This window comes from Culex quinquefasciatus, chromosome 3 (genome assembly GCF_015732765.1).
Source record: "Culex quinquefasciatus strain JHB chromosome 3, VPISU_Cqui_1.0_pri_paternal, whole genome shotgun sequence".
NCBI classification, from domain to species: Eukaryota; Metazoa; Arthropoda; class Insecta; order Diptera; family Culicidae; genus Culex; species Culex quinquefasciatus.
The window spans coordinates 22,312,135-22,384,223 of NC_051863.1; the positions used below are offsets into that span (position 1 = coordinate 22,312,135).

The window sequence follows — 72,089 nt, forward strand, 5'->3', positions numbered from 1 at the left end:
GATAAATCGTGATGATTATGAGCAAGCCCCTTATGTTAACATATCAAAATTTTTGTAATTGTCTGCTCTACAACTTCGTAGAAAATTGTTTCACTCTAAAAAATAACCCTGCAAAGTTAGAAAAAACACGAAATTTTAAAATGAAAAATTGTGCTCTAAATAAAAAATGACCCTTCTGGGTCAATCTAGATTCGAAAAGTACATTAAATTTCCCATAAAATGACATATTCCAAAACAAACCGTCACAAGATATCAAAAAACGTACCGTAAAACGGGGTGACTTTGATAGCCGGGGTGACTTTGATAGGTTTGCGATTTTTCCGCAAAATGAAGAGTACAATTAAAATTCGTAAGGAATGGTTCAGAAACATACTGACCGTGGTAAAGAAGTGTTCAAAGTACCTCATGAAAAACTTTTCATAAATTTTTGAAAAGTTTATAAAGTTAGTTAACTATAGTTAAGAAAATGTTGATGAAAGTCATTATTTTAAACTTCTCAAAGTGTCATGATTTTCTCAATGAACATGATTTTTAATCGGAAAACGGAATGCATTTTCGGATTCTTTGGACAATTTTCCACTAGGAGAAGTTTAAATAAGTTTGTTAATAATAAATAATATGTGTTTTTGAAACACAATTAAAAAAAATCTCCAAATTTATAGGCAAATTCAGTTGAACAAATTTCATGTAAAATGTGAAAACTTGTGATTCGTGCTTCGAATTCAGTATAAAATGCAATATAAATCGATAATTTTATAAACAAAACTATTTTTAACAAATTTCAGGCAAAATTCCGACTTTTTAACAATTTTACCTAAAATTTATATGTATTTTGTTAAAAAGCTTATAAACTTAGTTAACTTTATATAAACATTGATTTTTTCTTACAAACTATATCAGCTACTTTAGTGATGGTACATTTAACGTACAAATAAAGTTTGAACATCTTAAATATGATTTTAACAAGAAAAACTATGACTATCAAAGTCACCCCGGAATTAAAACCGAGAATTTTTAACGTAACTATTTTTCTAAACACTATTGAATTTTTTTTTTTTTTCAAAATAGTGCATAGACTTTGTGTGGCCTACCCCAGTACATGTTTTAAAAATAATAATCTTGAGAAAAACCTTTCCTGTTGGAAAATATTCTAAAAACAAATTGAAATCCTATCAAAGTCACCCCGGTTTACGGTACCTCGGATTAGTGATCAGGGACAAAAGTTACCCCTAAGGACAAAGTTTCACATCGAAGAGGGGTCGGGAATTACCTCATTCCATCCAATAATGTAATGTTATTGAATTTTGATAATTTTGCATTTTCGTCACTCTGATTCAAATTCCTCAAAAACATTCCAAAAAAATAAAGAGAGGAAAACAAACTCGAATTATATATTTTTTTTATTAATAGAACAAGTTAACCAAATCGATTGATACTATCCAAAATCCAATAGAAAGGATCTCATTCGTCTACGACTCATTGCGTGTCGAAGATTCAGTAGATTCTGATCAACACTGAGGGAGTGATCAACTACTCATTTAGGGATCATCCATTTTGTTTTTTTTTTTTTTTTTTCATATCTCCAGTTGTGTGCCATTTTATTACAACTCCAATGCTAAGAAATGTTTATCTGTGGCACTAGCACCAAACAGCTCAGTATCGTTCCTTTTGCGCCGGATCACTCATTCTTTTTGAGATCCCCGAGGGGTCAAGTCCGTCGAGAACCGCCGGCAAATTACCACCACCACCATTTTTACCCTCCTCGGTGGTGGCCGCACTAACAGAGATGAACCGCCCTCCTCCTTCACTTTTTGCGCCAGCGGCGACCTGCTCCACCTGAGTGACCTGGGACGTTCGTTTGTAGTGCATGAATCCGGCCCCGATCGAACCTAGCGTTCCGACGATAATGGTCAGCCACTTGATGGTGGCGTTGAACTTGAGACCTCTAGAAGATTCAAAAAGGCCGTAATGTTAAAATTAACAACAGTGAATGTTTAAAGCTTACAAAAACAGTTGATACTTCAGCTGGTTAGTCCATGTTTTGTTCAGGGAGACCCCTTCCTCGACCCAAATCATCGGCAGCACCACCGTCGGTAGATTGCCAAGAACCTCGTGATCCCGAATGGGTTCCACCTCCAAATTAAGCTGCAACTTTTTAGCGCCCGAAACCGGAGTTCCCGAAAGCTGAAACAATGTATTTTGGATCAACTGATAGTTTGACAAAACTTGAAACAAACCAATTCAAAGTGAATGAACACGTCATGCTCGGCCTCGTTCGGTTCCAGCCCATCGACCCCTTCCAGCAGCTTTGGATCGGCGTCCAGAAGGTGCGGTTTTGAGCCCAGAATCGGAACTCCGATGCACATGCTCAGGTCCATTGTTCCCTTTGGAGGACAATCCTCCGGTGGATCGCGACAGAAGCAGTGATTTTCCGGTTCGTTCTGTAATCAATCAATGTTATCGAAGAATTTCAACACTCAACTCTAGCTTACCTTCAAATCTCCAAAGTCCAGCTTGAACAAGCTCATCGGCATTCCGGCGTATTTGGACTTGCCGATGTAGTGAGCACCCAACGATCGACAGATTTCTGGAGCCCACGCCCATAGACGGTCTTGTTTCGTTAGAAATGGTGGGAAAATGGTAGAATCCGTTCCGATGTACTGATTGCACTCGTCCCCATCGTAGATGTCCATCTCAGGTTCACCGTTGTAGCTCACGATCCTTCCCAGGTCCCTGATGTTCTTGACCCCACGGTACACTACCCAACGACCCGCATCCGTTGCGTTGCGCTACAAAATACAAACCTGTAATACCTCCCTTCACCAACTCTAAACCATACCATTCCAAACATCGAAAACTTAACGTGCGTCTCGTTCAGCGGTGCCACCGCGCCCTCCGATTCCATCCCCGAGCAGACGGCCTTGGCCGCAAACTCCTCGCTGCCGCAGTCCACCGGAATGCCGTCAAACAGCAGGTCCATCACGCGCACCGTCATGAACGCCGACTCCAGCGGGTCGAAAATGATCTTCATCCCGGACGAAATCAGCGGCATCATCTCTTCGCGATCGCGCTGAACCGACAGAAACACGCCCAGCACCAGCAGATGGGGCACCGTAATCATCTCGTCGCCGGTCAACGGCGTCGAAATGTCCGGCCGGAAGATCCACGTGTTGCGCAGCGTGAAGCTCAACGTGTCCTCCTCCAGGTCGTCCTCGGTGTCGAACTTTTCCTTCCATTCTCTGAACAGATATTCAAAATCAGTGTCCATAACTTGATGAATCGACAATCGACTCACTCAAAGTAGTACGGTCCCACGTCCCGGATCTTGGGCTTGCCACCCTTCATGACCTCGTCCGGGTTGGTCACGTTGAACAGGTGGATCTTGAAGTCCAGCGGGAAGGGTATCTTCTCGAACATCCAGCGCATCTGGGTGCCCGGTTTGAGCAGCACATTCTTTAATTGAAATTTCGAACATTTTGTTACAAGGTATCTCCATATTGTTGAAGTTCATTTGAATGGAGACGCAAGGTCTTTTTTAATAGTAATTCAAACCATTTTAATCAAAATCACTTTTGCGGTGGTTGTTTACACTAAAAAAAATACACTTTCACGAAAAATAAACAGAAACAATGGAATAATTAGAACAGATTTCTACGTGTTGCATGCAAGGGAATGATTGAGCGAGAGGAATCACAAATCCGCATAAATAATTTCAAGATTGTTCAGGTGTAAACCGAAAACGCGATCAAAAATTAAAGTGAAAGAATAAAGCGTCTAACTGCTTATTTAATTATCGGTGCACAGGACGCCGCACTGTTTTAACATTTTCTGGCTTACATTAAATTTTGCAGCCCAAAACCAGTAATTGAATTGGAAAATTAAAATTCTTTTTCAAATTTTCTTTTCTTGATTTGTGTGCACCTACGTCGAAGACCAAGATTGTTTACTTTTTGCTCTTTGGTCTGACAATCTTGGTCTGACAGATTTGGTCTGACAGCTTTATCATGAATTTTGGTCTGGTCTAGGCGAGGGATAGGACACAGCACCTTCCTGGGTGCATGGTGCCATGAACTTTGTTCACATTAACGTGTACTATTTTTTGTGAGTCCGATTTGCGATGTTTTTTCGTCGGGTCGCAAAATTTTTCGCGTCCGTTTTCGGTGTGCAACAATTACAAAACCCTATCATACCATTTCAGTTCGATAAACGTCGTAACTCGCCGTTCGCAACGTTAATCAGTACCTCACTAAACATCAATAATTTAAAACTCGTAAAATCATCTCAAGTTAAAAATTGCACTGTTCAATCCTTCATTATTTAATTACAAATGATTTTGGTTCTATCTTTCCACAGCCGGCTGTCTAAGACTAAACCATTTCATTTAAATCTAATCTAATCTAATCAGCCAATCTTTCGAAGGGATCCTGGAGAGTGCCTTAGGTTAGATGACGCCTAGCACTCTTCTTGTCATTTATTAACATTTGCAGTGCGCCATTGCATTAGAATGCATTGAAACATCACAAGCGTTAAAGCGGCCAGGCCTACTGCGTAAAGCCGTATCGCAGAGATGACTCGTAATTGGGTTGGGTTTGAGCACTGAGTGTTCGAACAACAACACAATTCTGAATCGACAGGGGAGGAAGAAGCGTGGGGACACACCACCATACGCTCCGAGATTTTGGTTGTATTCGTTGGGAGCACCATGCTAAGAAGGTTTGGTACTCCGGGACCCTCTGGGATGGGACATTGTATTTCCACGAATGCCCTGAACACTATTTGCCGTGGTTATAGCGCCACAACTCGCTCTTAAGACTAAACCATTTCATTTAAAATTGTCGGGAAATGTCTCATCCGCAGCATCCAATTGCTTACCTTGAGAATAATATATAATACCTTTCAACAAACATTTGATTTTGGGTCACATCATCATCTTCTGTGGTGAATCCTGACCAAACACCCTACCCTACTAACACATTTTCAGGTTCCTGGCGCTTGTGGGGTGTAGCGTCATGATTCGAAATCCGGACACTTAGTAGCATGTCATTTTCGTTATAGCTGACAAAAAATCGTGTAACAAGTTGGAAATGAAAAAAAATCATCAGGATGTAGTATTAACAGTCGGTTTTAAGAGAATGCATGCAAAATATGTATTTTCTAACAATTTTTCATCAGAATTTCAAAATTAAAATGACTTGTTATGCTTCGAATCCCGGACACTGATAAAAGCTGATTCGAAATCCGGACACTTTTGCTTCGAATTCCGGACACTCGTTTTTTCTAATGAATCGCACAAATTTGGACTGAAATGTTAGTGAATGGCATTCTTTAGGTCTCAAATAAGCTGTTAACATCAAAACAATCGATATTTTATACAAAAATTTCCTAGAATTTAAGGAAATCATAACCATAAATTTCTGCTTTGCCTTCCCGGTGCTTCGGACGTCTATGAAATATTTCACGCGAAATGTTTCGCTTTTTTGGTAATCTTATTATTTTATTTTATTTTATTGTTTTGACATTAACTACAGCGTTCAGACAGACTTTAGATTAAAGTTGATGTTAGAATTCATCAAATAACACAGTTTTGACATTCATAAAGTGAACTTATTTTCAAATAAATGATAAAACAAGATGAGGTGTCCGGGTTTCGAAGCGTCCGGGAATTCGAATCATGACGTTAAGCACAGAGTAAATCAGCTGCCCTAGCAGCAACCTGCGCTAACTAACATTCCCGTCCCTTAAAATCTACAAACTGACATGGCGGGCGCCGATGGTGGCCAATAACTGTTACCTATTCGCAACTGATCTAGTTTTGCTGTTGACCCGAGCAGGGATAAATAACACGGCAATACCAAATTTTGGTATTACTTGGGCAAATACCGGCGACCAAAATGTGCCCTTGGTTGCCCAGTAATAGATGGTAAAATACCATGAAATCATACCAGAGTCTTGTATGTGGAAGGGCACAACAATACCAAACCATGTTATTCCAAGGGTAAAATAATACCTCAAAATAAAACCATTTCAATACCAAGTTGAGGACTTCTGGATTTTTGAACATTGCTTGAATACCAAAACTTGGTATTACCATGGTTTTTTCAGGTATTCCCGCGCCCTTAGAAAATCAGATTTTGATATTCCAGTGGTGTTCCACAAACATGATTTTGGTATGATTTCATGGTATTTTACCATCTATTACTGGGCAACCAAGGGCACATTTTAGTCGCTGGTATTTGCACAAGTAATACCAAAATTTGGTATTTTCATACCATTTTTAGTGCAGCAGTTGCAGTTAGTGAAAAAACGGAAATGATCCATATGCAACTGCCAAATCTACTCACCTAATGATTCCATGTTGTTCTTAGTGATATTCTTCACCACATCGAATGCAATTGCCATTGATGAACAGCCTGTGCTTGAAGTTCTTGAAGATTCTGAAAAATAAAAAGATTGAAAAATAAGTGTCATTAAAATGAAACTGGATTGGAATTCACCAATATTCAATAATCTGTCGATTAACTCGTTTTTCAAAGTATTTGGTTATCCCGAATAAGAGAAACTTCAACGTTTTTAAAAAAAAAAAGCTATGTGGGTATACAAAAAAAATATTTGAAAATCAGCTTTAACATTTTTGGGTTTGAAGTCATTAAAGCGCAAAATCGTCAAAATTTATAAAAAAAAAATTCTCATAGTTTCAGAGGAATTTGATGAAACCTTTCAATACCAAAATAATATCAAAATTTTCCATCCTGACTAAGAAAATTTTCCACAATTTCAAGTCATTTCTTTAGGGGCTATATCAAAAATGTTTAAAATCAAGTTTGAAATTTCCGGTTTACAATAAAGGCATTCGCTTTGAGACATCATTTTGTGTGTGTGTGTGTGCAACCAACCAAACGGGACCACGCGGTTGCTTCTTACAAATTGAGTTGTTTCCATGTATTTTTAGATCTTCATTCTATACATACAAATAACTCGCATAGGCATTTGGAAGGTGTTAGCTCTGCCGAGCTTTGGTGACCCATTTCTACGCTGGCTAGCCGAGCGCGAGGTTCCTCAGCTTTTATCGACAAGCCCCGCCCTGAAGAACGTTTGCACCAATCGGGTTCAAACGTTATTTAGAACTTCCGAACCCTTGTCAAATGGACAAGGACCCAGCGCGTATATAGTTTGATAGTAACAGTATTCCTAATTCCAGGCGTCGTTCACCAAGCCGTGATGGCCTTGTGGTTAGCATTTTTGCTTACCAATCCAAAGGACGGGGGATCGAACGCCGACTCGGGCGACTTTGATTTTTCGTTCATGTTCAGTGTTTCAAGATTAATATTTCCTATACTTTCTCGTTGGGAGCAGATGGGAATCGAACCCAGGACCATTCGCTTAGAAAGCGAACACCGTAACCAGTCAGCCACGGCCGCTCCATTCGCTTTGAGACATCATTTTAGCGCTAAATTAATTATTTTGTCAAAATTGGTCAAAATTTTCAAATAATTTCAGAGGAATTTGATAAAATACTGTAATACCAAAAGAATACCAAAATTTGGTGTTCGACCTTTGACAAATTCTGCAATTTTGCAATATCAAAACAATACCTTAAAATGGTATGATACCACATTTTGCTCTTGCATAATCCTTAAGACAAATTTTAAAGGGTCAAGGAATACTAAAATTTGATATTGATACCAGAGAAAGGTATTATTACGCATTTTTCTTGTGCTCGGGATATGAAATTTTTCGATATGTATGTATGTAACCCCTCATCAAATCACATTGCGATGGTTTCTTAAAATATTCACACTCAAAAAATAAACTTTCACGAAAAGAAACCAGAAACAAAAGGATAATTTTTCAAACCTTGTGAAATCTGTGCAAAATGAATTTGAACAGATTTCTACGTGGTGCATGGTGCCATGAACTATGTTCACTTTTACGTGAACAATTTTTTTGTGCGTTCAAATCTTAATAGCTGTGATTTAATTCTCGTCTTTTTTCACTTGAAATAAAAACCACATATAATAATAACAAGAATTTTAGAATTCGGCAGTTAAATTTTTTTCCCTCATTTGATTAAAAAAGCTCGTAAATTTTTTTACGAAGAGACTAAGTGAAGTTCAATTTACTAAAATTTGCACTACTGCAAATTTCAATGAGTAAAAATTTGCAACGTTTGACAACTCCATAACAAATTGCAACCTGAATTTCAGCGACGTAATCAATGTGAATTAAATGTGCCTGTTCCGGAAAATATGAATTAGAAATGTTCTTTTTTGGTGTACTTCATTTTAGAGAGTTTCTAAATATTATATTAATTTTATTTTTCCCAATGTTAAATGTGACTTTGCTGAAATTGTTTTCAAAAAATTCCTTCAAGAGACACAGATTTTTTAATTTTTCATAAATCATTTTTTTTATGAACAGCTTTGGAAAATGATATGGATAAACCAATGGTGCAAAATGGCTTCTTTGGGCCGGATTAAAAAAAAACAAAAAAAAATGAAATTCAAAAAAAGACACATTTCGTAGAGAATTGCTCAGAGATAAAACTGAGTTTTCATTGGGAGTTTTGAAAATTCACAATTTTTATTTTACTAAAATTGCTGTATCGTTGCACTAAAGTGATAAAATCAAATTGTTTGAAAAGCATCATATTCCAGAAATTAGTTGCCTACACAAAAATGGTCATGGTGGCAAAAAAAATCCAACTTTAACATTTTGCCAATGAAAGATGACGACTTCCTTGATCAAAATGAATACGGAGCATTATTGCTAGATAATTTAATTTGAAGTGAAATACGGTGCAATTTGAACGCATTTTCAAGGTTTTTGTACAAAATATGATATTTTTTATGAAAACATATTATTTTTAAGTTAAAATCAAATCGCGAGTTCTAAACATTTTTTGGAATTTTTTGCTGTACCGTAAAACGGGGTGACTTTGATAACCGGGGTGACTTTGATAGGTTTGCGATTTTTCCGCAAAATGAAGAGTACAATTAAAATACGCAAGGAATGGTTCAGAAACATACTGACCGTGGTAGAGAAGTGTTCAAAGTACCTCATGAAGAACTTTTCATAAATTTTTGAAAAGTTTATAAAGTTAGTTAACTATATTTAAGAAAATGTGGATGAAAGTCATTATTTTAAACTTCTCAAAGTGTCATGATTTTCTCAATGAACATGATTTTTAATCGGAAAACGGAATGCATTTTCGGATTCTTTGGACAATTTTCCACTAGGAGAAAGTTAAATAAGTTTGTAAATAATAAATAATATGTGTTTTTGAAACACAATTTAAAAAAATCTCCAAATTTATAGGCAAATTAAGTTGAACAAATTTCATGTAGGGGAAATATGCCCATTTTAATCACTCTAAGCCGTTCGACCAATTCTCATCACTTTTGCCGTTTTCCGCTATAAAATCAACATTTTCAGATGTATCAACAATGGAGAGTTGCTTGCTCACTTTTGTTTGAGCTATTTATTGCTTTGGAACCGTCAAAAACACTTTATGAAAGCTGTAATTCATGATCAAAGTGCTGATAGGCCGATAATAGAAATAGGCTGAGAAAGGGTATAGTTCCCCTAAAATGTGAAAACTTGTGATTCGTGCTTCGAATTCAGTATAAAATGCAATTTAAATCGATAATTTTATAAACAAAACTATTTTAATAAATTTCAGGCAAAATTCCGACTTTTTAACAATTTTACCTAAAATTTATATGTATTTTGTTAAAAAGCTTATAAACTTAGTAAACTTAATATAAACATTGATTTTTTTTCTTACAAACTATATCAGCTACTTTAGTGATGGTACATTTAACGTACAAATAAAGTTTGAACATCTTAAATATGATTTTAACAAGAAAAACTATGACTATCAAAGTCACCCCGGAATTAAAACCAAGAATTTTTAACGTAACTATTTTTCTAAACACTATTGAAAAAACTTTTTTTCCAAAATAGTGCATGGACTTTGTGTGGCCTACCCCAGTACATGTTTTAAAAATAATAATCTTGAGAAAAACATTACTTGTTGGAAAATATTCTAAAAACAAATTGAAATCCTATCAAAGTCACCCCAGTTTACGGTATATGTATAACATTGTTCCTGAGGCAAAAACCTATCGAATTCCGCTTGAGCTTTAAAAAAATTCTGTGAGTTTTTGCACTCTTTTGGCATGATCAGTTCTTTGAGATTATATCGATTAAAAAGAATATTCTCTGCTAGTGTTTTGGATTCTTTTCAATATGACATGTTCTATCGAAATAAATTGGTTTAGAATAAGGCTACCAACTCTTGCTGACCCAAAATCCGTATACTTCACCGATATGACACCATGTTATAACAAAAACTGTCAAGGAATTATTTAGATAAGTTTGGAATTTGGGAATTATAAATATTTTTGTTAAACGTTTAAAAGTTTACGAAATGTCAAGTTTGCTTTTACGATTAATATCGTTGTTAGTGTTTTCACGAAATCATTTCTAGAGTTTTTATTGGAAAGGTCCTATAAATACAAGCAAAACAGAAGGTTTTCACAAGCCAAAATTTGAAATTTTATTTAATAAATATGTTTTGAAAGGAATTTGAAAAGAACAATCATTGACTATCAAGTTTGAACTGAGGAAAACCCGGAAAATTATGCAAGTTATCCCTTTAAGGGTGCGCAGCAACGAAGGAAGTTGTTGTCTTCTTATCCAAAAATTGACAAATTTACGGACCCAATCCTGAAACAACGGGATTGTAAAATTAGTCAAACTTTGTTGTAAATTACTTTGTGGACAGTACTTTAAGGGATGAATAAAAAAATATTTCGATAGTAGCCGTAGTTTTGAAGATACTAAAATGTCTGTAATAAAAATCTGGGTGCAAAAGCCCTGGTTGATGTGCTCCGTTAAAATCAAACTGACAGTTAAATAAAAATATCTAATTAGAGAAAGCTTTTGGACCAATTATAAATGCAATGAAATTTTTAATTTTTTTAAAAATTTCCGTACAAATCCATATTATGCGAAAAATTCCGTACAAAAATTCCGGCCTGTTAAAAATCCGCGGAGAAGGTCGAAAATCCGTACGGTAAGGAAAAAATCCGTACAGTTGGTAGCCTTAGTTTAGAAAAACAATTCAATGATTCGTTAAAATCTTTCAAAATGAGCTCCATGTGCAATTCTTTGAGTTATTTAAAAGATAATTTTTTGTGTTTTCGAATTCTCTTGAGAATGAAAGGACTATTCATTCCCAAAAGAATTCAAAAACGAGAATGTTTTAAGAAAAGAAAATACTGCGTTTTTCTTGGAAAGATTCTTGGAAAAAAATCAATATTTTGCATTCTTTCTACAACTACAAAATTAAAATAACTTGAAAAATGGTTTAGTAAGAAATGCAAAAATCGTAAAAAGAAAATAATAAAACAGCTTTTTCAAACATTTAAAAATGTTTTTGAATGCACTAAAATTCAAATGATTTTTGAATGACCTCAAACATGCTTAAGATAAAAATGAAAATCTATTGAAATATTGAAGGTTTTTGAAAAAATATTTCTATTGTCACTCAAGGGGATGACAGGATTTTTGAAAAATATCTGCAACAGCCTAAACAAAATTTTATATGTTTTCTTTATTATTATTCGTTTAAACATTTATAATAATTTTTATCTGTATAGATCGATAAAAGACGTTTCACTTAAGGAAAAAAACATAGCTTCATTGATATCAATAAATCGATGCCTCTGTGCTCTCTTGTTCTAAGCTTGCTGGTTTTCCCATCTAGTTAACATAAGAGAGCACAGAGGCATTGAAATGGTTAAAGTATTTGGCGTCGCTCAATAATTAATTTGTATTATTTATTTCAAATTAAATTTATTACTAACCTGATTGTCTAATATTATTCTATTTTAAAATAATTCATTATTTTTTATCAGGTTCAAAGAGGTTAAGTATTTGATGGTAATATGTTATGATATGATGAAATATTATATGTAATTCTATCTAATTGCATTAAAATGATTTTTAAAAAGCACCACTCTTGGAAAATAATACAAATAGCAATTTTGTTCTACAAAATGAAAAAATATTTTTACTAAAAAACAAAACCACAGAGTCAGGCACCAACCTGCTTCAGCATAAACTTCAGTATCATCGGAAACAGTCCGAAGCTAAAGGTGAGCCCTCCCACCAGCGTACAGCCACAAATGATGGCAATTTTCTTGAAATTCAACTCATCGAGCTTCATGGTTGGAAACCTTAGATTTTTTGTTTGTTTCACTTCCTCGACCGAGTAAATCCAGTTCCACGCAACAACAGCAGCAAAAACTAACAAATTACTCCACTTCCGGTTTTCGCAACACCTTCCGACCCGACTTTCGACCGTGGACTGAACCAGGAACCGGTAGCTCATCTGGCAATGAGCTTGCCTTGCTCTTGGTATTTGATTTCAAGTTCGAACCGAGGATTCCCAGAATTCAATCAGCGCGATGGGGGAAAAAATGGGCACCTTCATTCTATGTTGAGGGATTTTTTTGTCTGCATCGAACCGTAAAGTGGGGTTAATTGGGACAATTTCACAAAGTGCAGGGCAAAGATTTTTTCAAAGAGAATAAACTTATCAAAGGAAATGCTACGATTTTTCTTTATTTTAAATATCTACAAGAAAAAATGATTTATCAATTTTCATCCACGGCTTTCCATATCACTTCCTACCTTTCATTGTTCCCCTAACGGATAATTGTGTATAATTGCACGGATTCCAGCATGTGTATCATTATTATAAATTGATACGAAAAAATCGAAGCAACGGAATGTGAATTCAACAACCTCGGAATTCAAAGCAAGGTTGGAAAATTCCACTTGAACAGCATAAGCGCTTTGTTTGATCTACTTGTTAGCGACACTTGATTGATTTGAGCCAACCATTTAAAATTCTCTTTTAACTGATATCGTTGCTTTTGATGTATTTTAAATTTAGTTTTACCATCAATTTAAATCACTAAATCGTGCAGATAAATCTCACAGGTTAACCTCGTTGATTTGACAGAGCCAAAATGCAAAGTGTCAAACTGTCACTTGCTACATTAAAACCCAGTTGGTTCGACACCGATTGTTGTAAAAGCATCACAACCTTTTTGTACGGCACTCACAAACACTATCAAAAGCTTGTTTTCAGAATGCTCGTGAGCGCCATTTTAAAAAAGTGACAGTTCATCGCCACCACCAACTTCACCAATAAACAATCAATCGCCCTAACCTAACACACAAGGCTTTGGTCGCACCCTCAGTAACGCTGCTCAACCTGTGCCATCTTCGGAATTCGTTCTCCGAGTCCGTCCAGGACCGCCGGCAGATTCTTGCTGTTGTTGATGGCCTCGCGGTCTTTGCCGGCCGAGCTCACCGAAATGATCCGTCCACTTCCGTTGCTAACCGCCTCCACGGGGGTCACATTGACGCTCCTGGTGGACCGCTTGTAGTGCATGATCCCAGCTCCGATCGAACCGACCGTTCCGATGATGATCGTCAACCACTTGACCGTGGCGTTGAACTTGAGACCGCTAAAAATTTGCGAAGATCTTTTAATGGTTCTGTAACAATCAGTAACAATACTCACAGAAATAGCTGGTATTTGAGTTGATTGGTCCAAGTCTTGTTGAGAGAGACTCCTTCCTGAACCCAGAACACGGGTAGAATCACATTCGGTAGATTCCCGAGAACTTCATGATCGCGAACGGGTTCCATCTCCAGGTTGAACTGCAGCCGCTTGGCGGCTGAAACCGGCGTTCCGGAAATCTGCAAAGTATCAATTTTTATCACAGATATTCACACAGGCAAAGCATTTACCGACCAATTCAAAGTTGATGAACATGTCGTGATCTTCCCGGTTGGGTTCAAGTCCTTGAACCTCCTCCAGCAGCTTTGGATCGGCGTCGATAAAGTGTGGCTTCGACCCCAGTAGTGGAGCTCCCAAACATGGTGCCAGATCCATAGTTCCCTTCGGAGGACAATCCTCCGGTGGATCGCGACAGAAGCAGTGGTTCTCCGGTTCGTTCTGTAATTCATCGCGGTTACCCGAGAACTTCAAAGCGCAACTCTAGCTTACCTTCAAATCCCCAAAGTCCAGCTCGAAATAGCTCATCGGCATTCCGGCGTATTTGGATTTACCACCGTACGTGGCACCCATCGAACGACAAATCTCCGGTGACCAGGCCCACAGCCGATCCTCCTTGGTCAAGAACGGCGGGAAGATCGTCGAGTCCGTGCCGATGAACTGGTTGCACTCGTCGCCATCGTACGTGTCCATCTCGGTTTCCCCGTTGAAGCTCACGATCCGACCCAAATCCTTGATGTTCTTGACGCCACGGTACACAACCCAACGACCCGCATCCGTTGCGTTGCGCTGCAAAAAAAAATACCTTCAAGACCCTGTTGCACCTAATTCAAACCCCCAGCCCTTACCCCTCCAAATATCGAAAACTGGTAGTGAGTGTCATTCAGCGGCAGAACCACCTTCTCCGACTCCATCCCGGAACAGAGCGCCTTCGACGCAAAGTCCTGACTGCTACAGTCCACCGGAAGTCCGTCGAACAGAAAGTCCATCACGCGCACCGTCATGAACGCCGACTCCAGCGGGTCAAAAATGATCTTAGCCCCCTTCCTAATCAACGGCATCATGGCCTCACGTTCCCGCTGCACCATCAGGAAGACCCCCATCAGCAGCATGTTGGGCAGCGTAATCATCTCGTCGCCGGTCAACGGCGCCGACAGATCCGGCCGAAACTTCCACGTGTTGCGCAGCGTGAAGCTCAACGTGTCCTCCTCCAGGTCGTCCTCGGTGTCGAACTTTTCCTTCCATTCTCTGACGGAAAGTAAAGTTTGATCATTGTAACCTTAAAATAACCTATCCAGAACCATACTCAAAGTAGTACGGCCCAACGTCCTTGATCTTGGGCTTGCCACCCTTCATGATCTCCTCCGGATTGCTCACGTTGAACAGGTGGATCTTAAAGTCCAGCGGGAAGGGCATTTTCTCGAACATGCCCCGCATTTGGGTGCCCGGTTTGAGCAGGACATTCTGGAAACGGTGTCATGAGTTTATCAAATATCTATCTTTATTTATGATATGATGGTTTGACACCAACTGTTGTCAAACGAACGGGGTCACTTTTTAGTTTGGCACCCCTTCAACACGGAGTTCACACACACTACCAAACGTTTGTTTTGATAGTGTGCGTGAGCGCCGTTTAAAAAGTGACAGTTCGTCACTTTTTAGTTTGACCAACCCCGTTAGTTTGACCAACCCCGTTGTCAAACGAAAAAGTGACCAACCACCGGGGGTTGAGTGTATATGATTTAATTAATCAACGACACTGACCTACAGAAATTGACAAAAATAACTGGGCAGGCTCAACTCGAGATGAAACATGAAGCTGTCTAACAAGCAATTTGCTTTCAAAAGTTTTGCAAAACAAGTTGTTTAAATAGTGAAAATCAGCAAATTGGATGGAATTGGCAGCGAGCGCTTAACCTGCCAAACATATGAGAATTTCCCCTAATTATGTGGTAGAGAGGTAGTTATGAATTCATCAGAGCTACTTTTCGTAGCGTCCGAATTCTGCTCGCAAATCAAGTGGCGAATTTTCGGTATCAGTAAGTTAAATGTTTTTGCAGAGCAATTTTCACGAAACCCGTAAATAGATTTTAATAGTAATTCATGATTCCATACCAGGACTTCCTAGGATAGAATACGCGGGAGTTGTCGAATCCAGGAATTATTGAATCCATGGATTTTTTTGTTTGTATTTTGTCCTAGTTTTCTCGGTATTGATAAAAAGTTATACATTTTTTTTGCCTGGGAGCAGTTCTCTACGAAATTAGTTTTTTTCTTTAATTTTTATTTTTGTATTTTTTAATCATGCTGAAACTTTTTTGCTACCTTCGGTATGCCCAAAGTAGCCATTTTGCATCATTAGTTTGTCCAATTTTTTGATCGATTTGGTGTCTTCGGTAAAGTTGTAGGTATGGATATGGACTACACTGAAAAAAATGATACACGGTAAAAAAAATTTGGTGATTTTTCATTTAACTTTTTGTCACTAAAACTTGATTTGCATAAAAACACTATTTTTATTTTTTTTATATATATATATTTTAGAGGACATAAAATGCCACCTTTTCAGAAATTTCCAGGTTGTGCAAAAAATCTTTGAGCGAGTTATGAATTTTTGAATCAATACTGATTTTTTTCAAAAAATAGAAAAATTTGTCGCAAAAATTTTTCAACTTCATTTTTCGATGTAAAATCAAATTTGCAATCTAAAAATATTTCAGTGAAATTTTGATAAAGTGCACCGTTTTCAAGTTAAATCCATTTTTAGGTGACTTTTTTGAAAATAGTCGCAGTTTGAAAAAAATGTTTTTGAAGAGCTGAGAAAATTCTCTATATTTATCTTTTTTGAACTTTGTTGATACGACCTATAGTTGCTGAGATATTGCCATGCAAAGGTTTAAAAACAGGAAAATTGATGTTTTCTAAGTCCCACCCAAACAACACACTATTTTCTAATGTCGATATCTCAGCAACTAATGGTCCGATTTTCAATGTTAAACTATGAAACAATCGTCAAATTTTCCGATCTTTTCGAAAAAAAATAGTTTTCAAATTTTTTAAACCAAGACTAACATTTTAAAAGGGCGTAATATTGAATGTTTGGCCCTTTTGAAATGTTAGTCTTAGTTTAAAAAAAATTAAAATATTTTTTCGAAAAGATCGGAAAATTTCACGAATGTTTCATATTTTAACATTGAAAATTGGACCATTAGTTGCTGAAATATCGACATTAGAAAATAGTGTGTTGTTTGGGTGGGACTTAGAAAACATCAATTTTCCTGTGTTTAAACTTTTACATGGCAATATATCAGCAAATAAGGGTCGTATCAACAAAGTCCGAAAAAGCAAAATATAGAGAATTTTCTCAGCTTTTCAAAAATATTTTTATCAAAAGTGGGCAAACATGTGCACTTATTTAAAAAAAATTAAAAACTTCGACTATTTTCATAAAAGTCACCTAAAAATGGATTTAACTTGAAAACGGTGCACTTTATCAAAATTTTACTAAAGTACTTTTTGATTGCAAATTTCATTTTACATCGAAAAATGAAGTTTAAAAATTTTTGCGACCAATTTTTCGGTTTTTTGAAAAGAGCAGTATTGATTCAAAAATTCATAACTCGCTCAAAGATTTTTTGCACAACCTGGAAATTTCTGAAAAGTTGGCATTTGATGTCCTCTAAAACATATTAAAAAATAAAAATAAAAATAGTGTTTTTTGCAAATCAAGTTTTAGTGACAAAAAGTTAAATAAAAAATAACCAAACAATTTTTTACCGTGTATCATTTTTTTCCAGTGTAGTCCATATCCATACCTACAACTTTGCCAAAGACACCAAATCGATCAAAAAATTCCTTCAAAAGATACAGATTTTTGAATTTTCATTCATCATTTTTGTTTGGCCAGCTGCCAAATTTGTATGGAAAATTATATGGACAAACTAATGATGCAAAATGGCTTCTTTGGGCATACCGAAGGCACCAACATTTGAAAAAGTTGTATTAAAGCTTAAAATGGCGTTTTAACCGTGTCTGGACCAAAGAGCCTACGTCTGAAATTTTTTTTATTGGATTCCTCGGAAAACTTCACATAACATATCAAAACATTGACGATGTCGAACCGTATGTTTCCGAGATATGATTTTTTGAAAATAAAAACTGAGTTGAATTTTTAACTACCGATTTCGCCAATTTCCTGTTTTTGCGCGTGGCGCGTCGAAAAACTCTGTTTTTATTTTCAAAAAATCATATCTCAAAAAAGTACGGTTCAACATCGCCAATTTTTTTGTATCTTATGGGAAATTTTCCGAGGAATCCGATAAAATATTTTCAGACATAGGTTTTTTGGTCCAGACACGGTCAAAACGCCATTTTATGTTTTCATGCGACTTTTTCAAATGGTAAACTAAATTTTAGAAACTTCTTTGGGAAAAATCCCAAATAGCCAAACTCATCACCTTTCTTTTGCGTCTAAGACAGCTAAAATCAGATGAAATAGCGCGGAGATATAATTTTTCGAAAAAAGAGGTTTTTTGCAAAAAATGACGAAAATTGCCATTTTCAGACCACCCTAACACGGCGTAGGTCACCCTAATGGCCAAACAAAAAAATACGGGTCTAATTATTTTGTCCAAGGAACCCCCAGAAAATTTTTGAGCCCGATTGGAGAACTTTTTTTTCGGTTTAGGCTCTTTTCAAATGGAATTGCTGTATAATTAGCACATTATCTGAATATTTCATCACCGCCCTTTTGGCCATCATCTTGAATTGAACATTTCCAAATCAGTTTGCAGCATTTTGGCGTATTTGAGAGCTCAACGACCCAAAGCAACTGCTTGTTAGACTTTTTAAACAGCGAGGACTGGTGCCTTAGCCCGCTCGGCTATCGGGCCGATTAAGTGTGGAAAGGATTAACGCCAATTTGAGCTTGAAATTTCGGTTAAATAGGTTTCCTATACTGATGGGCTATACAGTATTTAAATCAACACAGCAAAAATATTCAAAAAAATAAGAAAATTATCCTGAAATCATCAGAATATGTCGACTTTGCATTGAGTATTGAAATAAGGTGTTGAGCCCATTTTTATTAACATACACAGTAAAAAAATCTGTGTAAAATCGCATGCAAAAGCATTGATTTTGTATGAGAAAACGTGTACACAAAAAGCATGTACCGAAGAAAAAACATTCTGGTCTGCTCACCCCAAAAATAACATCAATCAGGTGACAGTCTTATTCAGATTACCATGTCCGCACCGCAACTCGCTCGGCTATCTCGCCGCTGTGAAAATGGTCGGATCAATGCCAATGTAACAGTAGGTTTTCCGTACGTCGTATACTGTATTAACTGCATACGATGTATGGGGAACCTACAGCTACATCGGTGGAAATCCAACTACATTCATAGCGACGAGATAGCCGAGAGGAGTGGGGCGAGGACTTGGTAATCTGAATAAGACTCTCGCCAAAATGATGTTATTTTTAGGGCGAGCAGACCAGATTTTTTTTATTCTTGGGTACATGCGTTTTGTGTACACGTTTTCTCATGCAATATTACATGCGTTTGCTCACAAAGGTTATGTGCATGCTTTTTCATGCGACTGTGATTATCCCGTGAATACTCACCTGTTTTAGCATAAACCTCAGTATCGGTGGAAATATCCCGTAGCAGAACGTTAATCCTCCAACAAGCGTACAAGCACAAATGATGGCAATTTTCTTAAAGTTTAACTCTTCCAGCTTCATTTTGTTTCACTTTATAAAAAACTATCGGACCTTTCTAATGTTTGGAAAATCTCTTTTCCATGTGCACTTTCCAAACACTCTTTTTTTTCTTATTTATCCGTCACAATCGGCTTAACAGTTCTAATTTCATTAATTTCCCCCCCGATTTAAAAAATGCGTTTATCCAAAACGAGCTCCAACCGGCAACTATTACTTAAAATTATAGCTCATCGTTCACCAGCCCATCAAGTGGATGGAGGGGGTCGGCTGGAAAATTGCGATATCATTTTCACAACCCCACAGCAGCGGTCAAGCTCAACCTCCAGGACCAACAAAGCTCCCCAATCCCCCTCTCTACCTGTCGGCGCTCTCCCCTATCGGGGGTGATTAAATGATTTTTCCCGAGAATCACCAAACGTATCAATGGAAAACATCAACACTTAAAAATGCACTTTCATTCCGATGTGATTTTTTTTCTCCAATAAACGATGCAGTAATTAGCTATCCACCTCCACCGGAATTAACTTTTCATGCAGGTTGCAATTTTCTTGATGGGGATGTGTGTAGAGGCCAAGGTGACTTACGCTCTAGACATTGAAATTCAAGGAAAACTGTGGAAAATTCCCTTTATAAAAATTGCTTTTGAAGCTTTTTTCATCGAACTAGCCGTATAATTAGTTTTAAAAGAAACAATTTGTTCTTCTTTTAAATTTTTATTTATTGCTATTTTTGTAAGCTTCCACAGATTTACAAATAATTACCGATTTTCTTTGAAATGCACATGTAATTAATGCTACAAAGATGTGACTAACTGTGTACCTACAATCGAACCACTTGCGCCAAAATGTACACCGCAAGCATGACTACGCACAGCCTGCTTGAAGCTTTTCAGCTCGATTAGCCATAAAGTTTCCTCCTCTCTCTCTCCCTCGTTTGGTCAGATTTGCCACCGCCAACCATAGACCAAGTCTGAAGAGATAGCGATAAATTGGTTTGGTGAAAAGTTGGTTTTCCCCAAAGAGAAGAGCTCTCCGCATGGAAAGTTTTCCAACTTTGCTGTTTTTTTAGGTTATGCTTCTAGGTTGGGGGGCTTCCAGAAATTACTTAACGACGTTTTGATTTTAATTATTGGTAAGTTTTCGATGGTTTCCTCTCATTATTTTTCTTCATTTCAAGAAAACAATATTTGTTGTTGTAAGTAACGTAATTTTCGGATGGACCCTAGTTCAACATTCAAGTTCTACAAGTTTAAAACGATAATGACACAATGTACGAGCTAATATTCCATAATGCTAGTTTGGCTACTTTGATAACACTTTTACTCTTTTGATACTGTTGATTGCAACTTCTGGCAACACTGCTGCCCTAGAATCTTTCACGCTGATCCGACGGCACTGGTTTTTGTTTGCCGGCCAATCCACCGTCGAAAAGGGGCGGCAAATTCCTGTGCGCACTTTCGATAACGCGTGGTTCAATCTTCTCCGGTGGCTCTTTTCCCGTTCCGTTGGTTTCGACCGACGGTTCCACCTCTTTAACGGTCGCTTTCTGCACCTCCATGGGACGCACGTTGACCGGCTTGATGTGCAGCTTGTAGTGCATGAACCCGGCACCGATCGTGCCCAGCGTGCCCAGCACTATCGAGAGCCACTTGACCGTGGCGTTGAACTTGCGAATCCTACAAGTTTGTCAAAGTAAAAGAAAAGTTGGCAACACTGCCGTTTTGTACTCACATAAAGAGCGGCTTAAGCTGCTTGGTCCAGGTTTTGTTGAGCGACGCTCCCTCCTCGGCCCAGAACATTGGCAGCACCATTTTCGGTAACTTCCCGAAAACCTCGTGACCCCGGATCGGTTCCAGCTCCAAGTTGAACTGCAATCGCTTGGCAGCCGAGAATGGTGTTCCCGTTTGCTGTTAAATTATCATACCATTAGAAACTCTCAAACCAGGGGTCATTTATAAACAACGAAAGATTACCAAATCGTAGTGGATGAAAATGTCATGCTCTTTGGGATCTGGTTCCAGTCCGTCAACGTCCCGCAGCAGTTTGGGATCTCCTCCGATAAAGTGTGGCTTGGAACCCAGAATGGGAGCACCAACGCACGGTCCCAGATCGATGGTTCCCTTTGGAGGACAACCGTCCGGAGGATCACGACAGTAGCATTGATGAACCGGGTCGTCCTTAAAAAATACATAACCTCAACATCTACTTCTTCAAACGTTCATCTTCAAGCCCAACCCTCAAATCGCCAAAGTCAATAGTGAAGAAGCTCGTCGGGAATCCCTGGTAGCTGGACTTTCCCGCGTACACTGCACCCAACGACTGGCAGATCTCCGGCGACCACGCCCACAGCCGGTCCTTCTTGGTCAGAAAGGGCGGAAAGATGGTCGAGTCCGTACCGACGTACTTGTTGCACTCGTCACCGTCGTAAAAGTCCATTTCCGTTTCGTCGTTGTAGGTTATGACCCGACCGAGATCGGCCACGTTCTTGATACCCCGGTAAACCTTAAAGCGACCGATGGACGTTCCGTTGCGCTGTAAAAATATACATTAAGCTCTTTTTAAAGTCAATATAGTGCCGCCCCTACCAGTCCAAACATCGAAAATTTGACGTGCGTATCGTTCAGCGGTGCCACCGCGCCCTCCGAGTCCAGCCCCGAGCAGAGTGCCTTGGCCGCGAACTCCTCGCTGCTGCAGTCCACCGGAATGCCGTCAAACAACAGGTCCATCACGCGCACCGTCACAAACGCCGACTCCAGCGGTTCGAATATGATGTCCAGCCCCTTGGAAATCAGCGGCAGCATAGCCTCCTTGTCCCGCTGAATGGCCAGCAGCACACCGATCACCAGCAGGTACGGCACGGTAATCATCTCGTTGCCCGTCAGCGGTGCGGTCAGATCCGGCCGGAAGATCCAGGTGTTCTTCATGTCGAACGTCATCGTGTCTTCCCCGTCGTTGTCCTCGATGTCGTACTTTTCCTTCCATTCCCTAAATCAAATCATACATTCTAAAGCAGGCCATGGACAGATCCCAGCAGTCAGCACTCACTCGAAGTAGAACGGACCGATGTCCTTGACGCGAGGCCGGCCACCCTGCATGATTTCCTGCGGGTTGGTGATGTTGAAGATGTGCACCTTGAAGTCCAACCCAAACGGCACCTTCTCGTACATCTTGCGCAGGTCGGAGCCCGGCTTGAGGCGGAGGTTCTGAGAGTAAAGAATTAATCTTGTTTTAATCGCTTTCAGTGGTTTCTAATCTTTTTCGTTAAATTCCCTATAAGAAAAAAAAAATGTAAATTTCCTTCCTCATAATTTTCTATCTTTAAAAAATGCTTTGTATTTTCAACAGAGAAATGCAAAATTAAACGTACACGGTCTTTATAAAATTCAACGCTAGCAAACATTGCCTTCCTACGACAATGAGCAAGTAGATTTGCTTAATCTTCGACTCGACGACTTTTTGTACTTTCCAACGAGATTAGACTGAGACTTTAAATCTGAAGTGTTTGATAATGCCTTGGGTAATGCATAACATTATACATTTAGTAACCTGTGCCCAATTTCCATTTTGGGATATCCGTCACTTTTGAGCCATAATAGATAATAACGCCCAAAATTTTAATGGAAATAGAAGTCTAATCAACTGAAATCAATTTGAAATGCATTTGCCTCGAATAATATTATTTAGAATTTTTGTGAAATTCCGAAATCTCAAAAACTAATATTTTCGTCATTTCTGAGAAGCTTTCAAAACCAATTAATGAAGTTAAAATGTAAAAAAAAACTAGCAACGGTTTTATTGTTCTCACAAGGTTTTAATGAGGGTTTTCAATAAGATTTATGAATGTTTTAATAGAGGCTCGAAAACCGGATGGCAATGCCATGCCAAACGGTTTAATCGCATCCTTCTTTAAAACCAAGGAAGTTGTAGCTGTCATTTGCCATGAGGCATGCAAAAAGTTCACTCAAAACCATAAGCTCGTAAAAGAGCATTTAACGCAGCCAAACAGCAATGTTTAAACCGCAGTTGAATTTGAGCCACCAATTGCGAGGAATAAGCTTTGAAATTATTTTCATTACCTCCTATATCAATCATATTACCATCGCCATTTTTTACAACCATCTCCATTATTTCATTTGGCAAGACGAAATGTTTTTACAAGAATAAAACCTGTTTGTCATAAGATGCATCAAGACGTATAAAATGTCATTTTTCCCTAACTTCTAACAGATTTTAACAATGGTTTTATCAAGACTTTCAAGTGGTTGTTAGGATTCAGTTGTTAAGCCTTGAACTCCAATGTAGGTTTTATAAATAAGCCGTAACAACCTTTTGCGGGGGTCCTTTTGGGTTATAAGGGTTGCCTTTTGAAAAAAATAATGGGTGAAATAGATATCTCACCCTTTTAATTGCAATCCAAGAGTATTTTCACCAATTTTGATAAAGTGCAACGTTTTTGAGATATGGCCAATTTCAGTTTGATTTCAACAACAAATTTCCAGTTTTAAAATAATTTTAAAAAAGTAGAACGTCCAATTTCCCGGGGTTTCAAATTTCACAAAAATTTCAGCCAGTTTATTGAAAATTGTTATGTTCTTGGTTTTAATTATTATTATGCAACAAAAATTGTATAAGACATCAATATTAATGGTTTAAATAAGTGTGAAGATCAATTTACAGCTTGACTTCAAGTAAAAAGTCATTCAACTTCAAAAAAAATGTATTTTGGTATTTTTTGATGAGAAATTTTAAACTTGCCTCGATGAACAATTTATTGAAATGAGAAAAAAAACATGCAGGGATTATGTTCTTTATGGCAAATACTGGTTTCAGCTCTTGAACAAATGGTAAAGCTTTTTAGTGTTGGTTTTACTCCAAACAACCCAATGTTTTCAAATATTTGAAGCAAGCTTTGAATATATTTTTTCATTTTTTGAGAACAAACAAAAGAAAGTATTTTTTCAATGAAAATCATTATTATTATGCAATATGATTTAAATAATACGATAAATTAACATCATTCCACAAAAAGTCTTCTATTTTTTCACATTTAACCCTCTAAGACTTAAAGTTGCACCAGTGGTGCATAATTCTTTTACTTAAAATTTTAATTTCTTTAGTACTCTGAGTATTCAACCAATTCAATTAATTCTTTTTGCACAAATTCGATTTTCATCTCATTTGATCATGGTAAACAGAAACGTTAAAAAATCTCAACTTTAATTTGGAGATAAGGGACCATCCATAAATCACGTGGACACTTTAGGGAGGGGAGGGGGGTATGGCGATTGTCCACGATCCATTCAAAAAAGTTTTTTTGTATGGACAATTGTCCACGAGGGGGGGGGGGGGTGTAACAGATTCCCAAAAAAGTGTCCACGTTGTTTATGGATGGTCCCTAAGGAGTTAATGTTGTTTAGATCTGTTAAAAGCTTACCTAATTGTAATAATTTAATACTCATTAAGCAAGATTCCCAGTTGCTTCAAAAATTAATATTATCAGAAATAACTCTGATATCATAATTTTGATAATCTAATTAATTATATATAAACCAAACAAAATATTTAATTGAACAAAATCATGTGGAGTTTTTTTTTAATTTCTTTTTTTTTCAGAGCATTTTCAAATAATAGTTCCAAAAACTTCGGTAAAATTTAGTTCATTTTGACGGATGGTTTTCCGATCTAAACAGATTTTTCAACTACCGAATTCGATGAAAAAAGTCTGAGTTTGTATCTTGCAACAATGCAACAATTTTTTGAAGAAAAAAAAATCTGAATACATATTATTTTATTAAATTTAAAGACAAAACTATACAGAACATGAACATATTATTGATTTCAATGAAAACAAAAAGCACTTCGGGACCTGGGTGATGAGTAGAGAGAATGCGTAACGTGATTTTCGAATGATCCCACTTTTTTACACCTACAAAGTAGGAGGCTGTTCAAGCACAAGCATGACTTTTTTCTTACTGGTAAATGAGCTGTTTTATATTTTTTTTCTGTTATTTTTTTCTTTATTGGAGGTGGACAAAAGCCCCCTTGAGCTGTGTCTGGTTATCGATAAAAGACACTTTCTCAAAAAGGCACAAAACCACCTCATCTTATCGCATCAACAAGTACACAAAACTCAAATGATACAAGACCGGTGATACAAAAATATCACAGTTCTAAAATCTACGTGTGTATCGTCAGGTTAGGGATGGGATTTCAGGTGATTAAGGAATCGTTTTTTGATTGTGTCACGGGAGATGTCAAAGTCAAACAGATCTGAGCACAAGTTAAAAACACGACACATACTTGAAACCGGTTCGTTCTGCCCATAGTTTGTGAGAGCCCTGTGGACAGTCAAGAACGAGTGATTGCGGAGTACGCGAGGGCGAGTGTTTATGTTTACCAGTTGCAAAACGGCAGGACAATCGATGGACGATCGAAGGAGATCTGCAACGAAGGTCGCCTTGGAAACGTCACGCCTTACTGTAAGAAGTTCGAGATTAAGCATTTTACAGCGCTCTGCGTAACTCGGTGGATTGGCGGGATCAGGCCAGATAATGTGACGTTGCGCGTACTTAACGAACTTCCGCTGGACCGACTCCACGCGTTGAATCGCGTTCTGGTAGAAGGGAGCCCAAACAATACAACAGTACTCTAAAGTAGAGCGGACCAACGAACAATAAAGAGCTTTGAGACAGCCTAAATCCCGGAAGTTTTTAGCTATCCTAAAGGGGTAATTCTCTACCAACTCACACAGCAGTTGCCCCGACCCCTCTTCGATTTGCGTGAAACTTTGTCCTAAGGGGTAACTTTTGTCCCTGATCACGAAACCGAGGTCCGTTTTTTGATATCTCGTGACGGAGGGGCGGTACGACCCCTTACATTTTTGAACATGCGAAAAAAGAGGTGTTTTTCAACAATTTGCAGCCTGAAACGGTGATGAGATAGAAATTTGGTGTCAAAAGGACATTTATGTAAAATTAGACGCCCGATTTGATGGCGTACTCAGAATTCCGAAAAAACGTAGTTTTCATCGAAAAAAACACTAAAAAAGTTTTAAAAATTCTCCCATTTTCCGTTACTCGACTGTAAAAATTTTTGGAACATGTCATTTTCTGAGAAATTTAATGTTTTTTTCGAATCTACATTGTCCCAGAAGGGTCATTTTTTCATTTAGAACAAAATTTTTCATTTTAAAATTTCGTGTTTTTTCTAACTTTGCAGGGTTATTTTTTAGAGTGCAACAATGTTCTACAAAGTTGTAGAACAGATAATTACAAAAATTTTGATATATAGACATAAGGGGTTTGCTTATTAACATCACGAGTTATCGCGATTTTACGAAAAAAAGTTTTGAAAAAGTTACTTTTTGCGTTTCTCTTTGTTTCGTCGTCCGTGTCTGTCGCGGGTGACCATGAATGGCCATGATCGATGACGACCAACTTTTTCAAAACTTTTTTTCGTAAAATCGCGATAACTCGTGATGTTAATAAGCAAACCCCTTATGTCTATATATCAAAATTTTTGTAATTATCTGTTCTACAACTTTGTAGAACATTGTTGCACTCTAAAAAATAACCCTGCAAAGTTAGAAAAAACACGAAATTTTAAAATGAAAAATTTTGTTCTAAATGAAAAAATGACCCTTCTGGGACAATGTAGATTTGAAAAGTACATTAAATTTCCCATAAAATGATATGTTCCAAAAATTTTTACAGTCGAGTAACGGAAAATGGGAGAATTTTTAAAACTTTTTTAGTGTTTTTTTCGATGGAAAATACGTTTATTCGGAATTCTGAGTACGCCATCAAATCGGGCGTCTAATTTTACATAAAAGTCCCTTTGACACCAAATTTCTATCTCATCACCGTTTCAGGCTGCAAATTGTTGAAAAACACCTCTTTTTTCGCATGTTCAAAAATGGAAGGGGTCGTACCGCCCCTCCGTCACGAGATATCAAAAAACGGACCTCGGTTTCGTGATCAGGGACAAAAGTTACCCCTTAGGACAAAGTTTCACGCAAATCGAAGAGGGGTCGGGGCAACTTTTCCCGATTTCGTGTGAGTTGGTAGAGAATTACCCAAAGATGAAGCCAAGAGTTTTGGAAGCCTTGGAGACTGTATACGTAATGTGGTCAGCAAACGTCATTTTGCTATCCAGCATAACACCTAAATCTTTCACACAGGAGGTCCTAGGTATGGTGGTGTTTGAAAGTGTGTAGTGGAAAGACATTGTGTTGCGCTTGCGGGTGAAAGAGATAACCGAGCACTTGGAAGCGTTCAGAACCATCCTGTTTTCGGAGCACCAGTTGGCGAACAGTTCGAGCTGCTCCTGAAGAAACTGGCAGTCGGTATCATTCTCGACAACGGTGAACAGTTTGATATCATCCGCATACGACAGTTTGTGACAGCCTAAAAGATGATGCACGTCGTTCATGTAGAGGAGGAAGATCAGAGGGCCCAGATGGCTTCCTTGCGGAATGCCTGAAAAACAGAGAAAGCAGCGGAAATCACGTCACCGATTTTAACGCTCATTTCACGGCCAGTGAGATAGGAGCGTAGCCAATCGAGCATGGGCCCGCCGAAACCTAGGCGTTCCAGTTTCGCAACAGCAATGCGGTGGTTCAGCTTGTCGAAAGCCGCTGATAGGTCCGTATAGATGGCATCGATCTGCTTCCGTTGCTGCATGGTTCGAAGAATGAAGGACGAGTAGGAGACCAAGTTAGAGTTGGTGGAACGTTTCGCCATGAAGCCGTGCTGTTCCAGGGCGACATAGTCACAGCAGTTGAACTTAATGAAATCCAGCACGATTACTTCGAACAGTTTGCTGACTGCGCAGAGGGCAGCAATTCCGCGATAGTTCCGGACACCACGTTTTGGGCCCTTCTTGTGGACTGGGAAAACAAAGGACTTCTTCCAGCAACATGGGAAAACTCCAGTAGCAAGCGAGGTATTGAAGAGTTGAGCCAATGGTTCCGCGAGTGCATCGCAACACTTTTTTAGCACAAACGCGGGGATGCCGTCTGGGCCGCAGCTGGTAGAACCTTTGAGAGCGGCGCAGGCACGACGGATGGACTCGGAAGTGACCACCGGGTGAGGTCCAATGGGAGGTCGCAGTGGAACGTTGCTAGCAGCCTTAGCAATATGCGTTTCCCCTACTGCTTCGTTGGTGAATACGCTGCTGAACTGGCGACGAAACAGATCGCTTATACTCTCGGTGGAAGTAGCCTCTTCACCGTCGAGTATCATCGCAGTTGGTAGACCTGTCTCTTTCCGCTGCTCGTTTACGTGGTTCCAGAACTTCTTGGGGTCTCGTTTCAATCGGCTTTGGATTCGGTGTTGGTGGCGACGAAAAAGTTGTTTGTTCAGGATACTGTACTTCCGGTTTCTTGACCTATAATGGTTTCTCCATCGATCTGTCGGGTGTTTGGCGTATTTCTTGAGGGCAGCGCGTTTCCTGGACTTCAAAATCTGCAGTCGAGGTGTTGACCACGGTGGATGTCTTGGAGGCTGGCGCTGTTTCCTTGGAACGAAGGTGTTGATGGCGTCTGTTAGAACACCTGTCCAAGTATCAGCAGCTGTGTCGGCGTCAAGGTTGGCCAGTAGTTGGTTCCAATTAATGTTGGTCAGGAAGTTGTTCATGCCATCGTAGTTTCCCTTACGATAGTCCATGAACGTATTACCAGCAACATCACGAAAATCAAGCGTCGTAAACGTAAACAGTAGTATGTGTTTTATTTTGTCTAGTTTTTTTTACATTTTTGTCTAGTTTTTGTAATTCTGCAATGTCGCAGATAAATTCCCTGGCTGATTTTCTCTCTGGTCCAGCAAAAAAAAAAACATCGCTAATTCTAGCGAAGCTGATCCAACAAACTAAGAAGATTTTCACAAAACCAGTTGATTTTCAAACGGAATCAAACAATAAAGACAGCTTCTGGATGTATACAACCGCATTGACTCCATAAACAACTTCTATTCATAATTATAAAAAAATGACAATCTCGTCGTCAACTTTGTTAAGATTCCTTGGCTTCAACTTCAGGTTCTAAAAGCCGCACATTTTTTATTCTTGCAAAAAAAAAACAATTTTTAATGATCGATAACAATACTTTCTACTTTTGGCGAAGAGTGAAATGGTTCCACTTTGACAGTTCAAAATTGAGGCCTTTTTGCGAACCACTATTCAGCACCCAGTTCGGGACCATCAATAAACCACGTGGACATTGTTTTATTCTCAGACCCTTTCCCAAATCTTTTTTGTATGACCTAAAATCTCTACGTGGTTTATGGACGGTTCCTTCGTAGAACAAAAGTTACTCCAAATCTCCTCTTGAACACAAAAAAAATAGAATTTTTATTAGCAGTATACCGTAGACAATTTAAAGTTCCTTGACAAACAGAATCCCCTTGGCATTGGGATGAGGCGGTACCCTAGTGCCCTAGTGAATTTGTTCAACGGGAAACCAAAATCTTAGCTGAAGATTTTTTTATATCACGGAAAATTATGAAAATGTTGTGTTTAAAATGTGTCCATTCAATATCATGTTTCAGATTTGAAAAACCATTCTAATGTCAATTCTAGCAATTTTCTGATAGAAAAATATAGTGCAAAAGAGTGCATAAGGAAAAAAACAGTAAAACTACCTTTTCGTGTGAATTGTAAGAAGATAAAACCTTTCCAGCACTCAACTCAACTCACCTGCCGCAGCATAAGATTGACCAACTCTGGCAAAATGGCCATACTGACCGTCAGTCCAACAACCATCGTGCATGCACAAATTATGGCAACTTTCCTAAAATTCACGTTCTTCAATTTCATTTTCGGGCACTGGTCACTACAACACTTCAATTGTTTGTATCGGAAAAATATTTCACTTAAATCTTTTGATTACAATGTGTAATAGTCTTAGTAGCACTTTTTCGTACGATTTTTTATGTTTTGCACGATTGAGTTTCAGCAATTGAATAACATGAATCGTGCATAGCGATTTGCTTTATTTGTACTCAGCATCTCTTTTATCAGCTGATATTAAGTTTGCCACAATTTGACCCACTTTTCAGATAGCTCATGCTCTGTCTAGTTGTGCAATTGCATGTTTATTTCTAAATTGATAAGAAAAAAATGATCAATAAATATGCGACTAGAAAAAAACCAACAATCACTGAGTAAATTCCAAGCAAACTTCTTCTTATCAATCGTTTATCTGCTGTGGACATTTTACATCGGTTGCGGTTGCAAAGATTTTTTCTTGCAGTTTACTTTATCACAAATCACGTTCTGCTAGCTTGAGCTCTGGCCAAGTTCTGGGCTACGGAATGACCTTTATCCATGGAACTTAGTGCAATCGATGCATCGCTTTTCAGGGTTGATTAATGTTAATTTGAGGGCAATTTAATGTTTAACAACAATTTTGCGAAGTTAACTGTACACATCAACCATAGCTTTTGCACCCAGATTTCTGTTACATACATTTTAGAATCTTCAATACTACGGGAACTAACGATATATTTTTTTTATTCATCCCCTAAATTACTGTCTTCGTAGTTATTTACAACAAAGTTTAAATATTTTTATAATGAGATTCTTGCAGGATTGGGTCCATAAGTTTGACAATTTTGGAATAAGAAGACAAGAACTTCCTTGGTTGCTGTGCACCCTTAACAGGTAACATTAAATCAATTACTATCTGGCAGGATTCTTTTTATTTTCTTTTTTGATCAAAAATAAGCTGCACAATGAGAAAAATGATTTAGGAAAACCTTTTCAAAAATTATTTTGAAAAAATGGAATGGTTTTAATAACACTTTTAAAAAATAATAAATGTATTGAAAATATTTTTTTAAGTTTTTGTCTCACTCACTTAAGACTCTGAAAGGCACCATTCCCGATCGGCCATTTGGCGGCCATTTTTTTTTTTTTTTTTTAGAAAAACATTCAAATCTAATCACAAGAGTTTCCAGCACGCTTTCATCGGACTGGCTGCATTTGTGTTAGATTAGATTAGATTAGATTAGGTTAGAGAAAAACATTCAAATCTTGATTCCGAATGTTTCAATCAATTTACTAGTTCTGGACCATGAATTCAGAACCATCATTGACAGTCGTTGCTCCACAAGTGAAAGACACCATCTAACACCTTAAACATTTTCCCAAAAAATGGAGAGACATACAATTTTATTTAAAATATAAAAAATTTTTTTTTTATTTAAATCAATATCTAAAGCATCAAAAAAATGTCTTTTAGATGCCTAACTATCATCATTCTTTTATCTCAAAAAATATTGAAGAAAAATAATTTTATGTTGCTCATCATTTGCTATTTTTTTTTTAATTTTAATAAAATGGGAACTTTTGAAAATGTTTAAATATTAATTCTGTTTTTAATTCCTTTAAGCAGATACATCAGGGGTGCTCAAAGTTTTTGGAGCCCAGGCCAAATGTGAACCTCAAATCAAATTTCCAAAAAAGGGTTATTGAAAAAAATTAAATCACATTATTTTAATTTAAAAGAATTAATTTGTTAATTTAAAAATTATAGAAACCACAAATTCAAAATAATAGAAACCACAAAATAGCGGTTTTCTATCGGTATCGTTGATTTTATTGTTTCAGGTACTTGAAAAAAAAAGTTTTTAGCTAAATGTACTTGTGTTTTCAAAAAAACATGATTTTGTTTTTATACTTCGAAAATGGTGACATTACATGTTGAACAATTCATCTAAAGGCGTAATTTGGGCGTAATTTTATTTATAAACTAAGTTTGGCTAATGAAAAATCGTTGAGAGCCAGAATTTCAACATTTCAATGAAAAAAATGTTAGAAAATGTTTTAAGCTTCCATATAGTTAAGCTGCAATCAATATTTTCAAACAAAAAAATCGATAAAAAAAACATTTTAGCGAAAAAACATTTATTTATTTAATCAAACATTAAATACATTTTTGCAACTATTACAGAATTCTAACTAAGTCAAACTTGAACGTTCTTTAATATTTCTAAAAATATTTGATGAAAATTTTGACGATATTTACTAGTTTCACTCACATTGGAAGGTGTGAAATTGTTTTAATTATAAAATATTTTGAACAAATTATTTGTATCCTTAAGTGGGACACAAAACATTGATAAATATTAAGTTTTTTTTATTAACAAAAAATAAAAAAGACTAGCATATAAAAGTTTTAAAAAACCTTAATTTTGAAATAGCATAAAATCACTTTACAAGTGGTCAACGGGCCATTTTACATGACCATTCAAAATGGGTCTGCGGGCCACAAAATATCACCTCGCGGGTCACGTTTGGCCCACGGGCCATACTTTGGTCATCCCCTGAGATACATGGTTTTAATGTTTTTGATATTTTTTGTAATTATTCTGGATAATCTCAAATCTGCTCATGTTGGTAAATTGGAGAAAATGATACTTTTTGACATTTGATTATTTTATGAAATTAAAATAAATGCCATTTTCATCCGAAAAATAGGTTGAATTTAAAAAATGAAAAATGCTAAATTACACAAACGACTGATCTCTAACACTGAAACTTACCTGTTTCAGCATGAATTGTACCAGCGCAGGAAATACTCCCACGCTGAGCGTCAACCCTCCAATCATCGTGCAAGCACAGATGATGGTAATTTTCTTGAAATTCACGTCTGCCAAATTCATGGTCTCACTTCACAAAGTTTTTCTTGAACTTTCAATTTAGGAACCAATAAAATAATAAAATGTTCTTCACTCAAATTAACAAAATAAGAATCTTCAATTGTTCAACTTTAACAGAATTTGCATGTTTAATAATCTCACTAAGTTTATACCCAATTTTTCAAGAACAAGAAAAAAAAACGTTTATTCAACTTGACTTCCGACCGGCAACTATTATGCCGTTTTTCATGTCACCCAAGACCATGCTGCCCCAGTGGGAAAGTTTCCCTGGAAAAACTGTCACGGCAAAAATTGTCACCAAAGTCTCAAGTTCAATCCCACCCCTCCTCACTTACGCCCTTTGAAACGCAGCTGGGCCGTTCCGCAGACATGTCTACTCAAAAATGCACTTTCATTCGACGTCTTCACCAGCCTACCGTAGAAAAAAAAAATAAAGACAAGAAAACAGGTGCGTTTTCCCTCCGATCGATCCCCCTCCCGTAGGGTAATTGCATATAATTAGTTTCACCCGGGGCTCCCAAGTAGCGTCATTTCCAATAGCGATTGACACGTGTTTGTGGTGGGGTTGTAAACGTGTACACAAAGCACATTTTCTTCGCAAAGCTTTGAAAACATCACTGGAATGAGGGGGAGGGGGAGGGGGGGGGGGGCGGGTTTGCATGGTTAAATTTCCCAGCACACTTTGACCTGACCCTCTCAGCTAGCTCAAGCGGTTCGATGAAGATATTTTTCCTCGGATGGTGGTGGTCGGTCAGGTTGGCCATGAAAGTAGATACCGGGTTTGGGGTGGTGAACTCACACATCAAAGGGAGCAATGCATGTAAACTGAAAGGAAAGGAAAAGATGTTTTGCGTTTTAAATATCCTTAGGAAAAAATACTTTTTCTGGGCAAGGTCATGTAACCTTGATCGACACATTAAACGCTGAGTTTAAGTGTTTAGGGTTACACTAGTTTAAAACATATGATATTTTTATCTTTATCATTTTTGACTCTCTTCAGAATAACTATAAGCATTCAAATTTTCTGCTGAAAAAATATGGGTCTTTATTGCAAGTTTCTGCTCAAACCTAGGAATCCGAAGGCTTGAATGGGGAGGGCACCCAAACTGCTTTCTACTCCAAGGAAACTTCCACCCCAGGGATCGAACTGACGACCTTTGGATTGAGAGTATAACCGCCGCCAGCGATGCCACCGGAACAGGCTTGGTTTTGGGTGTTGTTTGTCTTTACAGCAGTGAGACGACTCCCACGCCTGGAATGAAATAACCATGGACTAATACTTAACGGCCTAACAACAATCAAGGTCGGGACCGACATTTTTCATCTCCATCCGATTGAAGGTTGGAGCAGATAGGAATCGAACCCACTTATGTTATTAATTTAATAAAATTTTCCAAAAAAGCAAATCTTTATTTGTTGAAACTAACGTCATGATTCGAATTCCCGGACACTTCGAAACCCGGACACCTCATCATGTTTTATCAATTATTTGGATATTAGTTAGCATATTTTTTGTCAATACTGTGTTATTTGATGTATTCTAAAATCAACTTTCATTTCAAATAAGTTTGGACGCTGTAGCCAATGCTAAAACAATTAAATTAAATAAAAACATGAGTGTACCAAAACTGTGAAACATTTCGCTGAAATATTTCAAAGGCGTTCGGAGCACCGCGAAAGCAAAGCAAAGTTTTCCATAAATTCTAGCAAATTTGTATGTAAAATATCGATTGTTTTGATGTTAACAGCTTATTTGAGATCTAAAGCATACCGTTCCCTTAAATTTCAGTCCAAATTTGTGCGATTCATAAGCAAAATCGAGTATCTGGAATTCGAATAAAAAGTGTCCGGATTTCGAATTAGCTTTTATCAGGATTCGAAGCATAATAAGTCATTTTAGTTTTGAAATTCTGATGTGAAATGGTTAGAAAAAACATATTATGCATGCATTCTCTCAAAATTTACTATTTGTACTACATCCTGGTGATATTTCTACATTTCCAACTTATAACATGAATTTTTGCCAGCTATAACAAAAATGACGTAATGCTCATTGCTCAAACTTTCTATAAAAAGGAACAACATGTAATTCCATAGACCACCAGGATGTGGATTTACAGCTTCTAAAATGCCGTTTAAATCAAATGTTTTGCAAAAATAGTGAAAAATTAAATGAAAATATGACCGATTCCTTGACCTGCCAAGTAGAGAACAATTTCAACTTACAATCTTGCTTTTAAAGATCAATTTGACTTACAACAAATGAAAATTTGGTGACATTTGGTTCACCCCCGCGTTTAAAAATATGTTTAAAAGTAATGAACACATTTCTTTTAATCTTTTGAATCATTAAATTTGAGGCCGATTACATACAGATTTACTTTTATATATTTATCAAAAGTTTTCAAAATATCTATGAATTGAATTGAAAACTATTTGTTTTTATAGTCATAATTTAAAAATATAATAAGTGTAAGTAGTGAACCAAATTGATTGTAAAGGCCAAGGTTGTTAATCGATAACATTATCGTCGATATCAATATCGTCTGACGATAACGATAATGGTTATCGTTATCGTCAGGACAATTCTATCGGCGATAATCTTATCGCCGATAATGGACGATAACTCATTTTTAAATTCTTTCATAAATCGAATGATTCAACCATTCACTGAGACTATAATTTTTGAAAATGTAGTAAGTTCCAAGTATAAATATGTACTCAAAATTGTTCACATAATACCGTATTTTTATTCGAGAATACTCAATATGGGTTTTGTACGAATCAAAATTATGTATATTTTTTCACTTTTTTAAAGTATTACTGTAAAATACTAAAATTTTCACAAAATTCCATAACACAGTCCAACAAGATTTTGTCTCTGAGACGAGTATAAGTGTTCCTAGTAGAATTTTGCCTGCTGAATCCGAATCTGGGTCCAGAATTGCTCCAAATGGTCCCAATTTTGAGATACACCCGTTTGAAATGTTAGTAGGCCAAAATTAGCTACTTTGTCGACTATTTTACAAAAGAACTATTGAATAAACAACTGAACCAATACATGTATCTTATAGTTCACGTTTTCCCCTTTCTGAAACACCCCTAGTTTTTAAAATTTGATTGTTTCTACGCATATTTATAGCCATTTTAAAATTATATTTTCAGTTGGTTCTCATTCAAGTTTTTCCAACTTGCATGCAAGTCAAATTATGCTGGGATGTCAATAATAAAAATCAAAAATGCTTTGCAGAACGTTAAATAAGTTTGTCTCGGTGATCTAATTGTTCATATTTCATGTAATTTTGTCTGCTGAATCCATTCCTATCATTAGATTTTTTCAAAAAGGTCAGCTTTTTGAGTAAAAATTGAATTTTCGATGATTTTTTCAAAATAAAATCTATTTTATGCTAAAGTATGACTTAGAGATAACTAAATGTCGATGTCTCGTCAGTCTAATTGATCATTTTTAATGTATTTTTGTCTGCTGAATCCATTCCCATCATTGGATTTTTTCAAACAGGTCAGCTTTTTGAGTAAAAATTGAATTATCGATGATTTTTCCAAAATAAAATTTATTTAATGCTAAAGTATGACTTAGAGATAACTAAATGTCGAGGTCTCGTCAGTCTAACTGATCATTTTTTATGTATTTTTGTCTGCTGAATCCATTCCCATCATTAGATTTTTTCAAAAAGGTCAAGTTTTTGAGTAAAAATCGATTTTTTTCAAAATAAAATCTATTTTATGAGCAGTTCTCTTCGAAATCGGCCGATATCGACCATTTTTATTTGTTGTATTTTTTTATTTGGCTCAAACTTTGTAGGGCCTACCCTATGACCAAAGAAGCTATTTTGTGCCATTGGTTCACCCATACAAGTCTCCATACAATTTTGGCAGCTGTCCATACAAAAATGGTACGTAAAAATTTAAACAGCTGGAACTTTTGAGTGAATTTTCTTATCAATTTGGCGTCTTCGGCAAAGTTGTAGGTATTTTTAAGGACTATTAAGAAAAAAATAGGTACACGGAAAAATTGCCGAATTTTTTATTAACTTTTTTTCACAAAAACTCAAATTCCCAAAATACGTATTTTTTGATTTTCGAGATTTTTTATATGTTTTAGAGGACAAAAACCCCATTTTTTGAGCCATAGATAAATATGGTCAAAAAATCTGCCGCCAAGTTATGAATTTTTGAAAAAAATGTGATTTTGGAAAAAATCGAAATTTCATACAACACGAAATTCGACCTAATCATTTTATGTTAAATTTGATTTGCAATCGAAAAGTACTTTACAGATTTTTTGATAAAGGACTCCGTATTCAAGATATAGTCACCCAAAGTTTGATTTAAGCGAAATATTTGCAGGTTTTTTGATTTTTAAAAATATTGACTATGAGTGACTTTTTCTAAAAATATCAATTTTTAAAAGATTCTGATCTTTGATTTTCTATGAAATTGTCAAAGAGACATAGAACAGCGGTTTAAACAAAAGAGAGAAAAATTGAGTGAATACAAAGAGACGAGTTGTTCCTTTTAATTCCGCTATATATTTTTAATATCTTGACAGATACGTATTTCGTCTACTACTTGCAGACTTCATCAGTGTTCTGTTCTCGACTCGAGAACAGAACACTGATGAAGTCTGCAAGTAGTAGACGAAATACGTATCTGTCAAGATATTAAAAATATATAGCGGAATTAAAAGGAACAACTCGTCTCTTTGTATTCACAGTAATGCATTCTGCTAAAACGCTCAACCAAACCACAACGAAAAATTGAGGTTGTCTAAATCTTACCCAAAAACCCCATAATTTTATAATGTCGATATTTATCTCAGCAACTTATGTTCCAATTTTCAAAGTTAAAACATAAAACATTCGTAAAAAAATCCGATCTTTTCAAAAACAAAATTTTCAAAAAAAAATCAAGAATAACATTTTTAAAGGGCGCAATATTGAATGTTTGGGTGGCTATAACTTGAAAACGGAGCCGTTTATCAAAATTTTTACTTTTCGATTGCAAATTAAATTTAACATAAAAAATTAAGTCAAATTTTGTTTTGTATGAAATTTCATTTTTTTTCCAAAAATAACTGCCTTTTCAAAAATTCATAACAAGGCGGCAGATTTTTTGACCATACTTCTCTATGGCTCAAAAAATTGGGTTTTTTGTCCTCTAAAATTTTTCAACATTTGGGAATTTGAGTAATTGTAAAAAAATTTTAATAAAGAATTCGGCAATTTTTTTTCCGTGTACCTTTTTTTCTCAATAGTCCTCAACAATACCTACAACTTTGCCGAAGACGCCAAATTGATCAGAAAATTCACTCAAAAGTTCCAGCTGTTTAAATTTTTACGTACCATTTTTGTATGGGCAGCTGCCAAAATTGTATGGAGACTTGTATGGATAAACCAATCACACAAAATAGTTTATTTGGTTATAGGGAAGGCTCCCACAAAGTTTGAACCAAATCAAAAAATATAACAAAAAAAATGGTCGATATCGGCCGATTTCAAAGAGAATTGCTCATAAAATAGATTTTATTTTGAAAAAATCATGAAAAATTTAATGTTTACTCAAAAACCTGACTTTTTTGAAAAAATCTTATGCTGGGAATGGATTCAGCAGACAAAAATACATAAAAAATGATCAATTAGACTGACGAGACATCGACATTTAGTCATCTCTGAGTTATACTTTAGCATAAAATAGATTTTATTTTGAAAAAATCATCGATAATTCAATTTTTACTCAAAAACTTGACCTTTTCGAAAAAATCTAATGATGGGAATGGATTCAGCAGACAAAAATACATAAAAATGATCAATTAGGCTGACGAGACATCCACGAGTCATACTTTAGCATTAAATAAATTTTATTTTGAAAAAATCATGGAAAATTCAATTTTTACTCAAAAACCTGACCTTTTTGAAAAAATCTAATGATGGGAATGGATTCAGCAGACAAAAATACATTAAAAGTGATCAATAAGACTGACGAGACATCGACATTTAGTCATCTCTGAGTCATACTTTAGCATAAAATAGATTTTATTTTGAAAAAATCATCGAAAATTCAATTTTTACTCAAAAAGCTGACCTTTTTGAAAAAATCTAATGATAGGAATGGATTCAGCAGACAAAATTACATGAATTATGATCAATTAGATTACCGAGACATACTTATTTAACGTTCTGCAAAGCATTTTTGATTTTTATTATTGACATCCCAGCATAATTTGACTTGCATGCAAGTTGGAAAAACTTGAATGAGAACCAACTGAAAATATAATTTTAAAATGGCTATAAATATGCGTAGAAACAATCAAATTTTAAAAACCAGGGGTGTTTCAGAAAGGGGAAAACGTGAACTATAAGATACATTTATTGGTTTAGTTGTTTATTCAATAGTTCTTTTGTAAAATAGTCGACAAAGTAGCTAATTTTGACCTAAACTAACATTTCAAACGGGTGTATCTCAAAATTGGGACCATTTGGAGCAATTCTGGACCCGGATTCGGATTCAGCAGGCAACATTCTACTAGGAACACTTATACTCGTCTCAGAGACAAGAAACATTTGATTTTTTGTTGAACTGTGTAATTTGCGAAAATACTTAAATTTTCATAATTTGCCATATGGGTATCAAATGAAGCAAAATTTGGTATGCTTTCTTGAGAGTCTTTTTATTGGAAAATAATTACATTTTCACAAAATACCGTACTTTTTCGAATATTCAAAAAAAAAATCTAAATTTGCAAAATACAAAAAAAAATGCAATATGTTGGTTGGTTTGCAAACGAAACGAAGTTTTGTATGTTTTTTTCACTTTATGAAAGTATTTTTGTAAAACACTAAAATTTCCACAAAAAAAAACGTATTTTTTTCAAAAATACTCAAACTTTCATAATTTGCAACATGGATATCACACAAACTGAAATTTCGTTTGCTTTTTTTAAGAGTTTTTGTTTTGGGAAATACCAAAAAATTTCACAAAATATCGTATTTTTTCATTAATACTCAAATTTTCTAAATTTGCAAAAAAAAACCAAAGTATTTTTGTAAAATACTAAATTTTTTATAATTTCCAATATGGATATCAATCACACGAATTGAAATTTTGTATGCTTTCTCAATTAATTTATCAGAGTTTCATTTATGGAAAATTATATTTTTTTTTTGAAAATACTAAAATTTTCAAAAAAAAAGCATTATCGGTTTCAAGCGTAGCGAATATTCAAATTGCATATGCCTCATACAAAATTTTGCGTCGTTTGATTCCCATATTGCAAATTAAAAAAATTGAGTGCTTATTTTATTCTGAAACTTTCAAGATTCTAGAGTGACAATTTCACATGATATGGTTCAAATACGTCGATTTAGAAAGATTTTAAAAATAAGTTATCCTGCATTATCGGCGATAAGATATAACGCAACGAGACGACAAGCAAATGATTTCAACAGTGGACCATATTCTACGGAATCGCATTTTTTTTGTATTTTTAAATCTGGCTGAAACTTACCACTTCGGTATGCCCAAAGAAGCCATTTTGCATAATTAGTTTGTCCATATAATTTTCCATACAAATTTAGCAGCTCTCCATACAAAAAATGATATATGAAAATTTAAAAAAAATCATTATCTTCGACAAAATTTTAGGTATGGATAAGGACTACACTGAAAAAAATATACACGGTAAAAAATGGTGATTTTAATTTCACTTTTTGACATTAAAATTTGGTTTGCAAAATAGTAGTTTATGCAACAAGTTTCAAAAAGAAGATTTTTTCAGCACGAGTTGTACATTTATCCAACGAGGTTTACCAAGTTGGATAAATACGATGAGTGCTGAAAAAATCAAGTTTTGCAACGAGTTACTTACAACATTTTTTGCAATTCTGAAAAACGCTTCTTTAATGGAATTTTATGTCAAACATTCATGTGTTTAGTAAATTCATCGTTCGAAACAAAAAAATATTGAAAAATGTTACTTTTCGATACAAGTGTTGAAAAGTTCAACTTTTCAGCACCCATTTTAGTGCTGTAAAGTAGAACTTTTCAGCACTATTATTGAAAGGTTTTAATTTTCCATTCTGTTATTTTTGATAGGGAAAAGTAGGCCGTTTCGTTTCTCCAGAAGGACAGGAAAAGTTGACGGTTTCACAGTGGAATTGCAAAAAATACTTTTTTTTATTATCTGATATGTTTTAGGGAACATAAAATGACAACTTTTCAGAAATTTCCATTTTGAAAAATGAAAAACTGCGACTATTTTCAGTTACATAATTATACAATATTTATTTCGTTTTTTTTTTGTGCGATTTTTGTTTTATAGTGTTATATTTGTCCTGCTTAATTTTAATGTATCCAATCATAACCGTTTGCCTTTTATGTTTTTCGTATACATATTTCCAGCTGCTTTTTCAATTTTTGGCTAGTTTTTTATTACAATTTCTCACTTACTGATTTCTTCTAATTTGCTTTTTTTAATTTCAAGAAAGCACTAAAAAATGGCGCATAGAATGCATTGTATGATTTCACATTCGAAGGAATGCTTTATATATTCTATATTTTTTCAATGAACAAAAAAAACTCGATCAATTAGCGTCAACTAGCAAGTAAAAAAAACTGCGTGCCTCAATAACAGAGCAACACCTCTTTCACCTCAAAGTAGAAAAAACTAGCTAGTCTCAACAATTCTATGATTTTCACGCACTCATTTTTCCGCATATTATGACATTTGCTTGGGTGGTGACGTCGTACACGTGCAATAATGTTTAATTTCTCCCGTCGTCGCCGTAACAACTCTCTCAGCTCCCGATATGTCAACTGGATCGCCGCCGCAGAATCAATCAGGTAATGTTTGAAGGAAAAAAAGGGCAGCTTGACTAGGCAACCATATGCTGTACCACCAAAGCAACCACGTTGGTGCAACATGTGCTAAGAGCATCGTCTCGCGAGTATCGTTTGAAAAGGTCGAACATAAGCATTGGTAGAAAAAAGCCGGTATCAACGTAAATGCGTAAAGAAAAATTTAAATTTGAACAAATAAAAGTTCGTGTTTATAATTTGGCACAACATTAAAAAAAAAACATTTATTAATCCTTTACGATTATCACGCATGACAACGCATTGCGAACCAAGACCATGTCGACGTCGTCGTGCTATCTTGTCGCACCCGCCATTTTGACGTTCCGAGAAAAACGCGTTTTAATGTTTGACCTTGAATATTCAAAAACGAGAGCACGCAATGTAAACAATAACAATCACGTTTTGTTTGGCTCACCATTCTGTGCATTGTCCCAAAGTTTGGTTGAAGTTGGTTTTTGGAGTCCCGAGTTATAATTACAAATGTTTACGGTAGTCTAGCTTGTACGTGCGACAAACGCATCCTGACTTTCCTGGCCTGAAATCCCTTTGGCCTTTTGTCGCACTTACATCAATTTTCAGGGAGTGACAAGATAGCACGACAAGATTGAAACTACTTTCATATGTAAAGTGACAAAAATGCACGGAGTTTTTTCGGTTTTTGTTGAATATCTCAGGATTAAAATCGAATTTTGGGGATCTGTGAAGGTCAAAAGGTAAGGCATTGTGAGCTGCACAAAATGGCGTTCTTAACTCAATTTGGCCCAAAATGCACGTACGACAAGTTAGCACGATGGCGACGAATGTTACAGAGTTGAAAAAAAAGCTCTCGTGATGTATACTCAGTTCCACACATAAACAGCACAGGTCAACCTCAATTTGATCATCATTTTTTAATAAAGCACAATTTAAAAGTGCCTAAGGCACTAGGTTTTCAGGGTTAAGTTATAGAGGACTTCTGTAATAATTACTCTTTTAACCGTTCTGAAAACACCAGATCGATCTTTAGATACAGATATTTTCATATATCTTCTGTATAAACTTATGAAATGGATGGACACAATTTCAATCAAATAAAAAATACATGAAAGAGAGAGAGAGAGAGTATTGCTGTAACAGTAAATTGTGTAATACTTTTTAATAATCACTTTTTATATGTCTTTTTACTCTACTGAGTTTAATTTGATATTGCTGTGCAGTTCAGCGTTTGCGAACACGCACTGGTAGCTTGCATTTGACATGTGTCACAAATACTGTTTTTTTTTTTGCACCACGTGCTATCGACCGCTCAATCAACAAACCTATACAATAGATACGGTTAGGACTCTTTAAAATTTAAAGAGTCATTGAACCATCAGATAAGCACATTCTAAGTTTGGCTAAACAACCCAGTTTCTCTATGACTGCACGCAAGTCATCGTCGCCGGCCCAAGTTTCTACACTTGGTGAAAGAATTACGAAACTAATCGCAGTTGGCACGTGAGACCCTATTTTTGTGATTTCTGCGCCAGCGCCATCTAGATCACTAGCAAGTTTTCCGCTTTTCCAAGCGTTTGAAACTTTGTCAATCACTGCTGGCCGGGGCAGCAGCATGCCATGCCGGCCGGTAAGGCCTGCGCTAGCAAAAAATGGCAAAAATGTTTATGGCCAGGCTCCGTCCCGGAGCGGGCCACAGCCCTTTTTCGGTTCTGGCCGCTGCCGCTGATGCTGCTGGAGTTGTGGTGTTACATGATGGAGCTCTTTCTCCGGTGGCTTCCACTCTGGTGATCCCCTTTTATTTTAGATTGGTATAAAAGTAGGTGAACATTGGTCAATTGGTCACCAAAGTGTGTCGAGCCGTGTTCAAACATGAAGCTTCTACTGCTAGCCGTGAGTGTTATCTTGGAGTGTTGTGCTAGAAATCTGTTCTAAAGTTCTGTTTTCTTAAAGGTCCTTGGTGTGAGCTTTGCCGTGCTGACGGTGCAAGCTGAAACTTCCCACCCTCCGTCGAAAACATCCCACAAACGTGCGGTCCTAGGAGGCATTGGAGGATACGGAGGAGGCTATGGATTAGGATCGTACGGACTGGGCGTAGGCGGCTATGGATTGGGATTGGGTGGCGTAGGTGGCTACGGACTGGGCTTAGGTGGCGTTGCCGCAGGTATCGGTTCGGCGATTGCTGCTCCGGCCATTGCCGGTCCTGCTTACGCTCCAGCATTTGCGGCGCCGGCCATTGCCGCCCCAGCCCTGGCAGCTCCGTCCATCTCGATTGCCCCCGCCATCACCCGGAACATTCACACTCAATCGACGATAACCCAGCCCGTCCCGGTCCCGGTGCCAACGCCGGTAGCCGTTCCCGTAACCCGCCACGTGGCCGTCCCCGTTCAGGTTCCGGTTCCGGTGCACATTCCGCGGCCCTACCCCGTGCACGTGCACGTGCCCGTTGATCGGCCCGTGCCGGTTCCGGTGCCGCAGCCGTACCCCGTGACCGTCACCCGGTGAGTACCTAAGTCCAGACTCTTGTTTTTAACATCCCTAAATTAGTCAAATTTGAGTGATTTTTTGCCTGTTTCATCACCAAATGCATTATTCTCTCAATAATTCATCACCGCCACATTGGCCGCCATATTGGCAGCCATCTTGGATTACATATTCCCAGATGACTTTAGGGCGTTTTTGATGACATTCCAAAGGCTTCGGATGTTCGTAAACGACAGCATTTTTAAATTTCAAATTAAGCAATGGATGCTCACACTTCAGTTTACCAATTATTACCGAAACAAAGACTGAATTCATGATATGTACTTTCAATTTTATATTTTTTTGTTGGTCAAAACTTGATGGGGGCTTTCCCATTGCACACAAAGTGAAGTCCCGGGCAGACGGTTATAGCAAAATTCATGCCATTTCAATAACAAATACTATTAAAATAACAGAAAGTGTTGTGGATTCTTCTTGAAAAATCAATTTTTGCATAAGGGTTTCATAACAGTTTATGTTATCATAACAAAATTTGTTTTTGGTCTTATATTGGTTGAAAGCCAAAACAACTTTGGAATAACATTTTTTGTTATGGAAGAATTCCTCCAATTGTTATTGGGGTGATCGGATTAGTTGTTTAAATATCAACAAAGAATACCAAAGATTTGTTCGAAGAATAACTAAAAATATTATAAGTCTGTTATTACAATAACAATCCCATAACAAAAAAACTCATAACGAGGAATAACAAATGTTATAGATAACATAAAATAATATTGGCCTAGTATTTTCAAACATCAAAGAATGTTATTCCCCTGTTATTTCCGTCTGCTCGGGGTGGTCCTCAATCTAAGGTTTAGAGCTCTGATTCCTTCATGACATATGATCAGGGTCATCTTTTGGTACAGTGGACAGAAGGGTGGTCCAGAATGTTATTCTTGCGGGGTCTTCAGAAATGTTGTAGGGACTGCAATTCTCAGCATTTTAGCTGAAAGGTGCAAAGCTCTATATCCAAGTATTTAGATCCATTTTTATAACTTGAGTAAGGGTGATTTGGCTTTAACAATTCAGGCTGTCGTTGTACCGAGTTGGTATCTTCTAGACAAAATTTCTTTTCCTTAATGATGAAAGTTGCTCTTTTTAAACGAAAGTTATAACAAAAAACGCCATTTTGAAATGTTACTATCTCAAAAAGGCTAAGTTCGACCTCACTGTTAGAAGCATCTGACAGTACACATTTTCTAAAACTTATTTTATCTTAATTTGAAATGATTTTCTCAAAGAACTTCATTTTGAATCAGAAAACGGAATGCATTTTTGGATTCTTTGGGCAATTTTACACTAGGAGAAGGTTTAATAAGTTTGTAAATAATAAATAATATGTGTTTTTCAGTTGAAAAACTTCATGAAAAATGTGAAAACTTGTGATTCGTGCTTCGAATTCAGTATAAAATGCATTAGAAATCGAAAATATTATAAACAAAACTAGTTTTAACCAATTTTAGACAAAATTTCAACTTTTTGACAAATTTACCTATAATTTATATGTATTTTTTTTTAAAAAAGGTTGTAAATTTAGGTAACTAAATATAAACATTGTTTATATTTTCTTAAAACTATATCAGCTACTTTAGTGATGGTACATTTTACGTACAAATAAAGTTTGAACATCTTAAGTATGATTTCAACAAGAAAAACTATGACTATCAAAGTCACCTCGGAATTTAAACTAAGTAACTATTTTTCTAAAAACCATTGAAAAAACTTTTTTTTTCAAAATAGTGCATGGACTTTGTATGGCCTACCCCAGTCTTGAGAAAAAAATCCTTACCTGTTGTTATTCCAAAAACAAATTGAAATCTTATCAAAGCCACCCCGGTTTACGGTATTTCAGATAAAATTGTAAGGAACATATGCCAAAATTAAATCAGTAACCTATTCTGGCTTGGGCTCAACATTTTAGCGGATTTTCCCTCAGCCGAATTTTCGTTCGCATTTTTTTGTACAATTTGTATGGAATTTGGCAATGGCAATATTAGTTTTCTTTAATTGCAATGTTTTCCTGAATTCACGGATTGGTTTCAAAAGGATATAAGGATCGATTTTCAGGTTTGTGTCTATTACAAATTGTAATACAAATTTATGTTAAAATTTCTTTAAAGAGAATTTTCCCTATAATATAGTAGATTATGCAACAAGTTGCAAAAAGAAACAGCTCTCCCAGTTTCTCACAAACCTTTGAACTTTTTGCATGAGTTCAAATTTTGGCTGGTAACAATACTTGATCAAAAGAGTTCTTTAAGTCATGTGTGCAACCTGTTGAATTTAAATTGTGTTTTTCAGTGAAACGTTTGTTTTCACGTTTGAATGTTACTTTCCGTCAAAATAAGTTTCAAACACCAAAACAGTAATACTTTTCGATACAGATGCTGAAAAGTTGAACTCAAATGGTCAGTTATTCAAAAGTATGCAAGAAGGTCGTTTCATCACTATAGAATGTTTTCTGTCATTCTCGAATTGCAAATTAAGAACAGTAGGTTGAAATGAGCTTCTAGCTTGAGAATATCTGAATCGATAAATAAGTTCACGTGAATATACTTAGAGTTATATTATACGTAAAAGCCAACTTCAGTTTAGCAGAATATTGAAGGAAGATGAAGATTTGATTCAGCAAATTTCAGTAAGTTCCTTGATTCAACTAAATAATTGCTTAAGAAACAGTACATTTCCTATACGGCTAAGTGTACGAATTTTTCTCGGTAAGAGTTGGTAAATATTTCACTTTATTAACTTTCTTCACAAAGGATAAGGGGCATTTAAAAAATATAAATAAAAGTGTCCTCGTCGTCCCAAATGAAAATCGCGCAAAGCTCGTACTACCTTTGTGTTCCGTTTTGACGGCCATTATGTTGAACATTATGTTTTTCCAACCTCCAGCATCATCGTTCCCAAAGCATGTTTTAGCCATTTACTTGAAAAGTTGACCCCAAACAAATCAATAATAACCAAGTGCTATCATAAACCACGCGCTTTCACTTATTTGACCTTTCAACCTATTTTGGTCACTACTGAGCAAAACACGAAAAAGAGTTGAAAATAAAGGCCAGCCGCCACCAGCACAGCGCCCGTGATGTCAAGAGATTAAAAATGACAGCCATTCAAGTGTAATTAATGATTTCACTTGTGCGACTAAACTACTTTAGTCTCAACTTTAATGTGTATCCTCAGTTTATGTCGAGGGAGGTTAGCTTCTGAATTTGCCCCTTAAATGATAATGTTGAAGTGCATTTTCTACCGAATCCATGTAGCTACATTGCACCAATACTTCAACCCTAACCGTCGATTTAGCAAACAACCTTCAGAGATCGCTAGCAGTTATGCATGTTCTTTCAGCACACTGATTTCGGCATTCCCTGCATGTGCCAGGGGAAAGTGTGCCCTTCCGTTTTACAACGTTCCCACGCAGATAGAGTACAACTAACTCGCATAAATTTGACCTACTTTACAGACACGTTCCCGTGGCCGTCCCCCATCCGGTGCCCGTTCCGCAGCCCGTGCCAGTGCCCCAGCCCGTGCCGGTTCCGCAGCCCTACCCGGTGCCACAACCCATAGCGGTCCCAGTGCCAGCTCCAGCCCCGGCACCGATTGCCATCGCCGCTCCGACCATTGCCGCGGCACCGGTGTACGGGCCCTCGCTCGGTCCCATCGTCGGCGGAGGTGGCCTCATCGGGGGTGGACTCATTTCCGGGGGCGTTTTGTCACCCGGTTATGGCGGGTACGGACTGGGATCATACCTCGGGGCAGGTTCGATCTATGGTGGTGGACCCATCATCAGCGGGGGAGGTCCCATCATCCACGGCCATCACGGTGGGCACATTGGGCTCACCATCAAGAAGCACTTTGGTTAAGTCGTCCGCTGAGGCTCAGTTAGCGTTACGGATAGAGTAGTACACAAACATATGTTACCAAATAGTCACTTAATCATTAGACTCTAATTACAAGACTTGTTTTGTCACGAGAGAGAAAAGGAGATTTCCCCGTTCGGCAAAACCAGGCAGATTGGTAACGAGACCAATCGTGGAGAGCGCCAAGTGATAACCAATGCACACTCTAAATTGAATGTGATCGAAAAAACCGTAAAAGAAAGTCAGCCAAACCACGTGATAGCGCATTAAATTTTAGAGTGTAACGCGTGCCCATCAGTCACAATGAGAGTGTAACGGAGCTGGAGTGAAGTTAACGCAGCACAAAACGGCGGAAATTGCGAATGAAATAAAGCAAAGTGTCACCAAGAGTGACAAGATTGAAAATAAGTTACAAAAAAAAACCTCACGAGCGAGTCTGTTCTTTTCTTCCCTTTCAACTCCATAGCTTTCAGTCTGGGTTGGGCTGTCTGTCCGTTGCTTGGCCAGTTAAGAAGTTGTGCAATTTCCGCGCGCCGCGGACGCCAAAGAACGCAACTCCGGCTAGACGCGATTTTATCAAAGAGGGGGGAAGGTGGGGCTAAAAGTTTTGTTTTTATATTTTAATTAATAGATTACAACTTTTTATGAAAAAATAATTAAAACAAATCGAAAACGACAATTTCTATTTCTTCCGACAAGTGAGCCAACTCTCCCCTATAAGTTCAACGGTCGCAGCAATGTAGGGGAAAACACTGTCCATCGCCGGCAAACGGACGTTAATTGAGAATATTCCGGTGCGTTCGGTTCTGCAAAAAACAATTACGAACAACGATAAAAGTTCTTTTAATTGTGCACTCTAATGCGATTATATCTTAAAAAGAGGAGTATATTTCAACAGTTTCTTTTTATCATTTTATCACTGACTTCAGATTGTTCGAATTCGATTATCTGAAGTTCGATTATCCGATGGTTTGTTTGATACTTCGGAAAGTTGAATATTTTCTCGTGATTCGATTATGCGTTTAATTTCATACAGCGGAAAATTAAATTATCGTTTAGAAAAAAAAATCAAATCAAATCATTCGAAAAGTCTCTAATGAGCAATTCTTTACGAAATCGGCTTTATTTTTTAATTTAAATTTTTGCATTTTTAAATCGGGCTGAAACTTTATTGGTGCCTTCGGTATGCTCAATGAAGCCATTTTGCATCATTAGTTTGTCCATATTTCCATACAAATTAGGCAGCTGTCCATACAAAAATGATAGCAGAAAATTAAAAAATCTGAATTTTTTGAAGGAAACTTTTGATTGATTTAGTGTCATCGGCAAAGTTGTAGGTATGGATAAAAACTACACTGAAAAAAATTATACACCGTAAAAAAAAATGGTGATTTTTACTTTTTGTTACTAAAACTTGTTTTGCAAAAAGTACTGTTTTCAGTTTTTTCATTTTCTGATATGTTTTAGGGGGCATAAAATGCCAACTTTTCAGAAATTTCCAGGATGAGCAAAAAATCTTCGACCAAGTTATGAATTTTTGAAACAATACTGATTTTAAAAAAAAATCGAAATACTGGTCGCAAAAAAATTTCAACTTCATTTTTCGATGTAAAATCGAATTTACAATTAAAAAGTACTTCAGTGAAGTTTTTGTAAAGTTCACCGTATTCAAGTTAAAACCATTTTTTGGTGACTTTTTTAAAAATAGTCTCAGTCATTCATTTTTTTTAATTAGTGCCCATGTTTGCCACTTCTGAAAAAAAATAAATTAAAAGCTGAGAAAATTCTCTATATTTTGCTTTTATGAACTTTGTTGATACGATCCTTAGGCGTCATCCATTAAGTATGTCACGCTCTAGGTTAAATGAATAGAAATTGTAAATTTATAGTATTTTAAAATAGGGTGTCCATTTTTTCCGGGTTTTAAATTACCGGGAAACGGGAAAAAATATTTTTTAAATCACAGGAATTCCTAAAACTCCGAACATTTTTTGAAACAGTCGTAAAATCTATGTTTTCATAATTTTGTTACGTTTTTCAAGCATACACTCATAGAATTCGCTCAATACTGATAATTGGTGATAATCTACACTTCAATCGAAACAAGGACAGCAGTTTTTTTGAATAGCTTAAAATACATGAAAAAATAATATTTTTGGTTCTTTGTTGTGCTTTGGATTTTAAATCAACATCAATTTTTATTCAAGTGTGTTAGGGTGTCCAATTTTCCCGGGTTTTGAATTTCCCGGGAAACGGGAAAAATATTTTTTAAATCCCGGGAATCCCCGGGATCCCGGGAAATTTTTTGAATAGTCATAAAATCTATGCTTTCATTAAATTTGTTATGTTTTTAAAGCTTACAATCACAGAATTAGCTCAATACTGTTAATTGGTGATAATCTTTACTTCAATCTGAACAAGAACAGCAGTTTTTAGGTTGTTTAAAAAATATTAAAAATGTTTGTTTGTTGTCCTTTGTTATGCTTTGGATTTTTTAAGAATCATAATTATTAATCCAATCTAATTTCATTGAAAATGCCAAAAAAAAACAAGAAACGATAACAAATAAAATGAATCCATCCAATGTAAAATTTTAGAAAAAAATCGAATTTCATGTACTATATAAAACAAATTTTACAAACTATCTTTAAGTCACTACCGCCAACTGGGGGGAATCGGGACTGTAGTCTGAATAGGTACAGGATTTTTTAGAGCAATAAATTTAAAAAATTGTGTACTAATTGTTATGTTAAGTAAAAAATATTAGAACATTATGCTGTCTTAATTTGATATACTACTGTCCTAAATTGCTCGAGATGCCGATGTTTGATGAAAAATAATAAAATATGATTTTTTCAAGTTTAAAATCATCATTAAACGTAAATATTTAAAAACTAAATAAAATTTAATGAAAAATATTTAAAGCGCTAGGCATTTCGACTAGGATCCGTAAAACAAAATTTTAATAATTTTCCCTTATAAGCCAAATAAATGTTGATATATGCCGAATACAAATTTGCTAATGCTTTAACAATGTTATTGATTACTAAGTATTCAACTGCTCATCTATTTCCATAACCAATTCAATTTCGGAAATTCCCAGGACAAAATATCAAAAATCCAGGGATTCCGGAATTCCCGGTTTAGGGAAAATCCCGGGAATTCCCGGGATGGACGCACTAAGTGTGATTAAAATTATGTTAATTTCATTTATTTATTTTTTTATATGACTCGACCACAAATGGTCCTAGACTAGTCGACTAGTTCCTAGTTCCTAGTTCCTTCCTTGATCTTATACCTTTCCAAAAACCGTCCAACTCTAAGTGAAACATACTTGGGGACACCGTGGAGATTTTCCCTAGCCCCCTTAAAAAAGTGGAGCATCAACACTTCCCGTCTTCCAAATCCTTTTCCTTATCCCTCGTGGGCGGTGGAGATGGGAGCGGCTGCCAATGGATGGCTGTCATGGTGGTGAGAATCTGGTTCAGGTGAATTTGAAACTTGAAACTTCATCATCCCGGTACGAGAATCGAACTCACGACCTTTGGATTGAAAACCCAGCACGCCGCTAGTCGAAACCCATTCCCTACCGGTCAGTATTCCCAGTGAGTAGAATTACTCTTTGAAGGGATCTGACTTTGCCGAGCCAGACAGGAATCGAACCCATCACCTTCCGCTTACAAAGCGAAACCCGTAACCTCACGGCCACGGAAGCTCGGCAAATTGTTAATTGATTCTATTATCAATTAACAATTCCTGTGAAACTTGGGCTTAGACAATCATCACTTTACATGGCGAAATCCAGTCTGCAATCCGCTAAAATCACTACCACCAACTGGGGAAAATCGGGACATCAGTCTGAATAGGTACAAGAAATTTTAGAGCAATTAATTTGCAAATCGGTTTACTAATTGTTTGGTTTTGTTCCTGCTATATCCGAAAAATCCAGGTAATTTAGTCCTGGGAATTCCTGGCATGGACGCGCTACAATATACATTATTGAAAATTTTGATCAACATTTAACTGCCGTAATTAATTAAACAAAAACAGTCTCCTTGTAAAGGTCGATTGAAACCAAATCCCAACATCGCCATTCACAGCTTTACATCGTTTATCACAGAGTGAATGTCAACCGGTAAAACTGCCTACCCTTCCGATTTACGCAACATCCCGTGTAGAACGTTCTTAACGGTCGTCCACAGGCAAAGCTGCGCTCCGGGGTGAACTACCGTGCACCTCCCTCACCCTTCCTTCCAAGTGACGCTTGAGTCACCACCGACTGTACCTTAACCCAGCCGGATGATTGATTTCCATTCTAATGAGATATTTGTTTACGCAGTGAGCTAAACTGGTTCAGTGGTGGCGGCGGCGGCGGCAGGCCATGCGTTTACCTTCACAGGTGTGACAGAGTCCGCCGCCGCCGCGACTCTGATACAGGCGATTGAATCAAGTCTAATATCATACGGTGCAACGCCTTCTACGATCGGATGTTGTTGTTGTTGAACTCTCGATTTGAGCTGTAGGGTAGTCGCACCGTTTGTTGACTAGTCTTTTGGAAGGAAGATTTTGGCAGGGTTGCCGAATCGGTTGATTTTGAGTTTTAACTATCTTTTTTGACAGCTCAGTGAAACGTCAAAGCTCTCAGGCTGTTATTTTGCTCAATGAACGGCAATTGGGTCCCCATCTGTCTGTCTGCTTATTTGTCTGGGCCAGGTCACGTGTAACGGTGCCGTGCGTAAAACTGCCAGCAGCACACCTGGGCCCAAGAAACTGGTTCTACCTGACAGCAATCAGCAGTGCGGTGGGTGAAGGAAACCGATGAATGCGATTGACAATTTATTCTCCTGCTCGCACCTTCCAACATGTGAGCAATTCTTCACAATATCAGCACTTTTTTTTTATTAGGATGATTTTTCTCCGTGCACAACATTGCCGAAGACTCTAACTCGTTTAGATATTATATTCTCAAGATTATAATTTCTTCCTTCGTAAAGTGCTGTCTTATCAATTTAAATTTCAAAAACGGTAAACAAAAAACTGATTTCATAGAGAATCGCTCAAGCGCGCGCGTTCGACTATTGCGCACACTTTGGTTGCGAAACTGCGCAACCTGTGTGTATCAATTGCGCGCGGACTGTTCCATATTTGACCAACTGTTGGGACCATATTTTAGCACTTCTGTTTCTACCACTGCCAGTTACGTGCTAGGTTGATAAATACCGCTTAGACAAGAATTTTATTGACTTGGCATAAAGTTATTCCAAAATGCCCGCAAATGGCTAATTGAATTGGTGTGAGACTCAAATTGAAAAACAATTTGTCTCATGAATGAGCTAAGCACATACTAAACAGACAAACAGGTGTATTCGCACAAATTGACAATATATTTCTCAAAACAATGGGAAAAGAACCTTCTCGGAATCAAGTAAATTATGGAAATTCATAAACCACAACGTTAACCTTGCCCCATGCCACCACGTGACGTTCATTGTCATGCAAGTGCCCTCTAGACGTATATGTACGTATGTTTGTAACAACCCCGAACAAACCACCAAACAAAAACCTGAATTGTTGAACCTCTCATGGTTTATTGACGAGAGTGCGGCTCGTTGTTGTTGTTGTTGTTCCATTTTTGATTAATTTACCTCGGGCCAAAGGGGGTCTCTCGCACTCTGTGTCAACAGGCTGCTGGACGGGTTTCGCGCTATCGGATTGAATTATAGGAACTTACACGCTGAGGGTCAACAGCGCCATGAAAAAAGTTGTAGATTTTTGATGATCGATAATGTGCCGAAAAGTGTAGCTCAACAGAAGAATCAATTTCACTAGGCAACTATTCTATTAAAAAATGAACAATCACAAAAATGTTTCAAGCAGTTCTCCCCGATGTCCAGAGATTAATTGTTAAAATATTTTTCATATGGCTCAATCTTTGTAAAGGCCAACAAACTGTGCACAAACAGTTTTTTTACAGTCAAAATCAATTGTCTGAAACCAGAAAAACTATAACACAACATATCTCAAGATTTCATTATATGATTCAATACATTCAATAATCAAATCCGTAGTAACAGTTCAATAGGGCGAATCTTACATAACGTGAACTGTGACTTGAGCATAAGGGATAGACTGCTTGTTTACAAACGCAGATTCGCCCTATTGAACTGTTAGTACGGAAATGGTATATGTTATCTATCCAGGTTCTCTATGAACAAAAAAGCCATTTTGTGTAATTGGTTCACCCATACAAGGCCCTACACAATTTTGGCAGCAATCCATATAAAAATAGAAAACAGGTACACAACTGTAAAAAAGGCATAAACATAAACATAAACATAAACATAAACATAAACATAAACATAAACATAAACATAAACATAAACATAAACATAAACATAAACATAAACATAAACATAAACATAAACATAAACATAAACATAAACATAAACATAAACATAAACATAAACATAAACATAAACATAAACATAAACATAAACATAAACATAAACATAAACATAAACATAAACATAAACATAAACATAAACATAAACATAAACATAAACATAAACATAAACATAAACATAAACATAAACATAAACATAAACATAAACATAAACATAAACATAAACATAAACATAAACATAAACATAAACATAAACATAAACATAAACATAAACATAAACATAAACATAAACATAAACATAAACATAAACATAAACATAAACATAAACATAAACATAAACATAAACATAAACATAAACATAAACATAAACATAAACATAAACATAAACATAAACATAAACATAAACATAAACATAAACATAAACATAAACATAAACATAAACATAAACATAAACATAAACATAAACATAAACATAAACATAAACATAAACATAAACATAAACATAAACATAAACATAAACATAAACATAAACATAAACATAAACATAAACATAAACATAAACATAAACATAAACATAAACATAAACATAAACATAAACATAAACATAAACATAAACATAAACATAAACATAAACATAAACATAAACATAAACATAAACATAAACATAAACATAAACATAAACATAAACATAAACATAAACATAAACATAAACATATACTCAAGCCAAACGTACGGTAGTAAAGCTCAGTGTAAAGAGGGTGTCCTACTAAAAAGTGACGCCGGTTGTTCGACAACAATTGGTGTCAAACTATCGGGGTTTCAGTCTACACGACAACTCGAGAAAAGAGCGGATATGCATTTTGATAAGTAACTTTTTCTGAAAATTAGAAATGAGAAACAAAAGCTGACATTTTCTTAGGTGCACAGACTTTAAAAAAAACCTTCATTACAATAATGTTTTGTAAAAAAATATCAACAGAAACTTATTACGTTGATCTTAAAATGCTCAAAAAACGCAATTTCTGATGGATTTCCATGACTATAAATTTATTTATTTTACAGACATTTAAAAAAACATATGGCATCCCTCACAAGTAACATTTTAGGCTTTATCAAGGCTGTCACAAACTCGGTCACAACCGCTGTAAAACCTATCAGCGAAAACCAACATTAAAACCACTTAGTCGTAACAAACTCCCCAGAACCTCGATAAACCCCACTTAAAACCCAAAAGGCCTATTTATAAAACCCACTTAAGAGTTCAAGGCTTTACAACTGAATCCTAACCTCCTCCTTAAAACCTTAATAAAACCATTGTTAAAAACTTGTTAGGAGTTAGGGAAAAATGACATTTCATACGTCTTTATGAGTCTTATGACAAACAGATTTTATTCTGGCTAAAGCTAAGTTATTTTTGAACTTCTATGGCTATGCTATCGATGTCACAAATTTATCATAATGGTGTGTTTTCATCTAATTTTAATCAAATTTATGCTTTATGCATTTTTTTCTCCCAAGATGGAGGTTAATCATATTCAATTAGACCACGCGTTTAGCACCATATTTAAGCATTTTAAATGCTCTTTTAGGAGCTTATGGTTTTAAGTGAGCTTCCTGCATGCCAAATGGCACTTGACAGCTACAACACCCTTGGTTTTAAAGAAGCATGCGATAAAACCGTTTGGCATGGCATTGCCATCTGGTTTTCAAGCCTTTATTAAAACTTTCATAAAACCGCCAGTCGGCTTTTATTTTCACCAGGTTTTATGTCCAAGGCATAAAACCTTGTTAGAACCTTTTAATTAGCTCTTGCTTATTGGCTGCGGTGAATGTCCAAATAAAACTGTTAAGCATTCAAGATGCTACCATAAAACATCAATAAAACTAGGTGGTAGCTAGTTGGTTTATAGATAGTACTTGGGCTCTCCCCAGCTACTATGTAACACTATGGATTTTGAAAAATATTTTCCTATTGCCTGGGAAATTGTAACAAATAGTTGCAGCTGTCAAATCGTCGCCATTGTGCTAACTTGTCGTACGTGCATTTTGGGCCAAATTGAGTTAAGAACGCCATTTTGTGCAGCTCACAATGCCTCACCTTTTGACCTTCACAGATCCCCAAAATTCGATTTCAATCCTGAGATATTCACCAAAAACCGAAAAAACTCCGTGCATTTTTGTCACTTTACATATGAAAGTAGTTTCAATCTTGTCGTGCTATCTTGTCACTCCCTAAAAATCGATGTAAGTGTGACAATTGGCCAAAGGGATTTCAGGTCAGGATGCGGTTGACGTAAACATTTGTAATTATAACTCGGGACTCCAGCAACCAAATACAACCAAACTTCGGGACAATGCACAGAATGGTCAACCAAACAAAACGTGTTTGTTATTGTTTACATTGCGTGCTCTAGTTTTTGTTTATTCAAGGTCAAACATTAAAACGCGTTTTTCTCGGAACGTCGAAATGGCGGGTGCGACATGATAGCACGACGACGTCGAAATGCTTATGCGCCCTTTTCAAATGTTGCTCCTGAATAAGTACACAGTAGAAAATAATGTAAATTTGAAGGCTGTTATTTGAAGGTTGAATATTACCTCTTTTATGATGTAATTATACCTCAATTTAGACTGAAAAAGTGACATTACACCAGAAAAGTGGTAAAATTACACATTTCCAGAGGTAAAATTACACATTTTTTCTGACATAAAAGATGTATTCCTTCCCAGATGAAATATTACCATGATTTTTTTTCTGTGTACTTATAAATTTGAATCATTTGTAATAGCTTGCAAATTTTCAAATTCAATTTTATCATCAAACGTGTATATGAAACACTTGTAATTGCTCATAGCTTTTGATAAGGACGTAATAATTTGAAACGTGCAGGTGAATGGTGGGTCTCGTGGCGCAGGGGTAGCGGCTTCGGCTGCCGATCCCGATGATGCTATGAGACGCGGGTTCGATTCCCGCCTTATCCACTGAGCTTCTATCGGATGGTGAAGTAAAACGTCGGTCCCGGTTTCTCCTGTCTCGTCAGAGGCGCTGGAGCAGAAATCCCACGTTAGAGGAAGGCCATGCCCCGGGGGGCGTAGTGCCAATAGTTTCGTTTAGGTGAATCTTATCGAGAATAACGTTTTCAAGGATGGACATCACTCGAGAACATGAGAAAGGCAAAGAAGTTGCATTTTTGAAGAGCCAGCATTGTTTCCGAGTTGTTTCACTTGCTTTAAAATTGTAAAATAATCTTAAATATGTAATTTTATGCAGTACAAACACTTTGCCAACAGGGCCGTAGCCAGGATTTTTGTTCGGGGGGGGGCTTGGGTGCAAAAATTCAAGGAGTATAAAAATCAGCAAATCATTTATACCATCACTTGGTTTGTGGTATAATTATTGAGATGAATTGTAAAATTTTAATGTAATGTATGCAAAAAAGTTTTCGAAGATTTTCATATTAAGTTATCAATGTATTTATTGAAGAAACTCGTTCGTCATTTTTTTTTCTTTATTTTAACAGCTAGTTTGTATTAAAGGAGTAGAGAAAGTGTTTTTTTAACATTTTCTTGAATTGTTTAATTGTAATCCAATTTCGTGATAAACGTCGCTAAATTTAAAATATACTTAACTTGAATCAAATTTTTGAAAGCATAATTTTTTTTAAAAAGAAATATCGATTTATCTAACCATAAGTATTATGTTTTCTGTATTTTATACTGAAAGAAATTTTAAACCGTCTGGATTTACATTTTCAGCTGTGTGATAATTGTGATGGTTTATCTAACATTTTTCATTTTTTCTAGCACAACATAAAACTCATAACTGGAATATTTGTTTTTCTTAAAATTTTATAAACAAACTTAAACAATGTTTTATTTTAATTGTTCTAAGCTATTGAAGCCATTTCATATTTTGCGAAGCTCCTGGTGCTCTCAAAAATAAATAATTTTAATGAAATACAAAAAAATATAATCGTTGAAATTTCAGCTTCTGAAGTGTCTCCATGGCAACAAAAAAAATTACGTCGAATCTCAAGTTTACATCAACTGAGTTTACATGTGATTCATTTTTTCCGTGTCGAGTAAATTCACATTTTTTTTTCTGTGTAGGCTTATAATAAATATATATTTGAAGAAAAAAAATCAGTGCCTGTGTTTAATTTTAATGTGTTAAAAATTTAGATAAAATGTATTAAATTAATTTTTAACGCCAAAATATTCACTGGAAGAGTTGTTAATAATGCATATGTAACCATTTTTAAATGCATATGTAACCGTTAAAATTTTCCTAGATTGCATCAAACATTAAAACGAATCATGTTTAACTTTAATATTCCGACTAAACGCCATTTTCAAATTCATTACTTATTGTATTCTGAAAATTGGTCCAGAATTTGAGCAAAAATAAAATTTTAAAACATGACAAAAAATTTAATCAGATCTCAATTCTAAAGATAATTTTTTAATAAAATTTTAATCTACACGAAGAGACTGTGCCCAGAAATTTTAACAATTAAAATTGTTGATTTTACTTTCGTAAATTTTAACAAAAACGTACTTGTTACTGCCAATATTCCGTTAAAATAACTAAAATTCAGTATTTATTTAATAACCTGTTTGTTGAAAATGCTAGAGGCAAAAAGCTAACAGATTCCCGAACTCGAATGAACGTGCTCGACTGTTAGCTTTTGTTTTAGGAAAATCAAAAATTTTGTTGGTTGAATATAATTTACATTTGGTTGAATATTTAGAAGATAAACTTGGGTTTGTTTACATCTGTCATTTGAAGTCAGGATTCGAACGAGAGCGGTCGGTTTGTTGAGTTCGTGTTGTTAATTGTGAAGTAAGAGGATGTGAAAGGTGAAAATTACACTATTTGGCTAAGTTGAAGTGGCAAATCGAAGTGCACACTGCTGCAACTGTGAAGGTGGAATTGGTGAGTAAGTTTGTTGATGATTTCTTTGCAGGTGATAAACTATGAAGAGCAAAACGAGGACATTCGCAATGGGGACCTCTGATGCGAGGGGACTTTATGATAATGTTTGGAGGAAAGAGAGGGGCAGTGGAAGGAAGAGGCGGGCCAACTCTTGCACGACAATACTTGCACGGGCAAATTTAACAAAATGTTGGTTAATCTAAGTAAGTATGGGTTTAATTTTACACAACAATTTATCTATTGTGTTTTTAATTAGAAAACTGAATCACCAGGAACCTTCGTGCTTACGATGGATATTTCAGAATCATCAACCATAAAATACATGGAAATGCGTACACATTATATCAAAATAAAAATTGATGGTGGAAATGTCTTAAAAAATAAAATATATAAAAGATATAAAAAAGAAGATATTAATATTTTAAAATTCTGTTGAAAAAGACTGCTCAATAAACTGGTAAGTAAAACTCAAAATATTGTTTTCAGGAATCGGAGTACGTTAAATAAATTGAATCAAATGCAATGAAAGTATGTTGCCAAAAGTAGTTGTTAAATTAGTGCAAACTGGGTAAGTAGCATTATTGATATTTCTTGTTTATAATTACATTTATTTACGTTCCTTTTATCAGTTTAGAGCCGGAATTAATTTTTTTATTAGATTAATAATAAATTTCATATGTCTATTTGCAGCAAAGGTTCGCCTTGGTGTAAATTCTGTGTCCAACCTCAAGAAAAATAACTAAACATGAGACCGTTGTAGATGATGACGACTTATCGGATGATTTCTCAGTGATGGTAAGTGAATACAACACTTAATTGTATACAACATAATAAAAATATAAGCTTAAAACTTGGTGAAATTTTTGCTCGGTTTCTACTTTTAAGGAATTTACGAGAAATTAAACATATTTTTTGAACATGTTTAACAAAATTTGTAAAATGCTTTTTTTATTATAATTTTTTTAAAACATTAATCAAACATAACATGTTTTATAATAAAAATTAAAAAAATACAAATAAGTACAAGTACAACAAGTTAATTTGTGAGGCATTATTACAAAATTTACTGCAAATTAAATAAAAATATTGCTAACTACAGCTAATTACTGACTACAAGTACGAATATTTTTCTGTATTCAAGTAAGACATTAGTTAAAAATATAGCTAGAAATTCGGCCCAGCCTGTATCGTTAAATAATTAAAGAAAATATATATAGACACTAACATAAATTATGTTTAATTAAGAAATGTTTTGTTATAAACCACTAATAATTTGCTGCATGCAAAAATATTTCAGTTGATACAACGAAAAAAAAAGTTAAAAAATAGCTGAAATTCAGCTGAAAACAAAAAAAAATAGTTGATTTTCTGAAAAAAATATTCTAGCAGTCGACTGCTAGAATTTTTTTTGGTCATTTAACCAACAAAAATGGCAATTCTAACTATTTTTTTGTTACTTTTACCTACTGGTGGTCAGCAATTTCGGGTTAACAAAATCAACAATCGATTGTTGAAAAAAAGCTGTGTAAAAAATTAGCCCATACTTTTAGTTAAATTAACCAAGAATTTCTTAGATTTGCCCTGGCCGGTCTCTCCGTGTATATACATGTTTAATAATTTAGGATTGTAACCATTTATTAAAATCGATGTTTGTTCAAGCAATATCTTGACTCTAGGAACAAAATCCTGCACATTTTATGGTTTAGAAATTTTATATTTACGAAACCTTGCTAAATTAAAAATAAAGAAAACTTTATGTAAGAATTCATAAATTGATTAGTTTTATCCTGTAAATCTAATCTTAGTCTGCACTTGAATTCAAACATACCAATATTCGAAGCATCAAAAAATAAGATTATTAAAACATAATTTATTGAAATGATTGAAAATTATTTTTTGAATATCTTTATTTAAAAATGATAAAAAATGTTTTTTTTTATAATTTAAGGATTTTTTTAGTTGTAATTATTTTATATTTTTTATGTATTTGATTTTTTTCATTTTTGGAATTTCTGATTTTTTTGAAATTATCATGTGTAATTATTATCTTAAATTTTTGTTTTAAAAGTAAAGAATACTTTATGTAAGAATTCTTAAATCAATTACATTTTTCCTGTAAATCAAATCTTAGTCTGAATTTTGCTACAAGAACTATATTTTACTTTCAATCGAAAATTTTTACTTTCAATCGAAAATTTTAAAAAATGTCCTGTAGTACGGAGACTCTTAAAACTCCATACAAAAAAATCTCAAGGAACGGTCAAGAAAAGGTTTACGAAAAGACTTCTCTTAAGCGGTACGCAGCTGAAAAGGAACAGAAACAAAAAGCGTCGTTTGATATTTCTTCGGGAGCAATATGTGTTGATGAGATTTTGATTTGTTTATTTGGATGCGACTGAAAATAACGTTTGAAAATAATGTATTCGCTAAAATAATATTGAAGAATTGCCTCATGAAGCTGACTATCAAAACGCTTAATCTTAAAATGCTGAAATAAGGGAAAAGCCATTAAAAAAATCACTTAATTTTCTGGTAAATATAAATTAATTTAGGAATACTAGAATTCAAACATAAAAATATTTAAATCATCCAAAAATTAAGATTGAAAAAACATAATTTATTGGATTTTGAATAACTTAATTTAAAAATGATATTTTTTTTAGTTTAGGATTTCTTAAGTATCAATTATTTTATTAATTTTTCAGTTTTAGATTTTTTAATTTTTGGAATTTCAGATTTTTTGATATTATTCTGTTGAATTGTTATCTTAGATTTTTTATGTTTTTATTATTTTTATTTTTGATTTCTGGCATTTCTTTGTCTTATACCAAAAAAATTTAAATCAAAAATTATGAAAATTTAGAAATTTGAAAGTGTAAAATTTTTAAATCTTCAATTAGCCGTTGCGAATATTATTCTGAAGTTTATGTCACTAAACTCTGACCACAGTTGAGAGGGTTACAAATCAAAACTACAAGCTATGGTTTTATTATTTTAAAAGTGTTCAAAACACACTTTAAATTAGTACAGTTGTTTTGCATCATTAGTTTTCAAAATATCTAGCTGATGGCGAAATCCTTTTTTCGTGAGAAAAAACTTTCCGCGGTTCCACGACATGTTACAAAAATTCTAAATATTTTTAAACGAGCCCAAACATGTCGTATAGGATTATCAAAGCAGGAAAAACATTTCAAATTTGTTTTCCGGACCGATCTGGTCGCTGGTCCTAAAAAGACTTAATCGAAATAAGTTATTTCCATTAAAATTGTGAAGCTATTTTTTTTAATATTGTATTTGCTCTCTGTTTTTTGGTCCATTTTGAAAAGGTGGCAACATAAACTTTGGAAAATATTTACAATTGATATTCAGAAATAAGAAATTATAAAAAAAATAATAAAGAAATTTTAAAATTTTCAAAATGCAAATTCTATTCTGTAAAATCCAAAAAATAGAAATTAAAGAGTTTAAAAATGAATTATTGATCAGAAATTATATAATTTGAAAGTGATGTTTAATTAATTTAATTTCAGAGTTTTTGAATCCAAGCTTAAATTTTTTTAACGTTTTGAATATTTTTATCATTTTATTTCTTCCTTTAAAAATCGCAAGCTCATGCACAAAGTGAAAATTAGTTGATAATAAGTATTCACTTATTTGACCTTCCGATTTTTGATATATTAAATAAAAATTGGAGATTGGCCACGGTGGAAACTAAAAAATGTGACCAAAAGAAAGCATTTTGGACGAGTGGTTTCGGAAAAAAGGTTTACGAAAAAGTAATAAAAAAATACACACAGATATTTCTGAAGCATTTTTCTCTAAGGTCTTAGGGACCATCCACAAACCACGTGGACACTTTTTTGGAAATCTCAACCCCCCCCCCCCCTCGTGGACAATTGTCCATACAAAAAAAATCTAAAAATCTTTTTTGTATGGAGCGTGGACAATTACCATACCCCCCCCCCCCCTAAAGTGTCCACGTGGTTTATGGATGGTCCCTTAGATATGTAACTAAACATATTCTTAAAACCAAAACGATAAAATTAGAATTGTATTTCTGATAATAGTCAAAATTCACTCAAATGTTTTTCATATTAAATGCTTTCGTTTTTGAAAACAAAATCTAAATATTTTTGACAAATTATGATAAATTTTGAAAAATGTAGAGAAAAAACATGTATTAACAGTTTAAAGGTTTTAATGCAAATAAAGGAGGGCTATTAATTTTACAATCCAAATTCGACTAGCCGAAGCCTCGATTATCCAAAGACTTCGGATAACCGAATCAGGAACAAATGAAATCGGCATGTTTTATTTGCTTGTTTTTAACATCAAATTCGGCATCTGTTTTTTTAATGGTCCAATACACCAAGTTTTTGCTTTTTGGGTGTTTTTTAATACCCCTGACGGTTTCAAAAGCACCCAAAAAGCAAAAACTGGAAATTTGGTTTATTAGACCTTTAAAAAACACCAGAAATATTTCTTGACCTCCATTTTGACCGCCACATTGAATCCAAAAATTCTAAATTATTTTATGGTTCTTCAGGGGTCATACTTAAGTTCTACAATCAAAAATAAGACAACAAGATCTAAGGATTTTTGCTGTCCCTATTCAGACTGTAGTCCCGATTTGCCCCAGATGACGGTAATTATTTCTATGTAGCCCCTTAGAGCAGTCCGCTCGGAAATTGCTATTTTCGAAGGTTAATAACTTTTTAGCAAAAAACCCAAAAAATAAGGTGTCTTCGGGAAAGTTTTTCCAAATTTAAAGAAGATATTAGTTCTGAAAATTGATAAGAACTGGATAGTTACTGCGCCTTCCATTGGTCAAAAACTGAAACAGTTGCTTTTCTCCATACAATTTGACGATTTTGCCCAAACTTGGTGGTCAGTGGTCAGAAAAAGCTCAAATTTTGGAACTTAGGCTAGTGATGCGTAAATCTTTGATTTCAGGGGATAGCCCCAAGTAAGCCCAGATTTCGACCATCCTAACCAATGTAATGCTAAAACTACAAGATAAATGAGATGTTACTGAATGGAACAATGTTCAAATCTGCAGCTCAATTTTTAAATATCCAAATTTTGGATCCATAATCTACAAAAACTGAGCCCGGCAATGGACAGGCAAATTACTTAGTTTGATCAATCAATTCCTGATTCTCTATCTTACAAATTATTTCTGGGAAGAGAACACACAATCATTGATTTAAGATTTTTTTAAGGTAGTTCAATTTAAAAAAAAAATGGAAAAAATTCCGGGGGGGGCTGCAGCCCGGAAGCCCCCCCCTGGCTACGGGCCTGTTTGCCAAGGTAATGCGATATACCGATAGCAAGCAGGTGTTTCCACACACAGGTAAAACCAATCAATTTTTCAAAACATTGCACACACCGAGCCTAGCTGGAAAGCCACTCCAATCTGCACATGATGATGATGATGTATTTCCCCTCGTAGAATCACATTCCCTCGTACGGCCCGAAAGGTGGCCTCAGATTTCCATACACGTCAGCTGAGCTGGATGCCACCGCAGAAGAAGCCTCGAGAGTAATATTTTATTCATGGCGCATCGCCTGCGTGGTATGCAACGTGCGATACATCGTCGGAGGCCACGTCATTGATAAGGAAAAAAGGAAAAAAAAAATAAGCGGCCTCCCCTCATCGATGATGGGAAAAAATCGCCAAGGATGCAAAAGTTGAATAATCCATCCATAATTTAGGACGCGGACGGAGGGGGGAAGGAGGTTCGTTGCCGATACCGCCGCCGAAGGTTGTGGTGTGGGAAAAACTTTAAATTGCCTGGCCACCCCACGTGACTTTTCCAACCCAGGTGAGGAGGGGGAGGGTAAAGGGGGGCGACTCTAGATTAGCTCAATTGCGTCAGATTGCAGTGCGCTTATAAGTTTGAGAAGAGGTTTGATCGCTATCACAGAGTGTGTGCGGCACTATATTTAGAGGTGATATAAGTTATGCGTGGGTCTCCCCAAGTCTCCCCCCGTCCAGCAACGGCGCTCTAAAACAGCTGTTGAATTAATTTTATCGCCGTGTTTACGTCAATGTTGATGATTTCAAAACTGCGTTCAGATTGGAATGGTTGACGGACGCACGTCGAGAACAGGCTTCGGGCTATAGTTAGTCACTATGATGAGAAAATGTGTTGGACTTTCGGCAGAACTTTGAGCGAAGATAATTTCAGACTTTAGAAGTAATTTTAAACTTATCCCCATCACGTTTCCAAGTGATAATAGTACTTTATGCAACAAGTTGCAAAAAGAGGATTTTTTCAGCACGAGTCGTACATTTATTCAACGAGGTTCACCGAGTTGGATAAATACGACGAGTGCTGAAAAAATCAAGTTTTGCAACTTGTTGCATACAACATTTTTTGCAATTTCGAAAAACACCCATTGAGTGAAATTTTAAGTCGAATTTTCATGTATTTTGTCAATAAATCGATTAAATCAAAAAAATGTTGAAAAGGGTTACTTTTAGAAACAAGTGCTGAAAAGTTTAACTTTTCAGCACCCATTTCAGTGCTGAAAAGTAGAACTTTTCAGCATTTATTTTGAAAAGTGTTGCTATTCGATTCTGTTATTTTTGGTACAGAAAAGTAGGCTATTTCGTCGTTCAAGAATGACAGGAAAAGTAAGTAGTTTCACGACGGAATTGCAAAAATAAATGTTTGATTTCGCATTTTGTTCATTGCTAATTTCTTGCGCAATTATTTTAACCCTTAAAGACCCGGGACGTTTTATGTTTAGTAAAATCGATGTAACTCGGTCAGTTTTCAACCGATTTGAGTGCTTCAAGTTGCAAAATCAAGGGGATTAGTTGCGCCATCAAATGGGTTGGGGCCCATCCTCCTGACCTCTCCTTTCAGGGAAGCAAAATAAGCTGTCGCTAAAATCAATAATTGAGAAAATCGTTGGGAAACATTAAAAAACTGATAAATTATGACCCTTTTTTGCTCTTTAGCCATTTTCGAGTCACTCCAATCAACTTCCGGTCATATAGAACCGATACCGGATGTTCCGGATACCGGTTCTGCTGATTATGGAACATGTCCATTTTTTGTCATAAACAATATTATTATGGTTGGTATTTACTGCGAAATGCAATCACAATGTTTTATTATGCCAGAAATCTGAAACCGCATCCAGTATGGCCACACCGGATGTTCCGGATACCGGTTCCAATGCGGCCATTTCTCAAAATCACTCAAGATGGTCATGCGACACCTCAAACATCATGGAATCAGCTAGATATTTACTTTGCAATATATTTCAAGTGTCTTTGACGAAATTATTTCCAAATATGACCACACCGGATGTTCCGGATACCGATTCCAATGCGGCCATTTCTCAAAATCACTCAAGATGGTCATGCGACACCTCAAACATCATGGAATCAGCTAGATATTTACTTTGCAATTTATTTCAAGTGTCTTTGACAAAATTATTTCCAAATATGGCCACACCGGATGTTCCGGATATCGGTTCCAATGCGGCCATTTCTCAAAATCACTCAAGATGGTCATGCGACACCTCAAACATCATGGAGTCAGCTAGATATTTACTTTGCAATTTATTTCAAGTGTCTTTGACAAAATTATTTTCAAATATGACCACACCGGATGTTCCGGATACCAGTTCCAATGCGGCCATTTCTCAAAATCACTCAAGATGGTCATGCGACACCTCAAACTTCATGGAATCAGCTAGATATTTACTTGCAATTTATTTCAAGTGTCTTTGACAAAATTATTTCCTTATATGACCACACCGGATGTTACGGATACCGATTCCAATGCGGCCATTTCTCAAAATCACTCAATATGGTCATGCGGCACCTCAAACATCATGGAGTCAGCTAGGTATTTACTTTGAAATTTATTTCAAGTGTCTTTGACAAAATTCCTTCAAAATACAGCCACCCAGGATGTTTCGGATACCGGTTTGTAAGATTCTGTCAAAATATTGCTAATCTTTTTTTATAGAAAATATTTATGTTTGTTTTTATAGATAAACACATTATTTAGAGTCAATTCATTCATTTTATTGGATTTGTTGCTGATGGTATGTGATAGTTACCGTACGGAATCATCTAAATCGTGTGAATATTCACAACGTTGATTGGTGCGCGACACTTTTCGCTTTGAGCACTTGTCACAACGGCAGCTTTTAGTTTTTTCGTAGATCTGAAGTGGTGCGGCTCCCAACTCGGCACATGTTTTGCAGAGAACAAAAAAATTGCAAAGTAAATCATGACTCCATGATGTTTGAGGTGTCGCATGACCATCTTGAGTGATTTTGAGCAATGGCCGCATTGGAACCGATATCCGGAACATCCGGTGTGGTCATATTTGGAAATAATTTTGTCAAAGACACTTGAAATAAATTGCAAAGTAAATATCTAGCTGATTCCATGATGTTTGAGGTGTCGCATGACCATCTTGAGTGATTTTGAGAAATGGCCGCATTGGAACCGATATCCGGAACATCCGGTGTGGTCATATTTGGAAATAATTTCGTAAAAGACACTTGAAATATATTGCAAAGTAAATATCTAGCTGATTCCATGATGTTTGAGGTGTCGCATGACCATCTTGAGTGATTTTGAGAAATGGCCGCATTGGAATCGGTATCCGGAACATCCGGTGTGGTCATATTTGGAAATAATTTTGTCAAAGACACTTGAAATAAATTGCAAAGTAAATATCTAGCTGACTCCATGATGTTTGAGGTGTCGCATGACCATCTTGAGTGATTTTGAGAAATGGCCGCATTGGAATCGGTATCCGGAACATCCGGTGTGGTCATATTTGGAAATAATTTCGTCAAAGACACTTGAAATATATTGCAAAGTAAATATCTAGCTGATTCCATGATGTTTGAGGTGTCGCATGACCATCTTGAGTGATTTTGAGAAATGGCCGCATTGGAACCGGTATCCGGAACATCCGGTGTGGCCATACTGGATGCGGTTTCAGATTTCTGGCATAATAAAACATTGTGATTGCATTTCGCAGTAAATATCAACCATTATAATATTGTTTATGACAAAAAATGGACATGTTCCATAATCAGCAGAACCGGTATCCGGAACATCCGGTATCGGTTCTATATGACCGGAAGTTGATTGGAGTGACTCGAAAATGGCTAAAGAGCAAAAAAGGGTCATAATTTATCAGTTTTTTAATGTTTCCCAACGATTTTTCTCGATTATTGATTTTAGCGACAGCTTATTTTGCTTCCCCTGAAAGGGGGGAGGGGTCAGGAGGGATGGGCCCCAACCCATTTGATGGCGCAACTAATCCCCTTGATTTTGCAACTTGAAGCACTCAAATCGGTTGAAAACTGACCGAGTTACATCGATTTTACTAAACATAAAACGTCCCGGGTCTTTAAGGGTTAATCAGCTCAAATCAGGAATTTTTCTGGTACTTTTGTACCCGACCCTCTCCGATTTCAATGAAACTTTGTAAACATGTTATCCTGGGCCTGTATAAGCCATTTTTGTGTATATGGAGCCAATAGTACTCGAAAATAACATTTGAGAAGGGCGTAAGTTATTTAAAAAAAAATGTATTTTGCAATTTAAAAATTACTGTACCTCGAAGCCGTTGCATCGTATCAAAAAGTGGTCAAAGACAAACTTGTAGGAAATTGGACGGGCTTTCTGAAAAAATACACTGAAACAAAAATACACGCCACATTTATGAGATTTTTTGATTTTTAAGTCTAAAACTTAAATTTAGAGGTGATGTCACGATTTTTTTCGTTCAAAATTTTTGAAGAAATAGCCTAAAATGTTACCAAAAGACTGACGAAGAATGCAGGATATGTCTCTCCTAAAAAAATACAAAAATCATTTACTAAAACTGTTTTTTTGAAAAGTGGTCTAACCGTCAAAATTTTTAAAAACCAGTAGTGGGGATCGATTCTCCAGACAATTTTACATAAAAGTCTCCATATTGACCATTGTCCTATGTCCAAAACTTGGGAAGATAACGCGGTTTTAAAAATAAAAATGTTGAAAAAACGGGTTTTTTTTTTTGTGGTTTTTGGCCATTTCTATTTCAGACTTGGTTTTTCAGTCTCGTAAATATTTTTACCGGAAAGCTCGTCCAATTTTCCATAAGTTTGCCTTTGACAGCATTTTAATTGGATGTAAGGGCTTACAGATATAAGATCAATTGCATTGCTAATAACTGAAAATAGAATATTTTTTCCAGTGTGGTAGAAACCTAGACAGTAAATTTGCTTACGTAAATATAAAAACGATATAAATCAAAAAGCTGTCAAAGGCAAACTTTCCGGTAAAAATATTTACGAGACTGAAAAACCAAGTCTGTCATATAGAAATTGCCAAAAGTACTATTGGCTCCATATACACAAAAATGGCTGATATAGGCCCAGGATAACATGTCTACAAAGTTTCATTGAAATCGGAGAGGGTCGGGTACAAAAGTACCAGATAAATTCCTGTTTTGAGCTGGAATTGCTCCATAGCTTTTATTTATCGTAATTTTTCAATACTTTTTTTATTCCATTTCATCTTGATACACCGTCAAACTTCCGATAAAAAGAATTCTCTAAATTCAAGTTATTAGGTTGAAAAATAATCAGAAAACAAATTATTACTCTATGATTTTTTTAGGAAATTAAATTACAGAAAATGAATAAAACAAGTAAGGGACCATTCATAAACCACGTGGACACTTTTTGAGAATCTGTTACCCCCTTCGTGGACAATTGTCCATATAAAAACTTTTTGTATGGATCGTGGACAATCGCCATACCCCCCACGTGGTTTATGGATGGTCCCTAAATCGACAAACTTTTCTACCGCAGTCGACTCTCTGGTTGTCGATCTTCTCCTGTCAATAATTTTTTCAGTATCTTCAAATACCATACTTTGATTTTTTTTGTTTTATAATTTAATATCACACAGGGAGAGCCCACTGTAATTCTGTTTATTGACTACATATTTTCATGTATAAAATTTCCAGCACTGCCAGAACGCTATTTGTCCTGAATTACTGAATTTAACAGTAATATCACACTAATTCTTGAAATTCCAGAACTACTCAGTAGTTCCACAAATTATAAAGTATATCCCAATCATTGTAGTAGTTTTTTTTTTTTTTTTTTTTTTTTTTCATTCATAAATTATTTTTATTAGGTCATTTTAGGTTTAAGGCAGCGGAGGCATGAACGCCGGAACTGCTGGACTCTGCTTCTCCGCCTTCCTTGCCGGCGGTTTCGATTTCGACGCCTGCTGGCGCCTCCGGATGAAGTCCGCACGCTTGGGGCAGCTGCGGTCCGATGAGGCGAACTCTCCTTTTCTCTAGATGGCATGCACCTCCACAGCATCCAGGTTGTGCGATTCCTGGAGTTTCTTCTTGACGAATTCAGGTGAAGCCGGTGGAAGTCCCCTGATGACGACGCGGAGTTGTCGCTCGCTTCGTTTCTCGTGGGTATAGAACTCCACTTTGTTCGCAATCAAGTGGGCCTGCGCGGTTTCGAAACGCTCCTCGGAGATACACAGCAATTTGATCCCAAACGAAGTCAGCTTGCAACTTGGCTTGGTTGTGCACGACAACATTACACTCCTCAGCTTGCCGAAGCTCATATTCTTTACCACCAGATGAGGTGATTTCTTGGCCACTGGAACTGGTGGGACGCTTCCAATCCCGGCTGGGTTACCTTTGTTATTGTTGTTGTTGTTGTTCTCCACCAGTGGGCTGAACTTGTTGTTGTTGAGGAGCTGTTTCTCGTTGCCGTTTCCGACGTCGGCTCCGACGTCACTTGTCTTCTTCCGCTTCCGCATTCCGACTACGGGAAGAAACGCGTCGTCGGAGGAATCTTCCACCTCCATCCACAAGCACTTTTAGCGCAGCAACAACAGAGGAAAAACGCGTCAACCACGTTGAGCTGTCAAACGGGTTCTCCATTGTAGTAGTTACTGATAGTTATTTATAAAATAACAGTATTTGTCAAGAGTTTTAATTGATCAAATAATGAGCAATTTTTATTTAGTATTATATTGGGGTCATTCTCCGCCAGCTCACACAGCAGTTGCCCCGACACCTCTTCAATGTTGTACAAAAAAATTATAAATAAAAATTATATATAAACATAAGGGGTTTGCTTATAAATATCACGAGTTATCGCGGTTTTACGAAAAAAAAAGTTTTGAAAAAGTTGGTCGTCGTTGATCATGGCCGTTCATCGTCACCCGCGACAGACACGGATGACGAAACAAAGAGAAACGCAAAAAGTAATTTTTTCAAAACTTTTTTTTCGTAAAATCGCGATAACTCGTGATGTTTATAAGCAAACCCCTTATGTTTATATATCAATTTTTTTGTAATTGTCTGCTCTACAACTTTGTAGAACATTGTTATACTCTAAAAAATATCCCTGCAAAGTTAGAAAAACACGAAATTGTAATCTAATCTAATCTAATCTAACACAAACGCAGCCAGTCCGATGAAAGCATGCTGGAAAGTCTTGTGGTTAGATTACGCCCCAAGCAA

The 72,089-nt window shown here is 36.0% G+C and overlaps 2 protein-coding genes and 1 pseudogene across 2 annotated transcripts; 1 reads left to right on the plus strand and 2 right to left on the minus strand.

The window, feature by feature from the left end:
• Positions 1 to 1,382: 1,382 nt before the first annotated feature.
• Positions 1,383 to 12,400, minus strand: LOC6047494 (sensory neuron membrane protein 1). Its single transcript, XM_001864514.2, has 7 exons — positions 12,113 to 12,400; positions 3,296 to 3,453; positions 2,840 to 3,239; positions 2,493 to 2,789; positions 2,238 to 2,441; positions 2,006 to 2,184; positions 1,383 to 1,945 (listed from the first exon to the last, which is right to left on the minus strand). Exons 1-7 carry the CDS (start codon positions 12,395 to 12,397, stop codon positions 1,654 to 1,656), a joined length of 1,815 nt encoding a protein of 604 aa, XP_001864549.2. The 5' UTR covers positions 12,398 to 12,400; the 3' UTR covers positions 1,383 to 1,653.
• Positions 12,401 to 13,270: 870 nt separating this feature from the next.
• Positions 13,271 to 33,172, minus strand: LOC6047492 (annotated as a pseudogene).
• Positions 33,173 to 43,697: 10,525 nt separating this feature from the next.
• Positions 43,698 to 48,217, plus strand: LOC119768900 (tetra-peptide repeat homeobox protein 1-like). The gene is made up of 3 exons (XM_038260685.1): positions 43,698 to 43,718; positions 43,779 to 44,326; positions 47,818 to 48,217. Exons 1-3 carry the CDS (start codon positions 43,698 to 43,700, stop codon positions 48,215 to 48,217), a joined length of 969 nt encoding a protein of 322 aa, XP_038116613.1.
• Positions 48,218 to 72,089: the final 23,872 nt, after the last annotated feature.

Excerpts from the sequence above, each read along its gene's own strand:
- LOC6047494 (XM_001864514.2), bottom strand. The coding sequence starts at position 12,397 with ATGAGCTACCGGTTCCTGGTTCAGTCCACGGTCGAAAGTCGGGTCGGA. Across the intron at positions 2,790-2,839 it reads AGTTTTCGATGTTTGGAATG|CGCAACGCAACGGATGCGGG; the intron begins GTATGGTTTAGA and ends TGTATTTTGTAG. Across the intron at positions 2,442-2,492 it reads TGGACTTTGGAGATTTGAAG|AACGAACCGGAAAATCACTG; the intron begins GTAAGCTAGAGT and ends GATTGATTACAG.
- LOC119768900 (XM_038260685.1), top strand. The coding sequence starts at position 43,698 with ATGAAGCTTCTACTGCTAGCC. Across the intron at positions 43,719-43,778 it reads TGAAGCTTCTACTGCTAGCC|GTCCTTGGTGTGAGCTTTGC; the intron begins GTGAGTGTTATC and ends GTTTTCTTAAAG. Across the intron at positions 44,327-47,817 it reads TACCCCGTGACCGTCACCCG|ACACGTTCCCGTGGCCGTCC; the intron begins GTGAGTACCTAA and ends CCTACTTTACAG.